The sequence below is a fragment of the Stegostoma tigrinum genome, unplaced genomic scaffold (genome assembly GCF_030684315.1).
Source record: "Stegostoma tigrinum isolate sSteTig4 unplaced genomic scaffold, sSteTig4.hap1 scaffold_280, whole genome shotgun sequence".
NCBI classification, from domain to species: domain Eukaryota; kingdom Metazoa; phylum Chordata; class Chondrichthyes; order Orectolobiformes; family Stegostomatidae; genus Stegostoma; species Stegostoma tigrinum.
In genome coordinates, this window is record NW_026728208.1 from 172696 (window position 1) to 244784 (window position 72089).

A 72089-nucleotide genomic window follows, 5' to 3' on the forward strand; every position below is an offset into this window, starting at 1 on the left:
CCGAGCATGTGCCTCTGTCTCAGTTCTGTCACGATTGCATTGAGACTTACCCTTCGTATTGGCCCTCTCATAATGCGGCACTTCCTCAAGACTGACCATACAGAATTGAGTCGCTGCCTCAGCATTGACCGCTTGACAACGAGCCACTGGTTCTGAATAGAGCTGCAATACCTCAGTCCTGACCCTCCATTCATGGGGCATGCCTTGAATTCTGACACCTGCATAATGAGGCACTGCCTCTGACAGCAATGCATTCCCTCAGTTCTGACCCACTCAGTACTGAAGATCTAACAGTGCTTCAAAAAAATCAGTGTTGATCCTATGAGAATGAGGCAGGCAGTCAGTGCTGAGTCTCTGATAGAGCTGCATAAAGCTCATTCCTGATGAGTTAAACATGTGCATACCCTCAATTCTGACACTGAGGCACTGCCTCAGAATGGACCATCTGACAATGATGCAATACCTCAGTTCTGACCCTCTGACAGTTCTGCAACACCTCAATCTGCACCCTTCAATCAGTAGGCACTCCCTCAATTATGAGCCCTTTGTGGGTTCGTTCTGTAGCAATACCTCATTGCTGCAGTGTCAGTGCTGAGAGCGGGCCTTTTCATTCACTCATCAGTACCTAAGGCACTGGCTAATTGTCAGCAGCTCAGTTCTGAGGCAACGTCTCTTTGACAGAGTGTCAGCACCAAGGCAGACCCTCACTGTAATGGTGTCAGAATTAAAAGATTGTCATTTAGAGGGTCGAAGAAGTGGTGTTTCAGATCAGTCAGAGGGTCTATACTGAGGCATTTCAGATCAGTCAGAGGGTGCCTCATTTTAATGCACTAAGACTTGACAGAATGCCTCATTGTCAGAGGGTCAGAACCAAGTCAGTGCCTCATTATCAGACACAGTCCAAAGAGAGGGCCTTGATGTCAGTAGATCTGTTATAAGGTGATACCTCATTGAAGGATCATTCTTGAGTGTGTGCCGCATTGTTCGTGGGTCAGTACGGAAGGAGTGCCTCAAAACTGAAGAGAGCCACGTAATTAGAGATTTGGTGCTGAGGTCAGTGCCTCATTGTTACACGGTTAGTTCTGAGGCAGGCTCACATTGCTAGAGGGTTAGTTCTGAGTGAGTATATTAGTTGCACACAGTAAATACTGAGTCAGTACCTCAATGCATTGGGTTCAGAGTTGATGGAGTACAACATGATCAGAAGTTCAGTCCTGAATGATTGCAGCTCTGTCAGAGGGTCAGAACTGAGGGGGCAGTGCTTTACTGTCAGTGGATCAGTTCTGACACAGTACCTCATTGCTGGAGGGTCAGATCTGAATGAGTACCACATTGTCAGAAGGCCAGTACTCAGTCAGTGCCTCAAACAGAGAGTACCCATGCCAATAAACAGTAAATTAAATCTTAAAACACAGAGGATCCTGCAAACAAACGCTAAAACAGAGAGCCTCCTGGAAATAAACTCAAAAACACAGAATGCTCTGCAAATCAACTCAAAAACGCAGATGGCACTGTAAATAAGACACAGAGCTCATTGTTTAAAAAAAAACCCTGAAACAAAGATCCAACTGAAACAAAACCATGAAATGAAGATCCTCCTGTAAATAAAGCTAAAGCCCAGAGCTCACTGGAAATAAATCCTAAACTACACTGCTCACTGTAAATAAACCCTAAAGCAGAGAGCCTTCTGTAAATAAACCTTAGAATACAGCCTTTCTATGTCAACCTTAAATCACAGAGCTCTTTGTAAATAACCCTAAAACACAGGCCTCAATGTAAATAAACTCTAAAACAGAGACACCCCCCCACCCCGCCAGTGTCGAAGCACTGCAACACAGAGCCCCCTGTAAATAAGCCATAAAGCACAGATCTACCCTGTAAATTAAGTCAAAAACATACAGGGCAGTGTAAAACACAGAGCCCCCTACAATTGTACACTCAAATACTCAGACCCCTTTAAAATGAACTCGAACACACATCCCCCAGGAAGTAGACAGGAAAAGACAGGGCTGAATAAAGCCGAAAACACAGCGCACCTCTTCATGCACCCGAATACTGAGCCGACCTGTAAACTATCTGTAAGGCAGGGCCCTTCACAAATAAACCCGAAAAGACAGAGCTCGCGATAAATAAAGAGCGCCCTGTAAATAAACTCTAAAACACTGAGTAAAAACCCAAAGAACTGCGGATGTTGCAAATCAGAAAACAAATACAAAGTTGCTGCAAAAGCTCAGCAGGTCTGGCAGCATTTGTCAGCGGAAAAACAGAGCTAACCGGTTCCGGTTCGGTGACCCTTCCACAGAACCTCCCTCAGTTCTGCTGGGCTTTTCCAGAAACTTTGTTTTTGTTCCTGATTTGCAGCATCCGTAGTTATTTCAGTTTTCAATTCACCAGGCAGTCAGTAACATCACATGGTTGTGTATCACATATTTACCAGTCAGACTCAAACACGCCAAACTCGTTCGCTCACGTGGTCTGAGAGAACAAGGCGTTGAGCCGGATGAACACAGCAGGCCAAGCAGCAGGAAGGCTGACGGTTCGGGCCGAGACCCTTCTTCAGAAAAGTGGTCACTTGTTAATCTTGTAATCTTTGCCCCTGAATATCCTGTGGTCTGCCCTGTTTACTCATATCGGTTAGCACTTAACAAGGCTTCCGGAGGCTGGCTGGTGTGTCTTTCGTGATACAGGGCCAATCGCCTTCAAATATCCTTTTGTGTGTTTTTTGTGTGACATTATATCATAAGCCTCTTTACTGTTGTACTAAAGGTCCTCTTTCCCGGAGGACCCACAGCGCTCCATGTGACCACTATCGCGCTCTCATTCATTCATAACTTTACTGACCACTCACTAGGGTCCTCTGTTTACTGTTAGCGCATTTCATTCATTCATTCATAAAATTGCGATCTTGCCATACTTTTCACTAATAAAGGGAGACTATAAATTAAAATGTTCCTTCCACGCATTCCTGCCTTTTCACAGTTTGAACTCGTGTTGCTGACAGTGTCCAAACCTGTGTCGACATCAGAGTCAATCCCTGACTATGTGTTAATTTTCTAATCTATTCAGAACAATATCTTCCCATCCATCGTGTCACCCGAAACTATGAATAATTATAATATTAATCAGCCCTCAACAAACGTCTCCCAGGACTTGAATAGCTGGCGGGACATCAAACAAGTTTCTGCTTTACCACGTCTCTGTTAGATACATATTGACTAGGGCCCGCGATCACTTTCAGAAAGTTCCTACTCTCTCTCAAAACAGCTCTTCCGTGAAATTGAATGAGAAGAATGAGAAGGTCGGCAATAGTGAAATCTCAAGTCCCGGCCGCGGTAATCAGGCCACTGACCTTTCTGCTGTCATCAACTGATTGTCAGCCCAATCAAATCACATCGGGTTGATAATCTTTCTGGTGTCGTCTAATTTTTAAAAAATAAAAAGGATCCACACCAGTCATTGCCCTATTTCAAATACCTCAGTCCTGTCCCTGTAAGAGCCCTCAATCCTGACCCGATTGGCCGTCAGACAACACTGCACGTCTACGGTACTGACCCTCTGACTATGAGGTACTCTCACAATGAGATGTTATTGTATAACATCCCATTGATTTCGATACTTCTACAAATTAAAGTCTTTTATCTGCCTACGCACAGGGATGCAGGCACTGCCCTGAAGCTTCCTGCCCAGCTAGGAATTCAGCGTAAAACTTTTGGAACTCTTTGTCTTCCCACACATCGGAATGCAGACACTGTCTTAAGCTTCCTGACTGAATACAATTAGAATTAAACTGTGCCAAATAGGGTTCGGTGGGGAACATTTGGAAAGGCGTGAAACTTCTAAAGCATGCAATTTCTGTCGCTGACAAAGGGGCCAGGGCACTGAATTTGTGATTTCAAGTTGCCAGTGTGTCTGGCTAGAACAATCTGTCCGGATAACAACTTGAAATCGCCTCATGCCATCAGCAGCCACTTCACGAGCAATCGATACTATATCCTGTGAAAATGGGAACTGCAGATGCTGGAGAATCCAAGATAATAAAATGCGAGGCTGGACGAACACAGCAAGTCCAGCAGCATCCTGAGATGTGCTGTGTTCATCCAGCCTCACATTTTATTATCTTCGGGACGAAATCCTGGTCTTTTATGTTCTTGATATAATAATTGTTCGGTATCCTGTCTTTGTCTGTTGGAGTGATTGTTTTATGTATCATGTCATTGTAAAATGTGTAATTATTTTATGTATCATGTATTTTGTAAAGTATGAAGAGCGGGGACTGTCCGCTGCTCGGGGAGAATTACCTGCGAGACTCTGCGCTCTGTGCCGGGTTAAGTACTGTGATTCTCCACAGCTTGTACTTGCTTGGTAATAAAAGGATTCGTGTTTTCCTAAACAGGTCAGTGTCTTGATATTGCAACAAATCCGTGAGGGTCTCCGAAAACGAACATGACAACAGTACTGATTCGCTGACAGTGAGGTTCTCCCTCAGTACTGACCCTCTGACAGTGAGGTTCTCCCTCAGTAGTGACCCTCTGACAGTGAGGTTCTCCCTCAGTAGTGACCCTCTGACAGTGAGGTACTGCCTCGGTACTGACCCTCTGACAGTGAGGTACTCCCTCAGTACTGATTGTCTGACAGTGAGGAACTCCCTCAATGCTGACCCTCTGACAGTGAGGTACTCCCACAGTACTGATTCTCTGACAGTGACGTACTCCCTCAGTAGTGACCCTCTGACAGTGAGGTACTCCCTCGGTACTGATTCTCTGACAGTGAGGTACTCCCTCAGTACTGACCGTTTGACAGTGACGAACTCCCTCAGTACTGATTCTCTGACAGTGAGGTACCCCCTCAGTACTGACCCTCTGACAGTGAGGTGCTCTCTCACTCCAGTACTCTCACAGTGCTGCAATAACCATCATCCAATGGTACTCCCTCAAATCTGACTCTTTGACAAAGAGGCCCTGCCTCAGAACTGACTTGCTGACTGAGGTACTAACTCAATCCGACTAATTCGCAGTGCTGCAGTGGGAGCTGTGTTTTTTCATGTTGATTTACAGTGGGCCTTCTGTTTTAGGCTTTATTAACTGGAGGTCCTGTGTTTTGGCGTTTGTTTGCAGTCGCCTCTGCGAGTGTATTTGCAGGAGGCTTAGTTTAAGGGAGGATTTGCAGGGGGCACTGTGTTTCAGGATTTATTTACTTGGAGCTCTATGTTTTACACTTTATTTACAGGGACTCTGGCTTTTATGGTTTCTTTTACATTTTATTTCCTGAATGACCCTTCTTAGGATTTATTTAAAGGGGTGTCTGTGCTTGAGAGCATATTTACAGGGTTAACAAGGTGGAGAGCTGGATAAACACAGCAGGCCAAGCAGCAGCAAAGGAGCAGGAAGGCTGGCGTTTTGGGCGAGACCCTTCTTCAGAAATGGTAGGGGGAGGGGGATCTGAAATAAATAGGGAGAGAGGGGGAGGCAGACAGAAAATGGATAGAGGAGAAGATCGGTGGAGAGGAGACAGACAAGCCAAAGAGGCAGGGATGGAGCCAGTAAAGGTGAATGTAGGTGGGAGTTAGGGAGGAGATAGGTCAGTCCAGGGAGGATGGACAGGCCAAGGGGGCAGGATGAGGTTAGTAGGTAGGAGATGGGGCTGGGTTTTGAGGTGGGAGGAATGACAGGTTAGGGACCCTGTACCCCAATGGTGTCAATGTGGACTTGACAAACTTCAAAATCTCCCCTCCCCTGACCGCATTCCAAAACCAGCCCAGCTAGTCCCTGCCTCCCTAACCTGTCCTTCCTCCCACCTATCCCGTCCTCCCACTTAATTTCTCCTCTATCCGTCTTCTATCGGCCTCTCCTCTCTCCCTATTTATTTCACAACCCCCTTCCCCTCCCCCATTTCTGAAGAAGGGTCTCGGCCCGAAACATCAGCTTTTCTGCTCCTCTGGTGCTGCTTTTCCTGCTGCGTTCATCCAGCTCTTCACCTTGTGACCACAGTCACAATGATCTTTAATTGTAAACTAATCTGTCATATTATTTGATCTGTTAAGGTTACAATGGTTCCCGTGCCTCCTATGGAATACACAGATGCTCTCCCTCAGCTCTGTCTCTGGGAATGCAAAGCTGCTTTCTTCCAAGCTACCCTCAGAGATAACACCAGCTTTAAACCTAAGCCTAGCCTCAGCCCTAATGTTCACACTTGCATAAACATGAAACCTAGCCTCAGCCCTAAATCTTATTTACTGGGGGCTGTGCGTTTATGGTTATGTACTTTATGTACTTGAGCTCTGTGCTTTAGGTTTTATCTAATGTGGGTTCTGTGTTTAATAAGAACCAAAAGAACTGTGGATGCTGTAATTCAGGAACAAAAACAAAGTTGCTGGAAAAGCTCAGCAGGTCTGGCAGCATCTGTAGAGGAGAAAAACGAGTCAACTTTTCAGGTCCAGCAACCCTTCCTCAGAATGGAAGGGTACCCAGGCTCGAAAAGTTAACTCATTTTTCTCCTCCACAGATGCTGCCAGACCTGCTGAGTTTTTCCAGCAACTTTGTTTCTGTGTTTAATAGTTTATTTACAGAAGGTTCTGTGTTCTAGGTTTTATTTACAGGAGGTTCTGTGTTTTCGGGCTTTTTACAAGGGACTCTGTGTTTTAGGAAAATTTACGAGCGGCTCTTTGTTCTGAGTTTCTTTTTTACAGTGATCTCCGTGTTTTAGGGAATATTTACGGTGAACTCTGATTTAGAGCTTGTTTACAGAGGGCACTGTGTTTTAGGGTTTATTTACAGCTAGCTTTGTGTTAGGGTTTATGTACAGGGAGCTCTCTGATTGAGGGTTTGTAGGTAGTGAGATCTGTGTTTCGGGTTTATTTACAGTGAGATCTGTGTTTTTAGAGATTATTCACAGGGCTTTCTGTATTTCATGGTTTATTTACAGGGTTTTCTGTGTCTTTGGGTTTGTTTACAGTGATCTGTGTTTTAGGGTTTATTTACAGTGAACTCAGCGTTACAGGGTTTATCTTCAGGGCCCTCTCTTTTTTGGGCTGATTAACACGGTACTCTGTGATTTAGGGCATAGTTACTGGAAACTCTTGTGTTTTAGGGTGTACATAGATATTAGAGGGTCAGTACGGAGGGAGTGCCAGGCATCAGCCCTCACCCTAACCTTAGCCCAAACCCTAACCTTCGCCATCGGCCTAACCCTAACCAGAACAGGAAAGAGCCTAAGGGGGCAAATTGTGGGTACGCACCCTTAAATGGAAGGAGAGGGGCACCTTCTTCCCCCTCTCCCCCAACCCGACCTATACCCCCACCCCCACACCCTATCCCATCCCCCATCCCAAAACCCTATTCACACTCCCCCTCTACTTTTTATTCTAAAGAGGAATCCAAAATTAGCGGTGTGCACCCATATTCCCTATTTCTGCGGGGGTGCGAGATAACCCCCAGATTAGGGTTGCGCCTCTGGCATAAATGCTCTGGCACCCTCTCGCCCTGCCCCCCCACCCCGCAACCTGACCTTTATGATAAGGGGATGGGTGCTTTCCGCCTTTAAAGGGTTGGTTTGTAGGGAGGGCGGGGATGGGGAACCGATGCTGCCTTTCGGGGACCGAGCCGGCAGATCGCAGCAAAGATGAGCACCACCACGGGCGGGCCGCCAGGGGGCTGCAGTCACAAGAAACATCGCATGGGCTGTGCCTGCCTTTTTGGAGGTTGCATGGAACAGTCCCTCTTCCGCAGTTACACTGGCCCGAAACCCACCTCTTCCTCCATCACATTAACGACTGTATCGGCGCCGCCTCGTGCTCCCACCAGGAGCTTGAACAGTTCATCCACTTCACCAACACCTTCCACTCCAACCAGAAGTTCACCTGGACTATTTCTAATACCTGTTCACCTGGACTATTTCTAATACCTGTTCACCTGGACTATTTCTAATACCTGTCTCACCTTCCTGGACCTCTCTGTTTCCATCTCCAGCAACCACCTAGAAACTGATATCTATTTCACCGACTCCCACAGCTACCTAGAATACATCTCCTCCCACCCACCTTCCTGCAAAAAAAATCCCCTGTTCTCAATTCCTTCACCTCCGCCACACCTGCTCCCAGGATGAGGGCATTCCACTCCAATATATCTCAGGTTTCCTAATATTTCAAGGACCGCAAATCCTCCCCCCGACCCCCACAGTGGTCGAGAACGCCCTTGACCGCGTCTCCCACATTTCCCGTAATTCATGCCCCCTCTCCGCAATAACAACCAAAACACAATCCCCCTCATCCTCACGGAGCACGCCACCAACCTCTGGATCTAACGTATCATCCTCCAACCATCATCTTCAATCCGACTCCACCAAAGACATTTCTCCCTCCCCACCCTTATCTGCTTTCTGGAGGGACCACTGTCTCTGTGACTGCCTTGTCTGCTCCGCACTCCCCTCCAGCCCCAATACACCTGGCACGTTTTTCCCTGCAACTGCAAGAAGTGCTACACCTGCCCCTACACCACTCCCCTCACTCCCCATCCCAGGCCCTAAGAACACTTTCCACCTCAAGCAGATGTTTACTTGCACATCTGCCAATGTGGTCTCCTGCATCCACTGCTCGCGTTGTGGCATCCTCTACATTGGGGAAACCAAGTGGAGGCTTGGGGACCGCTTTGCAGAACACCTACACTTAGTTCGCACTGAACAACTGCGCCTCCCAGTCGTGAACTGTTTCAACACCCCCTCCCATTCCTCAGACGACATGTCCATCTTGAGCCTCCTGCAGTGCCACAACGATGTCACCCGAAGGTTGCAGGAACAGCATCTCATATTCCGCTTGGGAACGCTGCGGCCCAATGGTGTCAATGTGGGCTTCATAAGCTTCAAAATCTCTCCTCCCCCACCGCATCCCAAAACCAGCCCAGCTCGCCCTTGCCTCCCTACCCTTGTCCTTCCTCCTACCTCAAGCCCCAACCTCCGTCCCCGACCGACTAACCTCATCCCGCTCCCTTGACCTGTCCATCCTCCCTGGACTGACCCAGCTCCTTCCTACATCCCCATCTACACTCACCTTTACTGGCTCCATCCCCACCTCTTTGACCTGTCTGTCTCCTCTCCAGCTACCTTCTCCTCTATGCATCTTCTATCCGTCTCCCCCTCTCTCCCTCGTTATCTCAGAACCTCCTTCCCCTTCCCAATTTCTGAAGAAGCATCTAGGCCTGAAACATCAATCTTCCTGCTCCTCTGATGCTTGACCTGCTGTGTTCATCCACCTCTACACTTTGTTATCTCAGATTCTCCAGCATCTGCTGTTCCTACTATCTCTGCGAATGCAGAAAACTTGTTTGATATCCTGCCAGCTATTCAAGCCCTGGGAGACTGTTGCTGAGGGCTGATTAATATTATGCTTCTTCAAACGATGACACGATGGTATTGTTCTGAATAGGTTAGAAAATTAACATGTACTCAGGGATAGACACTGATGTAGACACACATTTTGCAGCTGTCAGCAAAATAAAGCCGTGAGGATTAAAACTGTGAAAGGACTGTAAATGGGGTGGAAGGAGCATTTTAATTCAGTCTCCCTTTCATAGTGAAAGGTATGACAAGATGGCAATTTTATGAATGAAATGCGGTCATATTAAACAAGGTATGCCAGTCAGAGGTCAGTAAAGTTATGGATGAATGAGAGCGTGAGAGCGCTAATGTGTCGTGCTTGTGGGTACATTGGTAAAGAGGACCTTTAGTACAACAGTATAGTAAAGAGGCTTGCACCAGTAATTATTTACCAAAATTCACTGGAATTTGGGCTTGTTCCCGCAGATTGTAAACTTCCTTTTTAAACAGTGGTGTCACATTGGCTGTTTTCCAAAAAGCACATAACTATAGGCCAGTTAGCTTAATTTCGGTTGTTGGGAGAATGCGTGAATCCATCATTAAGGAAGATAATAGCAAGACAACTGGATATAAATTGTCTCATTGGGAACAGCCAGCATGGGTTCATGAAGGGGAGGTCATGTTTAATTAATTTGGTGGAATTCTTTGAGGACATACTTGCATGGTGGACAATGGGGAACCTGTGGATATCCTGGATCTGGATTTCAAGAAGGCATTTGACTAGATGCCAAGGCTGCAACATGAGATAAAGTTGCATGACATTACAGGTAATGTATTGGCATGGACAGAGGATTGATTGACTAGCAGAAAACAAAGAGTAGGGGTAAATGGGTGTTTATTTGGTTGGCGGTCAATAGCTAGTAGTGTGTCTCAGGGATCAGTGTTGGGACTGCAATTGTTTACAATTGATACAGATGATTTATAGTCGGGGATGAAGTGTGGTGTGTCAACATTTGCAGATGACACTAAGATGAGCGGTAGAGCAAAGTGTGCAGAAGAACTGAAGGCCTGCAGATGGTTATACAGTCTAAGTGAGTGGGCAATGGTCTGGCAGATGGAGTACAATGTCAATAAATGTGAGGTCATCCATTTTGATAGGAATAACAACAAAGTAAGCTATGGTTCAAGTGGTAAAAAAATTGCAGCATGTTACTGTGTAAAGTGACTTGGGTGTCGTTGTGCAGGAATCGCTAAAAGTAACATTGCAGCAGGTAATTATATAGGCAAATGGAATTTTGTCTGTCATTGCGAGAAGGATGGAGTTTAAAAACAGGGAGGCTATGCTGCAGCTGTTTAGGGTCCTGATGAAGCTTCACCTGGACTACTGTGTGCAGTTTTGGTCTCCTGACTTGAGAAGGGATATACTCTCACTGGAGGGGGCACAGAGGAGATTGACTTGGTTGATTCTAGACTTGAGAGGGTTGGAATATGAGGAGAGACTGAGTTGGTTGGGATGATACTCATTGGAATTCAGAAGAATGAGGGGAGAGTTTATAGAAACATACAAGATTATGAAGGGAATAGATAAGGTGGAGACAGGGAGGTTGTTTCCACTGGCAGGTGAAACGAGGACGAGGCGGGTATCGCTCAAAATAAAAGGAAGCAGATGTCAGACTGAGGACAGGAGGAACTTCTTCACCCAAAGGGTTGTCAATCTGTGGAATACCCTGCCCAGTGAAGCAGTTGAAACCACCTCGCTGAATGTGTTTAAGGCAAGACCAGATCATGTTATGAACATGAAAGGAATTTAAGTTTATGGTGAGCGAGTGGATGAGTGGAGCTGAGTCTCAAAAAGATCAGCCAGGATCTTATTGAACAGAGGGGCAGTCTCGAGGGGCCGGGTGGCCTACTCCTGCAAAGTTCTGATGTTTTTCTATTATAATGTTATAGAGCCTCACAGAAAAAGGATATTTTAAAGCAATTGACACTGCATTACTGAAGACGCGCCAGCCAGAGGTTCTGAGGAAGGATCACCTGACCCAAAACGTTAACTCTTTCCTTTCCCTCACAGATGCTGTCAGACTTGCTGACCTTTTCCAGCAACTTTGTATATTTTCCCTGATTTGAAGCATCCGCAGTTCTTCCGGTTTTTACTGTGTGTTTTTGGGATTTATTTACAAGGGGCTCTTTACTTACAGCCAGCTCTGTCTTTTAGGGTTTAGTTGTAAGGGGCCCTGTTTTACGGATAATATCCAGGTCGGCTCGATGTCGGGGTGGATTGACAGGTGCTCTGTGCCTTCGGCTTTGTTTAGAAGGAGCCCAGTATTTCACCTTTTCCTTCCTGGGAGATATGTGTTCGTGTTCGTTTAAAGGGGTCTCTGTATTTGAGCGTATAATTACAGGGGGTGAAGTTGATGTTGTAGAAGTTTGTTTCAACAGGACTCTGTGTTTTAGGGGTTATTTACAGTGAAGCCCGCTTTTTACGGATTATAGAAAGGTGTTTGAGGGCCTCTGTGCAGGCGGCTCCGTGTGTGAGGGCGAGGAGTGCGGCTGAAGCTTGGTTTAGTTTGGGCCTGAGGCTCTGGTGAGTGCCGGATTGGGCGAGCGTGAGGTCTGAGCTTTGCCAGCAATTTTGTTTTTGTTCCTGAATTTACTGTGTCCACAGTTCCTTTTAGTTTTTACTTTTTTTAAGTGTTTATCTACAGGGGGCTCTGAATGTCAGGGTTTATACACTGGGGTTCCTGTGTTTTAGGCTTTATTTCACGGGTGCTGTTTGTTTTAGGAGGCTCTCTTCTTTCGTGTTCATTTACAGGGCCATCTGTGTTTGGGGTTTATTCACTGTGAGCTTCGTGTTTTAGGGGTTATTTAGTGGGCTCTGTGTGTTCGGACTCAGATACGGGGGCTCTGTTTTCGGGTTTAGTTAAAGGGGCCTTTTTTTAAAGGAGTTATTGACAGGGCGCTCTGTGTTTTAGGGTTGGACATCAGCGACCATCTCACAATGATCACTCCCACAGATCTGACCCGCCGACAGTCCTGCAATCTGTTAGTCCTGAGCATCTAATCATGTAGCACTCCCATCAATTCTGACCCTCTGATAAATAGGCGCTTTCTCAGACCAACACAGTGACAATGCCACAATTCCTCACTACTGACAAAGTACTAACTTCTGACAGAGGTAATTCCTCAGTATTGAGCCTCCAATAGAAATGCAGTACTTCCGTACTGACCTTCTGAATGGGTTGCTCACCATTAATTCTGAACCCGTTCCAATGAAGCTCCTCCTCTGTGTTCAGTCTCTCATAATAATGCACTCTGGCTGTACTGATCCTCTGACAATGCTGCAATTATGTATGAATTATTATCTTGTATTATCAGTACAGGACTCCCTCAATGCTTCCTCCATTACACTGAGGTCTATCGTTTATATAGGCTCCAACAAACCTGCTCTTATTTAACGGGCCAGGCATTGCTTCACTTGTACAGATTTTGTCAAGTCCTGCTGAAGTTTCTGGGAGGACTTTTTCTGACACCTCAGAATTGACCCCTGACAATGTTGCACTCCCCCCTCACTAATGACCGCACCTGAGCTGCAATACCTCGGGGCAAACCTCCAAATTATGCAGCACCCATGAATTCTAAGCCCCTAAAATGAGATACTGCCTCGGTATTGACCCTCTGTTACTAATGCACCAAGTCAGAACAACCCTCCAGCAATGTGATGCACATCTGCCAATGTGGTATACTGCATCCACTGTACCCGGTGCGGCTTCCTCTACATTGGGGAAACCAAGCGGTGGCTTGGGGACCGCTTTGCAGAACACCTCCGCTCAGTTCGCAAAAAACAACTGCACCTCCCAGTCGCAAACCATTTCCACACCCCCTCCCATTCTCTAGATGACATGTCCATCATGGGCCTCCTGCACTGCCACAATGATGCCACCCGAAGGTTGCAGGAACAGCAACTCATATTCCGCCTGGGAACCCTGCAGCCATATGGTATCAATGTGGACTTCACCAGTTTCAAAATCTCCCCTTCCCCTACTGCATCCCTAAACCAGCCCAGTTCGTCCCCTCCCCCCACTGCACCACACAACCAGCCCAGCTCTTCCCCCCCGACCAACTGCATCCCAAAACCAGTCCAACCTGTCTCTGCCTCCCTAACCGGTTCTTCCTCTCACCCATCCCTTCCTCCCACCCCAAGCCGCACCCCCAGCTACCTATTAACCTCATCCCACCTCCTTGACCTGTCCGTCTTCCCTGGACTGACCTATCCCCTCCCTACCTCCTCACCTACACTCTCTCCACCTATCTTCTTTACTCTCCATCTTCGGTCCGCCTCCCCCTCTCTCCCTATTTATTCCAGTTCCCTCTCCCCATCCCCTTCTCTGATGAAGGGTCTAGGCCCGAAACGTCAGCTTTTGTGCTCCTGAGATGCTGCTTGGCCTGCTGTGTTCATCCAGCCTCACATTTTATTATCTTGGAATTCTCCAGCATCTGCAGTTCCCATTATCTCCAGCAATGTGACCCTGCCTCAGAACTGACACTGAGAATGAGGCACTCCTTCAGCACTGCATCTCTAATCATACATTACATTGAGACATTCCTTGTGTACTGACCCTTTGAACAATCAGGCATTCCCTCAGTACTGACAGTCTGACGATTGTGCACTCCCTCAGGACTGGACCTCTGATAATGAGGCACTCCCGTAGTACTGACCTCTCATAGACCTGTAACACCTCAGCCCTTATGCTCTGACAGTGTTTCAATACCTCAATGCTGATCCCCTGACAATGAGGAGCTCCATCAGATTTGACCACGTGACAGAACTGCAAGACCTCAGTATTGCCCCCGTAATCAAGTGGCACTCCCTCAATTCTGACCCGATCACAATGAGGCTCTGCCTCGGTACGGAGTGTCTGAAAATGATGAAATCGCTCAGCACAGACCCTGCGACAATGAGGCCCTCTCTCATTCTGACCATCTCACAATGCTGCAATACATCATTACTGATTGTGTAATGTGTGGGTCTCTCGCAATTCTAACCCATTTTTCATGAGGCACTGCGTCAGTTTTGACGCTGTGACAATAAAACAGTCCCACAGTTCTGATACGCTGACAGTGATTCAATACCTCAATACTGACCCTCTGACAATGAGTCAGTTCCTCAGAACTGCCCCCCTGACAATAAGGGAAACCGTCATACTGACCCACTGCTTCTGAGGCTCTCCCTCCACACTGACATCCCAGTGCAAAACTATTTCAGTACTGGCCCTTGAAATGTGAGCAACTTCCTTAATTCTGTCCCCCTTAAATGGAGCACTCCCTCAGCATTGACCCTTTGACAATAACGCACTCCCACATTTCTGACCCTGTGACAATGAGGCACTCCCTAACCCCTGATGCTCAGACAGCGCTTCAATACCTCCGTACTGATACTCTGGCAATGAGGCACTCTGTCAGGACTGACCCCAGGATAGAAGTGTAATATGTCACAACTGACCTGATAATTGTTGAGCAGCCTCTCAGTCTGACCCCACTACAATGAGGCACTGGATCAGTGTGGACCGCCTCTGACAAATGCGCTCCATCAGAACGAAACCTCTCACAAAGAGGGACTGCCTCAAGACAATGCTGTGATTGAATCAATCCCTTAGCCCTGAATCTCTGATCATGTGGCTCTGTCTCAGCTCTGTCACCATTACCTTGAGACTTACCCTCCGTAATGTTCCTCTGACAATGAGGCACTTCCTCAACACTGACCATCCAGCATGGAGTCACTGCCTCAGCACTGACCACTTGACAATGAGACACTGGTTAAGAACTGACCTGCTCACAGAGCTGCAATACCTCAGTACTGACCCTCTCATCAAGGGACACTATCTGAATTCTGACACCTGCATAATGAGGCACTGCCTCAGCGTTCACCCTCTGACAAACTCCTGACGACCCCCTGTCAAGACTGACAGTCTCCTTGGACGTCCTATAAATACTGACAGTCTCTCCTGGACTCACAATGAACACTGACACACTCCCCAGGGACTCTTTGTAAATACCCACACACACACACAGGGACACCCTGTAAATATTGACACACACACACACAACCTGTGACACCCTGTAAATAGAACATAGAACATAGAACAGTACAGCACAGAACAGGCCCTTCAGCCCACAATGTTGTGCCGACCATTGATCCTCATGGATGCACCCTCAAATTTCTGTGACCATATGCATGTCCAGCAGTCTCTTAAATGACCCCAATGACCTTGCTTCCACAACTGCTGCTGGCAACGCATTCCATGCTCTCACAACTCTCTGCGTAAAGAACCTGCCTCTGACACACAACCTGGTAATCCCCTGTCAATACCAACAGAGTCCCCGGGGACACACTGTAAATATTGACACATCTGTGTGACCCCCTGGAAATACTGACAAAGCCCCTGAAATCACCTGTAAAACTGACACACTCCGTGGGACCCCCTGTAAATATTGACACAGTCCCAGCAAATCCTGAAAATACTGACAGTCCCTGGGACCCTCTGCAAAGACTGACGCATTTCCCGGGGCCCCCTTTAAATATTGAAAAATTCCCGCGATCTACAGGGGTTCAGGGACTGTGTCAGTATTGACAGGGGCTCTTGGTGAGAGTGTCAGTATTTACAGGGTGTTGCGGGGAATTTGAAATTATTTACAGGTGCTCCCGGGAGTGTGTCAGTAGTTACAGGCGGTCCCATGGAGGGTCAGTATTTACAGGGCGTCTCAGGGATTGTGTCAGGATTGACAGGGAGACTTGGGGAGAGTGTCAGTAGTTACAGGGGGGCCCGTGGACTTTGTTTTTTCAGCGGGTGTTAGGGAGAGCTACAGTATTTCACGGTGGTCCCAGGGAGTGTGCCAGTGTTTACAGGGATTCCAGGGGAGTGTGTCAGTATGCACCGAGCCCCTATAAATTCTGACACGCTCCGCAGGACTCCCTGTAAATACTGACATAGTACCTGAGAATCCCTGAAAATGCCACCACACTCCCAGGGACCCTCTGTAAACGCTGACACATTTCCCAGGGTCCGCTTTATACACTGAAAAATTCCCTCGGCCTCCTCTGTATACTGACACACATCCCCGGACCCTTGTACGTATAGACACACACGACACAACTAACCACAAATACTGGGATATCCCGTAAATACCGACACACACCTCACGACACACTGTAACTACTGTCACATTCCCTGGAATCCGCTGTAAATACTGAGAAACTCCCTGGGGCTGCATGTAAATACGGACACATTTCCCAGGGACCCCTCTAAACACGAACACATTCCACGGAACCCCCGTAAACACTGATAAACTCCCAGGACCCCCTGGAAATAATTACACATTCCCCATTCCCCCTGTAAATACCGATACACAGCCCGGAACTCCCGTAAACACTGACACACTCCACCCCCGGATACCGATACTCTCCCTGGGACACCCTGCAGATACTGATGCAATCACCGGGACCGCTGTAAATTCTGTCACACTCCTCGGGAAGCCCTCTAAATGCTGACATATTCCCTAGACACCCTTTAAATACTGGCAAAGTCCCAGAGAACCCCTGAAAATACTGCCACACTCCCCAGGACCCTTTGTAAATACTGATATATCCCCCGGGACCAGCTGCAAATATTGACACATTCCCTGTCCCCGCTATAAGTACTGAGAAACTCCCTGGGACTCCCTGTATATAATGACACATTTCCCAGGGTCCCCTCGAAACACTGACACATTCCCCAGGAGCTCCTCCAAATACTGACACACAGCCCCAGACCCCTGTACAGACAAACTCCCTGCGACCCACTGTAAATCTTGACATACTCCCTGAGACCCCCTGGAAATACCGACACACCACCCGTCCCGGGACCGCCTGGAAATACCAAAACACTGTAGGGATTCTCTGATTCTATTCTATGATGCCCTTGTCCTGTGAATGAATAAATAAAGAAACCTGGTGAAGCCGCCAAACAGCATAGCCAGCAAGTGATAGACACAGCAAAGTGATCCCACCATCACTGGATCAAATCTGAGCTCTGCAGTCCTGCCACATCTCGTCATTTACTGTGGTGCACAATTAAACAACTGATTGGACGTGAAGACTCCACACATATCCCCATCCTCAATGATGGAAGAGCCCAGCACATCAGTGCAAAAGATAAGGCTGAAGTATTCATAGCAATCTTCAGCCAGAAGGACCAAGTGGATGATTCATCTCGGGCTCCGCCAGCATCACAGATACCGGTCTTCAGTAAATTCAATTCACCCCACGTGATGTCAGGAAACACTTGGAGACACTGGATACTGCAAAGGTCACAGGCCCTGACAATATTCTGGCAATAATACTGAAGACTTGTGCTCCAGAACGTGCCGCTCCCCGTGCCAAGCTGTTGCAGTGCAGTTTCAACACTGGTATCTACCCGACACAGTGGAAAATTGCCCACGTATGTGCTGGATTGCAAACATAGGACAAATCCAACCTGGCCATATACTGCCCCATCAGGCTGTACTCAATCATCAGGAAAGTGATAGAAGGTGTCAGTAACATTGTTATCAAGCAGCACCTGCTCAGCGACGGCCAGTTTGGGTTGTCAGGGCAGCTCAGCTCCTGACCTCATTACAGCCTTGGTTCAAACATGGACAACACAGCTGCATTCCAGAGGGGAAGTGAGAGCTCCAGCCCTTTACAACAAGGCTACATTTGACCAAGTGTGGCATCAAGAAGCCCGAGCAAAACTGGACTCAATGGGGAAAAGGGGACAAATTCTCCACTTGCTGGAGTCACACCTGGCACGCAGGAAAATGAATGATCTTATTGGAGGTCAGATATCTTAGCTCCAGGGGATCCCTGCAGGAGTTTCTCGGGGCAGTGTCCGAGATATAACCATCTTCAGCTGCTTCATCAATGAACTTGCATTCTTCATAAGGCCAGAAGTTGGGATGTTCCTGATGATTGCACAATGTTCAGCATCATTCATGATTCCTCAGATCCTAAAGCAGTCCTTGTCCAAATGCAACTAGATCTGGGCAATGCCCAGGCTTGGTCAGACAAGTGGAAGTTACATTCACACCACAGAAATACCAGGCAATGACCGTCACCAACAAGAGACAACCCCCCCCCCCCCGACAAACAATTTGTTACATTCACTGCATCCCACACTGTCACCGTCGTGGGGGTGAGCTTTGAACAAAAACTGAAACAGACTCACCACATAAACACAGTGACTACAAGAGCAGGTCAGAGGTGAGGAATGCTGCGGCGACTAACCCACCTCCTGATTCCCCAGAACGTGTCCACTGTCTACAAGGCATAAGTCAGGACTGTGATGGCATGCTCCCCATTTACCAGGATGGCCGCAGCTGTAACAACATGCAAGGAGCTTGACTCCATCCAGGACAAAGCAGCCCAGTTGACTGACACGATATCGACAATCATCCACTCCCTCCACCACCAATGATGAGCGGCCTCAGCAGCACTGTGTACGATCTAGAAGATGCATGGCAGAAATTCGCCAAAGCTCCTCATGCAGTACCTTCCAAACCCATGACAGCTTCCATCTCGAACGACAAGGGCATCAAGTACATGGGAACACCTTCAATCCCACTCCAAGCCACTCGTGATTCTGATTTAGAAATATATCCGGAATCCTTCACTGCGACTGTTCAAAAGATGGGAATTCCCTCCCTCATGGCACTGTGGGGGCAACCCACAGCAGGCGAACTGCAGCGGTTCGAGAAGGCAGCTCACCACCAACATCTCCAGGGCAATTAGGGATGGGCAATAAATGCTGGACCAGTCAGTGACACACACATCCAACAAATAATTGAAGAAACAAACTCTTATTAATTAGTGATTTTTCACAGTCTCACAGCCAGCCATGCCTCATATACACACATCTTAGTGACAATGTGGTGACCGTAACCAGACCCACAGTGAGCCTGGGCTCATCCACACTCCTCCCAGTCACATTTCTGATTTGAAAAATACACCTTTTTCACAAGAAATCTCTTTTGTATATGTACAATGTCACAACTGTAGTTGCGTTCTGTCCAGCTGCATATCAAATAAACAAATAAAGCATCGGACTTTGGCTCCACCCAATGAACCAAAGACCTCTCTTAGACATACAACAAAAATATTTACATACATGTGAGACACGGGGAGGGTCCGATAACTGAGTGGACCCTCATTTACCTTCAGCAGGAAAACCTCAGACAGTGGTCCTTCCCGACTGTGCCTCGGCAGCAGCAGCCCCATCGTCCCAGTTATGCCCCAAGCTTTTAGTGCATCCCAGTTATGCCTCGTGGACACACCACCTGGTTACTGACAGGGAGCCTGGCAGCATCGACACGCTTCCGCGTCATGATGCGGTGACTGTAAATGGTCTCACAGTGGCCCTGGCCTCATTCGCACAACTCACAGGAAGTCCGACTTGACTGTAAACGGTCTTACAATTGCCCTCACCTCATTGACACACCTCCAGTAATTATACAGGGACGCAAAACAGTCTCACACCGAGCATGGCCTTATTTACACTCCTCCCAGAAACTAAACAGTGATTGTAAACAGTATCACAGTGGGCCTGGCCTCATCTCCATGCTTCCGACTTACTATACGGTGACTGTGAACAGTCTCACAGCAAGTCTGTCCTCATCTGTGCACCTCCCAATAACTATAAGCTGAAGGTAAACATTGAGCCTGGCCTCATCCACACACTCCCTGTAACTATACGGTAACTGTAAAAGGTCGCACACTGAGTCGAGAGAGAGTAGGAACTGCTCATGCTGGAGTCTGCGATAACTAGGTGTGGGCTGGATGAACACAGCACGACAGGCAGCATCAGAGCAGCAGGAAAGCTGATGTTTCGGGTTTCACCCACAGCCACTTCCAGGGCAGTGTACTGTGGCACAGGCCAACAAGGTGCACATAAACAATCTGACAGGATTCTCACCACCCGCCAATCTATGTTTTGTTGTTTGTTGGAAAGTTCTGATGATGACACATTGTACCAAATGACTTTGTCAGTCTGCTCTGGGAACTACACGACAGGATCCAGCCTCTCCTTTTCCCACAGGGTCTCGAGCACGCTGCGTGCTGACCACGACCTGATGGACTGGCGGTCAGACGTTTGTTTCTTTGCAAATTTCACAACAAAGGACATATGTTATAGAACGGTCCAACTACTTGGAGCTTTCCGTGGCAGAGAGGCCAGTCCCTTCGTTCGCAACACTGGGATCAGGTCGTACCTCAGTACAAAGTGACACTTGGTCTTTGCGTACTGAGAATCTACACACAGCTTAATGCACAACAAGGTGGACATCAGGATGAGGGTGACATTGGGTACGTTCTTCCCCCACTTAGTCAGAGCTCAGTACATGGAGTTGTTGCAGACACGGTCTATCTTAGGCTTCCAGTAGGAATGGAAGATGGCTCGGATGAGGGAAACAGTGCAGTGTGGGTGATGGGCCAGAACTGTGCCATGCACAACGACAGAGAGAGTGCCTCACACCTGATGACCAGGATTTTACCCACAATGTGCACCTCCCAAGGCTTTCTGCACGCCCCAGGCTCTCTGAACTGTGTGCCCAGCACTTTTGGGTGATCTGCCCTGACGGTGAAGGGAATGAAGGATCATTCAGGCCAGATCCCAAAGAACATGGCCTCACTCTCGTCTCGATTTACCGTGGCTCCCGAGGCCAGTTTGAAAGGGTCACAGATGCTCATGAACCTGCGCACTGACACTGGGGCTGAGTAGAGATTGGTGACATCGTTATCGTACAGGGACGCTTTGACCTGCAATCCCGCTCTACCTGGAATAATCACACTTCTCAGGCTCACATCCTTACTGATGGACTCAGCAAAGGGCTCGATAGAGCACACAAAAAGGCACGAGAGAGTGGGCAGCCCTGCCAGACCCTGGATCTGATGGGTAAGCTCTGTGATTCCCAAACGCAGATTGAGACTGCGCTAATGGTGTCGGTGTAGATCTGTCGGGCCCAATTGCAGATTCTCTCCCCAAAGCCCATTTTATAAAGCACATCCCACATGTTGGTGTGCAATATCCTGCCAAAGGCCTTCTCTTGGTCCAGGCTGATGAGGCAGGTATCCACCCCTCTGTTCTGCCTGCCGGTGATCGTATCCCTACGAGCACGAGGCTCTCAGAAATCGTCCTGTCCGCTGCAGCACAGGTTTGGTCAGGGTCAGTCACCAATCGCAGAGCAGACCTGACCCAGTTACAAATGACTGAGACAGGATTTTGTGGGCTTCATTCCCCAATTATATTGGTCGCTGCTTTCTAACTTCCTCCCTCAATCCCTTCCACTTGCAGGTCAGGGTGATGATACCATTCCTCATGGATTCGCTCACAGTACCTGACAGAAGCATACTGTCGTACAGCTCCAGCAGGCCCTGGCCAATCAACTCCCAAAGAGCTGAATACAACTCGGCTGGAAAGGCATCACTTCCCAGAGTTTTATTCTTTTCTGAGGACTCGAAGGCCTTCTCCAGCTCATCCAGAGATAATGGTCGGTCCAGGCTCTCCTGCTTGGTGTTGTCGAAGACCCCCAGGATCGAGGACAGGAATGTCTGGGTGTCATTGCGCCGGCTGTGGTCAGAGTGTCATACGGACTGGCTTAAAAGGATTTGCTGAGCTTCAGGATGTCAGATTGAGACAAACTTATCGAGCTATGTTCATCCTTCAGGCTGCTGAGCACAGAGCTCTCCTTTAGCATCTTCAAGAAGGAATGTGAACACATCTCATTAGGTCACATGCAGCTTTAAAGGACACTGATTTGGCCTCCATTGGAATACTGTAACTAATTCCAGTCTCCCTGCTGTAGGAAGGATGTTGTGAAACCGGAAAGGGTTCAGAAAAGATTTACAAGGATGGTGACTGGGTTGGAGGGTTAAAGCTAAAGGACGAGGCTGAATAGACTGGGTCTATTTTCCCTGGAGCATCAAAGGCTGAGGGATGACCTGATAGAGATTAGTAACAGCATGAGAGGCATGGATAGGGTTTATAGACATTGTCTGTTCCCTGGGGTGGGAGAGTCCATAACTGGAGGGCAGAGGTTTAAAGTAACAGGGGAAAGATCTAAAAGGGATTTAAGGTACATTATTTTCATGCAGAGGGTGGTGTATGTATGAAATGAGCTGCTAGAGAGAGGACTGGAAGCTGGTACAATTTCAACATTTAAAAGCCATCTGAATGCGAAAATGAATAGGAAGAGTTCAGAGGGATATGGGCCAAATGCTGGCAAATGGGACTACATTTATTTAGGATATCGAGTCAGCATGAACAAGTTGGACCAAACGGTCTGTTTCAGTGCTGTCTGTCTCTGACTGTTATTCTCTCTTGCTCCACAGTGCAGACCCTGAACCGCCAGATTATCTTGGAGGCCTCCAAGGCAGAGAGTGGGGCTTGCTGCCTCGACACCTCCTGGGGCTCCTCGGCGACATTGACCCAATTGTCTGTAGTAAGAGGTGGTGCTGCACGGGTTTCTGGAGTTTGAACAGTTTTGCCCAACTCTCTCTCACCTTCTGAACACTTTTCAGGACAAAGAACTTCTTGGGGTTCCCTTTGACTGCCTCCCACCAAGTGCAAAAAGGGTCTTCATCGTTCTCCAACCTGTGTGCTCTCTTTTGAGCTTCTTCATGATTTTTCTGGGGTCAACAGTTTCACATTCAGCTTCCATGTTCCCTTGCCAGCCCGCTGGTCATCCTGTAGGTGACAGTCAGCCAGCAGGAGGCAGTGGTCAGAGAAGAACACCGGCTTGACTTCAATGGATCTGATCGAGGACGTGTGGGCGCAAACAGGAAATCTATCCAATGGGTGTATAGACCCGTCTGGCTATGACCAGGCGTTTCTCCTCTATGCTCAGTCTGCAGGGGTGCTGAAGATGTTATGCAGCTTGGCAAATTCAACCGTTTCCATCAGCAATCTGGACGTCGAGTCCAGTTCACTGTCATACCCTCCATATTGTTCATTCGTGCCGATGATGCAGCTGAAGTCTCTGGCCAGAGTGACTGGCCTGGACATGACCAGCAGCAGTGGAAGCAGGACGGCCAACCCCTCACTCTTTCCCAGTGGGGTCTCCATGTTAATTACTCCGGGAAGCGTTTCTCTATGAGCCTGGCCTGATCTACACATCTCCCACAAACTATATGGTAACTGTGAACAGTCTTAAAGTGAGCCCGATTGATTCACCCTCCTATCAGTAACTTGCCAATGATTACTGCCTGTTTCACAGTCAGTCTAGTCTGATCTTCTCTTCCTCTGAGTGAATCCTTTCTGTCCTCTTCCATTCAGCCCGTGCCTTTGAGACTACAGCCAGATTCCCCTTCAGGCTGCATTTCATTCTCCTCACTGTCTCAGTGCTGCCACATACAGAGGGAAATGGAGAGACAGGTGATGTAATAGTTCTTGTGAAACCCATCCCCCTCCCTGCCCCACCTTCCAGCTGCAATGTTGGAAGATCACCACATTGGGCATTGCCATTAGTGCTCCAGCTCATTCATATTTCTTCACAAAACAGAAACACAACTCATCAACAAGAGTAAGTGGCAGGCAAATGAGATACATCAGACATCTAAAAGCAGTTTGTTGTTCAAAAGTGGAACTAACTTTAATTTGTATGCGTACAATAGAATCAGGAAGAATAATACATATATAGCATGCAACTCATTTCACTGAACACATTTGTGCAAATAAATAATATCTCTGCAGTTCAACCAATTCCAACAGCATAACATTAGAGACAGAACATTTGGAAATGATACAGAAATTTCAGATACTAATGATTTAAAGAGGAGTACAGATTAAGATCGGGGAAACTGAACATGGTGTACACACTAAAATCCATTTCGCAATTGGAATGCCTCATTCAGGCAATTACATCTCTCTCCCTCAGTCTCAAATGGTCTTCTTCCCATTCAATTTTCTTCCACTCTCTGGGCCACCCCCAATAAGCAGTTCCCTTCCCTCCCCAGTTTAGCCTCATGCCTTCCTTTACACTGGTATGGAATGGTATCTTTCTAGTACGTTTGATTTTCGATGAACACACCGCACTGGTTTGTGACCAGGTCGGCCAGTTGAACCTCACAGAATATGAGTTGCCTGATTGTTCCATATTAACAGCCCAAATCAGGGAGCCCTGGCTGACAGATAAGAAGTGTGAGGGTCAGAGATGCTGACACCCTGGCAACTATCTCTGAATGAGGCAGTGCTAAAGTTGAAGACAGTTCATTTGTAAACAAAAGTTGAATTGGAGATCGACACTGGCCTCAGTGTATTTAAAATACATCTCCAGCACTGGGTTTGAATATTATTGTTATCCTTTTGTTATCAAACATCTCTGTGTGCAGTGATCAGCAGGGTACATGGAGATGTGGGAACAGGTTTGTTTAGATTCCCTCCAGTGTGGAAACAAGCCCTTTGGCCCAACAAGTGCACACCAAACCTTGGAGCATCCCACCCAGACCCACGCCCATGAACACGATGGGCAATTTAGCATGGCCAATCCACCTAGCGTGCACATCTTTGGACTGTGGGAGGAGACCGGAGCACCTGGAGGAAACCCACACAGACACAGGGACAAGGTGCAAATTCCACACAGACTGAGGTTGGAATTGAACCTGGGTCCCCAGTGCTGTGAGGCTGCAGTGCTAACCGCTGAGCCACCGTGCCGCCCCATATCGTGTTGCTTTTGCACAAACTTTGATGAAGAGGAAAATGCCACTGATAATGGGAACTGCAGATGCTGGAGAATCCAAGATAACCAAGTGTGGAGCTGGATGAACACAGCAGGCCAAGCAGCATCTCAGGAGCACAAAAGCTGACATTTTGGGCCTCGACCCTTCATCAGAGAGGGGGATGGGAGAGGGAACTGGAATAAATAGGGAGGCGGGGGATGCGGACCGAAGATGGAGAGAAAACAAGATAGGGAGAGAGGAGAGTACAGGTGAGGAGGTAGGGAGGGGATAGGTCAGTCCAGGGAAGACGGACAGGTCAAGGAGGCAGGATGAGGTGGTAGGTAGGAAATGGAGGTGTGGCTTGAGGTGGGAGGAAGGGATGGGTCAGAGGAACAACATGTTAGGGAGGCGGAGACAGGCTGGGCTGGTTTTGTGATGCAGTCGGGGGAGGGGAAGAACTGGGCTGGTTTTGGGATGCAGTTGGGGAAGGGGAGATTTTGAAGCTGGTGAAGTCCACATTGATACCATTGGGTTGCAGGGTTCCCAAGTGGATTATGAGTTGCTGTTCTTGCAACCTTCGGGTGGCATTATTGTGGCACTGCAGGAGGCCCATGATGGACATGTCGTCTAAGGAATGGGAGGGGGGTGTTAAAATGGTTCGCGACTGGGAAGTGCAGTTGTTTGTTGCGAACCGAGTGGAGGTGTTCTGCAAAGCGGTCCCCAAGCCTCTGCTTGGTTTCCTCAATGCAGAGCGGGTCAGGAGTGAGGGGGCAGGTCACTGTGAGGGGGTCAGGACTGCAGGGGCAAGTCACTGTGAGCGGGTAAGGACAGAGAGGGCAAGTCCTTGTGATTGGGACAGGACTGAAGGGGCGAGTCGCTGTGAGGGGGTCAGGACTGCAGGGGCAAGTCGCAACGTGCGGGTCAGGACTGCAGGGGTAATTCGCTGTGAGTGGGTCAGGTCTGCAGAGAGAAGTCGCTGTGAGCAGGTCAGGACTGCAGGGTCTAGTCACTGTGAGCGGGTCAGGAGTGAGGGGGCAAGTCGCTGTGAGCGGGTCAGGACTGCAGGGGCAAGTCGCTGTGAGCGGGTCAGGACTGCAGGGGCAAGTCGCTGTGAGCGGGTCAGGATGGAGGGGGCAATTCGCTGTGAGCATTTCCCTCAGTCACTGCATCCCATTTCCCTCAGTCACTGCATCCCAATTCCCTCAGTCACTGCATCCCATTTCCCTCAGTCACTGCATCCCATTTCCCTCAGTCACTGCATCCCATTTCCCTCAGTCACTGCATCCCATTTCACTCAGTCACTGCATCCCATTTCACTCAGTCACTGCATCCATGCTGCACGGTCCATGCTATGTATAAATGTGGCATAAAATCCTTACTTGTATGTTCATTTCCTCTTGTAATAACATGTGGCATCATTAGCATCCTTAATCACTTGCATTTAATCGGAAAGCCTGGTACAAACACCAGATAACATGACAGTCTGAACAGAACGCATTTTCCAATGCTTTAAACATATAGTCATGTGTCTCAGTGAATAAAAATGCTCCTCATTTTACCGCAATTAAATCTCATAATAAAGGGACTATGTCTGAAAGTCGTCTCATCCGAAGGAAAACAGACTTGCTCCAGGAAAGCTGCTAAAATATATCAAAAAAAATATATGAAATGATTCTGGAAATTTCTGCAACACAAAGATCAAAGGAAACAATAGTTTGATGAACACACTGTTAAGTGTTGCACTTACACATCACATTTTGGAAAACAAACCACACTGATTTTCTACTTTACATAAAAAAATTGTTCCAAGTCTTCATTATGCAGCAGAGAACTGAAAAGGTGTAGACTTTTAACCTGCATAGAAAGTATGTGCGGAAGTTAAAACAAACAAAAAAAAGCCAGAGATAATGGGAACTGCAGATGCTGGAGATTCCAAGATAATAAAATGTGAGGCTGGATGAACACAGCAGGCCAAGCAGCATCTCAGGAGCACAAAAGCTGACGTTTCGGGCCGAGACCCTTCATCAGAGAGCTTCTGTCCTAAAAAGACAATATTATATTACAAAAAGGCAGGGAAGTTGGAGAATGCAGCATCATGCTTCCTGCAGAGATCAAGTTTTGTCTGTGTCGTAAAAAACAAAAAAACTGTGGGCACTGTAAATCAGCAACAAAAGCAGAAGTTGCTGGAAAAGCTCAGCAGGTCTGGCAGCATCAGTGAAGAGTGGGATCTGAGGAAGGGTCACAGGCTGCGAAACATTAACTCTGACATTGTCTACGTCATAGTGAGTTATGTCTATTGCTTCAGCAAAATCCAACCAACTCTGAATGAAAATCAATGCTTAAGAAATATCCAAAACATCCGCTGTCCCCGTTGTGGCTTCCTCTGCATTGGGGAAACGATGCAGAGGCTTGGGGACCGCTTTTCAGAACACCTACGCTCAGTTTGCAATCAACAACTGCACCTCCCAGTCACGAACCATTTCAACTCCCCCTCCCATTCCCGAGAGGACATGTCCAACCTGGGCCTCCTGCAGTGCCATAATGACGCCACCCGAAGGTTGCAGGAACAGCAACTCATATTCTGCTTGGGAACCCTGCAGCCCAATGGTATCAATGTGGATTTCACAAGCTTCCAAATCTCCTGTCCTGCCACTGCATCCCAAAACCAGCCCAGCTCGTCCCCGCCTCCCTAACCTATTCTTCCTCTCAACCATCCCCCCTCCCACCTCATACCGCACCCCTGTTTCCCCTCATCCCGCTCCCTTGACCTGTCCGGCCTCCCCAGACTGACCTATCCCCTCCCTGCCTCCGTACCCATACTCTCCTCTCCACCTATCTTCTCCTCCATCCATCTTCCATCCGCCTCCCCCTCTCTCCCTATTTATTTCAGAACCCGCACCCCCTCCCCATTTTCTGAAGGTGGTTCTCGGCCCGAAACGTCAGCTGTTGTGCTCCTAAGATGCTGCTTGGCCTGCTGTCTTCATCCAGCTCCACACGTTGTTATCTCGCATTCTCCAGCATCTGCAGTTCCCATTGTCTCTCCAAAACAAAGGCTGCTGTCTTTCAAAACCCAATCTCAGATTTTGAAGCTAGTCCTTACCCTGAAAAAATACCAAATATGTATAAAGTGGAAAACTGGAGGTGAAACCATTCAAAAAATTTTCATTGGCACAACAAATGTTCCAACTGTAAAAGCAGGTTAAGCACCTGTATAGGAGGAAACTGTACTCAAACTTTCAACAGACACTTCCAGCCAACAAATGTGACAAATAGCCATTTCTTGCTGGATTACCAATTTTGCTGTTGGGAAAATAGGCCTAGGCTTCGCAATGTACATTCAAACAAGATAGCACCCTCTCAGAACTCAACACTCACAGTCGTCGAGTTCTGTTTTCACAGTTTGGAGTATAATAGCATCAAGCAAAATACACCAAATCTTCTTTGGTACCTTTTCCTTCCATAAAACTGCTTTTAGTAGATGTGCACAGAATTCATTTTATACACGTTGAACAGTTGCTAAGTTCAAGACGCCAGTTCCAGCACTTTGACTTGCATCTGCTTCATCATCAAAACAGAACAAAATAAAGACCCACTCCTTGTAAGTCACATTTTCCATTTTTAGTGACAAGGTGAAGTGCGAGAACTGCTCACTTGATGTTAAAATCTCTTAAGTGTGTACCTATATATTTCAATTCTGTGAAATATGTGGAATGAGTTCGAGAGAAGGATTAATTTTGTTGCGCTGGGAGAGAGCTGGGACAGTTAAAATAGGTTGAATGGCCTCCTCCCATGCTAAAAATGTCCATAACTGTTGGTGGCCCTGCTAAATTCAAGTGGCCATCCTTTCATTGTGACTGAGACGCAGCATGTTACGATAGATGGCATAATGAAGAAATCCTTTGTTATTAATGAACTTTTCAGCACTCGGCATTCTTCCGAAGTCAAATGTTCGATATGTACCTGTTGCACTCACTTGGTTCCAAACACTTATAATTTGGAGGTGCTGGTGTTGGAGTAGGACAGACAAAGTCAGAAGTCACATGACATCAGGTTATAATCTGACACGTTTATTTGAAATCACACAAGCTTTTGGAGTGCAGTCCCTTCATCAGGTGCGGTCAGGGAGGAAAACACACAGACACACAATTCATAAGCAGACAGATCAAAACATCATACAACTGGTGTGAGTGGAGTGTCAGATAATAAGTCTTCATGCAGGATGTTTGTTTGTTTGCAGATATTTTGTTGAAGAAGCACACAACTTGTAGTTACAGTCAGTGTGGTATCTTATAAATTCTTGCTTTTGAAATAAAGGTTAAAACTCTAAGACAGATTCTGAACACAAGCCTCTAAACTACAAGTCAGAGTCTGACCTGAGATGTCACCTTTTGTACATTCCTGTTGCGCTGCCTGATTATCATGACAACACAGCACTGACATTGACTTTATAAACGCTTTACTTGCCTCTAACACTCTTGGTCACCTGTATAGAGTTATTATCTGACACTCCACTCACGCCAATTCTATGATCTTTTGATCTCTCTGCTTATAAGCTGTGTCTCTCTGTGGTCACCTCACGAACTGCACCTGATGAAGGGGCTGCACTCCAAAAGCTTGTGTGATTTCAAATGAACCTGTTGGACGACAAGCTGGTGTCATGTGACTTCTGACTTCAAACACTTATAGAATGTGTTTTCAATCCTATCGTGACTTGACAATAAGTCAACTTCTTAAAATTTATAAAATGAGAATGTCAAGTGAACTATGTCTAACGTTGAGCGCTTAAAAAAGGAAATATTACAACCATAGTCTAGTCAGACAGTAAAGACAGAAGGAATGATTTCATCGACTGTGTCTGACACCACACAATTCATCCCCCTTATGGAAGAAAGGTTGGCTGCGTTCTCTTTCTTCAGGAACATCCAGCTAATACCACCTTACTACTGCTTGTTTTATTCATCTGGTGTTCCATCTAATTCCTTGCAGTCTTGGTCAAACCTTCATGTAATTTATTTAAATTTTCAATAAAATAAATTTAACTTTATATTCCACAATTTTAACATCTCCTTTTAAGGTTTGAACGGTTCACTTCGTACACTGCACATCTTGTGTCAATAATTGGAGAACATGGTGGAAAAATCAAGATATATTGACAAGTAAACAAATGGCTAACTTCTGTTTCCTTGTCAGTAATGCCTTTTGAACAGAACATAAAGTTGCGCAACTATGTGGAGATAACAATTTCAAACTGGGAAGACCACTTTGTGGTCCCCACACCAATCTCTATTCACGACCTGCTGATTGCATTACTCCGCCTTGGCAACAATGTAATATTACACTTGTCTCAGCACAACCTTGGCATCTTGTTTATCCCATGATGAACGTCCGACCACACGTTCATGCAATCCCTAAAGCTGTCTCTTTACATCTTTTCAATCCTGCCTACCTGTCTTTTGTCTTGGCTCATTAGCAGTGAAACCTTCACCTGGAACTACTTCACTTCTGGACCTGACAATTCCAATGCATTCCCTGATGGAGACCCACATTTGTCCATTGAACACTTGAGGTCGTCTAAAACTCCACTGCCTGAGTCTCAACTTGAACCAATTCCTATTCTCAAAAAAAAACCTGACTGATACTATTAACAGGAATTTTTTTAAATTCTCATTTTTGTTTACAAATCGTTACTTGGCTATGCCTATCGCTATTTTGGTAATCTCCACCAGTCCAACCATACTTCAGGACATCTGCACTCGTCTAATTATGTCCGCTTGCCCACTCTTGATTTTAAACAGCCCACGACTCGTTGCCAAACATTTAATTGTGTCGGCTTCAAACCCAAGAAGAGACTTCCTACACCGTCAGCGAGCAAACTCACATCCAGAACCTCAACCCAAGCAACAAATCTTCTCAAACCTCGCTAACTTCCTACACCTCTTAGCCTCTGTACATTTCCTCTTTTAAGGCACTTTTTCAAACAATCCTCTTTCATCAAGCTCTTGATCATCAGAACTAACAACTTAATAAGGCTCAGTTGTATTCTGGGATCGTTAATACTCCAATCAGATGCCTTCAAAGTCTCCCTCCATTAAAGAGATTTTATAAGTGGTTGAAGTCATTGCCAACCAGAGGGGGACGAATTGGGGAGTTATTTCAAAGAGCTACGATATGCCAAACGACCTCCTTCCACACTGGCCAACTCTGATTGTACAAAAACAAAAATGATTTTCAGACTTGGGAAGATCCCTCAAAAATGTCACAAGTAACCAGCTTTTGGGCAGAGTCGAGCTGCTGAGATGACAGACCAGGATTTAGGGGTACCAGGAGTGATAATATGCTGAACACAATCAAATTTTGAGGTTGTAGAATGATGTGGTCTTCGGCATTTTTGACACTTGGACCAGTTTCCTTCCTTTCCACAGAACAAGTCAAATAGCGGCAGCACAATGTTGCATGGCCGCTCAAGCTTGCTCCACCGTCGATGATGATTGTGGCTGGTCTTCCACATCAATTCAACTTTTGCTCATATCTCATCCTCTTTTCAAAACATCGATCTATTCACGTGTAGTATCCCTCTCGCTAATTCATTCCAATCAATGAACTCCTAACGCTGACCCACCCCAGGTCAAAAAATTCAGCTGAGATCAGGAACTGATCTCGCCTGTATGGCTGAGCTGGCTTTTAAAAAGTGTGCCTGTGAGAGAGTCCCAGTGAGAAACATTCATTGAAAAAAAATAATTGCATGGATGGCTCTCCAATCCTAAACTCTATTCAAATTCAGTTGGTTTGTGATGCAGACTGATGCCCTGCAGAGAGGGCTCAATTGCCACACCAGTGAGCTGACCACAAAGGGTCTTCGCCTCAACCCCTCTACTTCCCTGAGGCATGGTGATCTTCAGGTTAAATCATAACCAGTTGTCTCTCTCTAAGGAGTCGCCAAATGGCGTGCTAAGACTTGACCTTTAACCCTGATAACATGGCAACAAGTAGATAACTCAGCTGATGTCACTGACTAATAGAATCCTCAACTATACTAATATTAACCATGTGATATCATCAGAAGGCATGCTCAACTAAGTTTTAATTTGCAAATTAAGTTAACAACCATTCAATCAATATTACTGAAGTACTCATATTACTGATCGTCTCGATACAACATTGTGGTTACATCTGTTCATAAGTGAAGTGAAATGTAATTGCACTTACTGTGGTTTTATCAAAGTGATCCTGCAATGAGTCAAGAAGCAGGTCACTCACAGGTTGCCGATCAGTGTGGACCCCCTCAGCTGTTATCACATGAGCCTCAAGATCATCCAGAACTTTCTGCAGTTCTTGAAGTTTCTCCAACGCCTTTTCCACCTGTTTCTGCCAGTTGCTCGCACGGATTTTCAGTTGTTCCCAATTTTCCTTCACTTCTATTGACTGTTTGCGGACAGCTTTGGCAATTCTCTGGGCTCTCTCTTCCGGGGCAGGTTCTGGAAACATGGAATGCAAATAATTTATCAACTATTCATGATTTTGATCGATAGATTTTCTTTCTGATCCCCTTTCCTTTAAAAGGTCTCTATGGACTTTCTCCTGAAATTGGGATATATAGTATAAGACGAAAGATTTTGGTACAGGCACATCAATGATAAATTCTGTAATTAGCTGGCAGGTCGCGGAGCCATTAACAGAGAATCACAGAGAACCAATACAAAGCCAAATAAAATTCTGCAGATATTTGAAATTTGTCACCACCAAGGAAACTTTAAAGAAGGAAAAGGATTAGTGACTAAATGGGTACAATTCTCAACAAAAGATTTGAAAAATCCTTTCAGGATATCTTTCATAGCTATGAGACAAACATCCAACACAAACCAACTTTCATCTTTCAGGACTGGCAAGTGAGAATGATAAACCCAAAGTCTACCCTGCATAGTTCGCTCTAGAACTCACTTAATGAGGTTGTTAAGAGATGGAGAGATAACAAAGTGTGCAGCTGGATGAACACAGCAGGCCAAGCAGCATCTGAGGAGCACAAAAGCTGACAGGTTGGGCCGAGACCTTTCATCAGAAAAGGGGGAGGGGGAGAGAGTTCTGAAACAAATAGTGAGAGAGGGGGAGGCGGATCAAAGATGCAGAGAGGAGAAGATCGGTGGAGAGGAGACAGACAAGTCAAAGAGGTGGGGATGGAGCCAGCAGAGGTGAGTGTAGGTGGGGAGGTAGGGAGGAGATAGGCCAGTCCGGGGAGGACGAACAGGTCTCCGGGGCGGGAAGAGGTTAGGAGGTAGGAAATGGGGGTGGGGTTTGAGGTGGCAGGATGGGATCGGTGGGCTGGTTTTGGGATGCGGGAGGGGGAGGGGTGATTTTGAAGCTTGTCAAGTCCACATTGATACCATGGAGTGCAGGGTTCCCAAGCGCAATATGAGGTGCTGCTCCTGCAACCTTCAGGTGGCATCGTTGTGGCACTGCAGGAGGCCCAGGATGGACATGTTACCTGAGGATTGGTAGGGAGAGTCGAAACAGTTCGCGACTGGGAGGTGCAGTTCTTTCGTCCAAACTGAGCACAGGTGAAGCGGTCCCCAAACCTCTGTTTGGTTTCCCTGATGTAGAGGGGGCCACAATGGCAACAGTGGATACAGTCTACCACATGAGCAGATGTGCAGGTAAACATCTGTTTGATGAGGAAATTCTTCCTGGGGCCTGGGATGGGGGTGAGGTATCGGGACCAGTGAATTTTAAACGTTGTTATGGATATGCAGGGAAAAGTGCTGGGTGTAGGGAGTGCTAGAGGGGAGTGTGGAGCGGATAAGGGGGTCACCTAAGGGTGGTGGGAAAAATGTCTTTGGTGGTGGGGTCGGATTGCGGATGGCAGAAGGGTCGGAGGACGACGCATTGAATCCGGATGTTGGTGGGGTGGTACGTGAGGGCGACGAGGACACTGTTTTGGTAGTTATTATGGGGTGCGGGTGTGAGGGATGAGTTGTGGGAAACGCGGGTGACACGGTCGAAGGTGTTTTTGGCCACTGAGGAGGGGGAAGTTCCGGTCCTTGAACAACCCTCAACAGTTTCTCTTTCAATTCCTCCCACTTCCTACAGACAAAGAGGGTGGCCAGGGTAGCCAAATGGGCCCAAGCTATGCCTGCCTCTTTGTAGGTTACATGGAACGCTCCCTCTTCCGTACCTACACTGGCCCTCAACCCCACCTCTTCCTCCGTTACATTGATGACTGTATCGGCACCACCTCGTGTTCCCACAAGGGGCTCTAACAGTTCATCCGCTTCACCAACACCTTCCTCCCGAACTTGAAGTGAACCTGGACAATCTCTGATACCTCTCTCTCCTACCTGGACCACTCTATTTCCAACCACTGAGAAACAAATATCCATTTCAACTCCACCAATTCCCACAGCTACCAAGATTACACCTCCTCCCACCATATTCCTGCAACAATTCATCCCCTATTCCCCATTCCTTTGCCTCTGCATCTGCACTCCCAGGATGAGGTTTTCTATTCCTGTATATCTCAGATGTCCTCATTTTTCAAGGACCACAACTTGCCCCGCTCTGTGGTTGATAACGCCCTCGACCGTGTCTCCAGCATTTCCTGCAACAAATCCCCTCACCCCACCCCGCGACAACAACCAAAACAAAGTCTCCCTCGTCCTGACGTACCACCCCACGAACCTCCGGATACAACGCATCATCCTTCAAAACTTTCAGATTCTCTGGGAGGCTGCGGAGGTGGTGACGGAGCCTTTGGCCTTGATCTTTGAGTCCTCATTGTCTACAGGTTTAGTACCAGAAGGCTGGAGGGTTACAAATGTTGTGCCCTTGTTCAAAGAGGGCAGTAGAGATGACCCAGGTAATTATAAACCCAGTGAGCCTTCCGTCTGTTGCAGGAAAAGTTTTGGAAAGCATTTTAAGAGATAGGATTTATAATCATCGAGCAAGCACCAATTTGATGGGAGATAGTCAACATGTATTTGTCAAGGGCAGGTCGTGTCTCACAAGCCTCATTGAGTAATTTTGGAAGGTGACCAAGCACGTGGATGAGGGTCGGGCAGTTGACGTGGTGGACATGGACTTCAGTAAAGCCTTCGATAAGGTTCCACATGGTAGGCTATTGGAGAAAACATGGAGACATGGGATTGAGGGAGATTTAGCAGGTTGGATTAGAAACTGGCTTTGGCTAAGGAGGCAACCAGTGGTGGTTGATAGAAAATAATCAGCCTGGAGTCTGGTTACTACTGGTTTGTCTCAAGGATCTGTTTTGGGACCACTGCTGTTTGTCATTTTTATAAATGACTCGGACGGAGGCATTGGTAGATCGGTTAGTAAGTTTGCAGATGACACTCAAGTCGGTGGAGTGGTGGACAATGTGGAAGAGTGTTGCAGGTGACAGGTAGACTTGGATGAACTGCAGAATTGGGCGGAAAGGTGGCAGATGGAGTTCAATGCGGATAAATGTGAGGTGATTCACTTTGGGATGAATAATAGGAAGGCAGAATATTGGGTCAATGGAAAGATTCTTGGTAGTGTTGCTGTGCAGAGGGTGTCCATCTATGTCGATCCCTGAAAATTGCCATCCAGGTTGATAGGGCTGTGAACAAGGCTTACGGTGTTTTAGGTTTTATTGGCAGTGGGATTGAGATCCAGAGCAACTGTCCAAACAGCTGGTGCGGTCTCATTTGGAATACTGCATACAGTTCTGGTCGCCCCATTACAGGAAGGATGTGGAAGCATTGGAAAAGGTGCAGAGGAGATGTTGCCTGGTCCGGAGCGAAGGTCTTCTGAAGAAAGGCTGAGGGACTTGGGTCTGTACTCATTGGAGAGAAGGTGGTTCAGAGGGGATTTAATCGAGACATACAAGATGATCAGTGGATGAGACAGGGTGGACAGTGTGGGTCTTTTACCGAGGATGATGACGTCAGCTTGTATGAGGGGGCACAGCTAAACAGTGAGGGATAATAGATTTGAGATAGATATCAGAGGCAGGATCTTCACTCAGAGAGTGGTAAGGATGTGGAACCCCCTGCCTGCCAATGCAGTTAGCTCAGCCACATTAGGGGCATTTCAACAGTCCTTGGATAAGCATATGGATGATAATGGGATCGTGTAGGGGGATGGGCTTAGATTAGTTCACTGGTCCATCCACATCATCGCAATGAGCAAAAAAGCACACCGTCGTCTCTACTTCCCAGGAGGCTAAGGCAATTCCGTGTGCCCACAAGGGCAACTTTCATTGATGTACCACAGAAAGCATCCTATCTGGATGCATATCACAGCACGGTTCCTCCAGGAAAACAATCCCTCATTATTATGGCTCCTGCCTTTCTTCTTCCAGGCAGAATTGGTTCTGCTTTGTCATAACTAATTTGGGAGAAAATCCACGCTCAGTCTAAGTTAATTCTTCCAACAATTCAGATACCATGGAATACTGAGCAATGAGTTCGTGTGTGAGAAAAAGAGAGAGAGAGAGAGAGAGCGCGCGAGAGAGAGAGAGCGCGAGAGAGAGAGAGCGCGAGAGAGAGAGAGCGCGAGAGAGAGAGAGAGAGCGCGAGAGAGAGAGAGAGAGAGAGAGCGCGAGAGAGAGAGAGAGAGCGCGAGAGAGAGAGAGAGTGCGAGAGAGAGAGATGGGCGATGAGGGAGAGACAGACAGACAGAATAGGTGACAGAATGTGAGTGTGTGAGCGCCTGCATCAGACAGTGAGAGATGTTGCTGAGGTGGAGATAGTTGAGAGTGTCGATCACCAACAATCTCTCCTGGTCCACCCAGATCGTTGCAATGGGCAAAAAAGCACACCAAATGTCTCTATTTCCCCAGCAGGCTAAGGTAATTTGGAGTGTCCACAAGGTCAACTTTCATTTACGTACCAGAGAAAGCATCCTATCTGGATGCATGTCACAGCATGGTTTGGCAACAGCTCTTCCTAAGACCACAAGAAACTGCAGAGTCATGAACACAGCATAGTCCATCATGCAAACCAGCCTTCCATTCGTTGATTCCACCTACACTTCCCGCTGCCTCGGGAAAGAAACTGACATAATCAAAGGCCCTTCTCACCCCACAATTACACTCTCTTCTCCCTTTTTCTGAAGGGAAGATGTAAAAAAAGTTTGTATGCATGCGTGAAAAGATTCAAGAACAGCTTCTTCACCGCTGTTATTGGACATCTGAATAGGACACTGAAAAGCTTAAATCTAATTTTGATCTTGCTCTCTGTGCATCTTCTCTGTAGCTGTCACTATGTTCCGTTTCACTAATGCGCCTTGTTTGATATCACCTGTCTATACTGCATGCAGAAGAAAACTTTTCACTGTACCTGGGCACATGTGACAATGATGACTCAAATCAAGATAATAAAACGTGAGGCTGGATGAACACAGCAGGCCAAGCAGCATCTCAGGAGCACAAAAGCTGACGTTTCGGGCCAAGACCCTTCATCAGAGATGCTGCTTGGCCTGCTGTGTTCATCCAGCCTCACATTTTATTATCTTGGATTCTCCAGCATCTGCAACTCCCATTATCTCTGACTCAAATCAAATTGACTGTGTGCAAGAGAGAGGTGAGCATATGTTTGTGCTCAAGAGTGCAAAGACAGTGCATGAAAGTGTGTGTGTGCGCACGACAGAATGTGTGTGCCAGTGACTGTGCTTGAGAGTGTGTGAAAGGGAGTTAGCACAAGAAGGGAGTGTTACAGCATGCATGAGGGAGTGAGTGTCTCTGTAAGTGTGAGTGAGCTTGACAGCAAGTGAATTTGCAAACCTAAGTGTGTGAGGGAGAGATTTGTGGTAGTGTGTGTGTACTTGAGAGTAAGAGCATTGGCAAGTGATCCTGCGACAGTGCATGCAAGTGTGCCACAGAATGTGTGCAAGACCGTGTACGACTGTGAGACGGTATGGAGTATGAATGAGTGAGAATGTGACAGAGTGTGTTCGTGAGAGACTGTGTTCCTGACTTTTTTTTGTGTGTGTGTAGTGTGTTTGTGCATGAGGGACAGAATATGCATGTGCAACATAGTGTGACTGTGAACCTCTGTTGGTGCCTGTGAGTGAAGTGATGGGGGAGAACAGGGAGAGGAAAGATAAAGACTGAGAGACAGACAGAGACAGAGAGAGACAGACAGAGACAGAGAGAGACAGACAGAGAGAGAGAGACAGACAGAGAGAGAGAGACAGACAGAGAGAGAGAGACAGACAGAGAGAGAGAGACAGACAGAGAGAGAGAGACAGAGAGAGAGAGAGAGACAGAGAGAGAGAGACAGAGAGAGAGAGACAGAGAGAGAGAGAGCGCATGAGAGAGAGATGAGATGAGGAATTAGAAATGATGAGTGGTCAATACCTGGAGGAAAAAAAGTGTGTGAGTGTTAAGAGAAGCCGCTGGATGTCATAGAACATAGAACAGAACATAGAACAGTACAGCACAGAACAGGCCCTTCAGCCCACAATGTTGTGCCGACCATTGATCCTCATGTATGCACCCTCAAATTTCTGTGACCATATGCATGTCCAGCAGTCTCTTAAATGACCCCAATGACCTTGCTTCCACAACTGCTGCTGGCAACGCATTCCATGCTCTCACAACTCTCTGCGTAAAGAACCTGCCTCTGACATCCCCTCGATACTTTCCACCAACCAGCTTAAAACTATGACCCCTCGTGCTAGCCATTTCAGCCCTGGGAAAGAGTCTCTGGCTATCAACTCTATCCATGCCTCTCATTATCTTGTATACCTCAATTAGGTCCCCTCTCCTCCTCCTTTTCTCCAATGAAAAGAGACCGAGCTCAGTCAACCTCTCTTCATAAGATAAGCCCTCCAGTCCAGGCAGCATCCTGGTAAACCTCCTCTGAACCCTCTCCAAAGCATCCACATCTTTCCTATAATAGGGCGCCCAGAACTGGACGCAGTATTCCAAGTGCGGTCTAACCAAAGTTTTATAGAGCTGCAACAAGATCTCACGACTCTTAAACTCAATCCCCCTGTTAATGAAAGCCAAAACACCGTATGCTTTCTTAACAACCCTGTCCACTTGGGTGGCCATTTTAAGGGATCTATGTATCTGCACACCAAGCTCCCTCTGTTCCTCCACGCTGCCAAGAATCCTATCCTTAATCCTGTACTCAGCTTTCAAATTCGACCTTCCAAAATGCATCACCTCGCATTTATCCAGGTTGAACTCCATCTGCCACCTCTCAGCCCATCTCTGCATCCTGTCAATGTCCCGCTGCAGCCTACAACAGCCCTCTACACTGTCAACGACACCTCCGACCTTTGTGTCGTCTGCAAACTTGCTGACCCATCCTTCAATTCCCTCGTCCAAGTCATTAATAAAAATTACAAACAGTAGAGGCCCAAGGACAGAGCCCTGTGGAACTCCACTCACCACTGACTTCCAGGCAGAATATTTTCCTTCTACTACCACTCGCTGTCTTCTGTTGGCCAGCCAATTCTGTATCCAAGCAGCTAAGTTCCCCTGTATCCCATTCCTCCTGACCTTCTGTATGAGCCTACCATGGGGAACCTTATCAACTGCCTTACTGAAGTCCAGAAACACCACATCCACAGCTCGACCCTCATCAACTTTTCTAGTCACATCCTCAAAAAACTCGATAAGGTTTGTAAGGCATGACCTACCCCTCACAAAGCCGTGTTGACTGTATTTGATCAAGCCATGCTCTTCCAGATGGTCATAAATCTTATCCCTCAGAATCCTTTCTAACACCTTGCAGACGACAGACGTGAGACTTACCGGTCTATAATTGCCGGGGATTTCCCTATTTCCTTTCTTGAAGAGAGGAATTACATTTGCCTCTCTCCAGTCCTCAGGTACGACTCCAGTGGAGAGCGAGGATGCAAAGATCTTCGCAAGTGGCGAAGCAATTGCATTTCTCGCTTCCCAAAGCAGCCGAGGACAAATCTGATCCGGGCCTGGCGACTTGTCAATCTTAATGTTTGACAAAATTTTCAGCACATCAGCTTCGTCTATCTCTATCCATTCCAGCATGCACACCTGCTCTTCAAAGGTTTCATTCACTACAAAGTTGGTTTCTTTCGTAAAGACAGAAGCAAAAAACTCATTTAGGGCTTCCCCTACCTCCTCAGGCTCCACACACAAGTTCCCTACGCTCTCCCTGATCGGCCCTACTCTTTCTTTGACCATTTTCTTATTCCTCACCTAAGTGTAAAATGCCTTCGTGTTTTCCCGGATTCCTTCTGCCAAGCCTTTCTCGTGCCCCCTCCTGGCTCTCCTCAGACCATTTTTGAGCTCCTTCCTTGCCTGCATGTAATCCTCTCTAGCTGAACTTGACCCTAGCTTCCTCCACCTTGTGTAAGCTACCTTCTTCCTTTTCACTAGAAGCTCCACCGCTCTCGTCATCCAAGGTTCCCTAATCTTACCCCTTCTTGCCTGTCTCAGAGGGACATATTTACTCATCACTCCCAACAACTGTTCCTTAAACCGTCTCCACATGTCTATAGTTCCCTTACCATGGAACAACTGCTCCCAGTCCATGCTTCCTAACTCATGTCTAATCGCATCATAGTTTCCTCTTCCCCAATTAAATATCCTCCCATTCTGCCTAATCCTCTCCTTCTCCATAGCTATGTAGAATGTGAGGCAGTTATGGTCACTATCACCAAAATGCTCTCCCACCACAAGATCTGATACCTGCCCCGGCTCGTTTCCGAGCACCAAGTCTAGAATGGCCTCTCCCCTCGTCGGCCTGTCAACGTACTGCGTTAGGAAACCCTCCTGAACACACCTTACAAAAACAGCTCCATTCAAATCTTCTGCTCGAAGGAGGTTCCAATCAATATTAGGAAAGTTAAAGTCACCCATTACAACAACCCTACTGCGTCCACACTTTTCCAAAATCTGTCGACCTATGCTTTCTTCAATCTCCCTGCTGCTACTGGGGGGCCTGTAGTAAGCCCCTAACGAGGTGACTACTCCCTTGCTGTTCCCAATTTCCACCCACACTGACTCGGTAGGCAGATCTTCCTCGACAAAGGAAGCTTCTGTAGCTGTGATACCCTCTCTGATTAGTAGTGCTACACCCCCTCCTCTTTTTCCCCCCCCTCCCTACTCATCATCCCTATAACATGGAGTTAATATTGTCCCTTTGCGCTCAGTAAAATCATGGAATCATGAATCAGAGAACCCTTACAGTGTGGAAACAGGTCAGTCAGTCCATCATGTCCACACTGCCCCTCACAGCATTCCACCCAGACCCATCCACCTCTAACTCACCTAACCTACACATCACTGAACACCTTGGGAAATTTAGCATGGCCAATCCACCGACCTTGCACATCTTTTGACTGTGGGAGCAAACTCGAGCATCCAGAGAAAACCCATGCAGGCACATGGAGAATGTGCAAACTCCACACAGAAAGTCACCAAAGGGTGGAATTGAGACAGCGGTGTTAACCAGAGCCACTGTGCTCTATATTATGCGAATTCAGCTGCAAGCATTTTTTTTTTAAAGAAGGGAAACTTACGATCGTCACAGGATTAGAGTGGTTTCAATCTTCTGTCAGCTTTGAGAACCTTATCCATATCTGCCTTCACAAGGGCAAGGTGTTGGTAATGGTGTGAGACCGGATAGTATGCAGCAGCTCGCCATGCAAAAAATTAACGGCACTTTCATTGCTTTTTTCCTAGGGGCATAACAGAAAGACAAGAACATAAAAAAATCCTGAAATCTTTCTCCAATTTCAATCTCAAAGGGACCATCCGTTCCTCAAAAGTCATAACCAAACTGAACATGGGCCTCCTGCAGTGCAACAAGTGATGCCACCCCAAAGTTGCAGGAACAGCAACTCATATTCCGCTTGGGAACCCTGCAGCACAATGGACATGGCTGACAGCTCTGTCAACCACGAATGCAAGGAATGCTCAGTTGAGGAAGAATGCAGATATTTCGGAATCCCTCCAGCAGAAGATATCATTAGAACAAATGGATCTGTCTGGACAGTCCTGTTTGTAGATTTTGGGAAGTAAGACTCCATTGTTTGTCATCAAGGATATGGTTGAGTGATCATATTCAGACTGAAGAGACCAAGAACGTGAGGCTGGAGAATGGGTGCAGAACTATGCCTCTCGGAATTCCTGTGCGTGTCTATGCTTGGCTTGGGCTACTACGGTTACCTTGTCGCAGTGTCCTCTGAGAGGCGTGATTCTCCACCCATAATGCAACCAACAAACAGATACAATTGGACCCCCACACACAAACCCATACAGATCAAAACCGGAAATGACAGTACTCATGGTAACAGACTGGACAGTGTCAATTCCAGACAGAGTAGAATAACATCGTTTCATTGGAGGCTGTACCGATGATGTCACCGATCATGGTGACGAAACGTCTGAATGATAAGAAGCCAGCTCGGCGAGCAAGTCCACAACCTCAATCAGAGAACTGGCTGTTTTGAACTACCTTTTTCAAGAGTTTCAGTTTTGATTTTGAATGTTAAATCTCGCTCCCACATAGGGATGGGGGATTACTGTTAACAGCTGCATTCTAACTAATTCATATCGAATCATTATTGTTTTGACCAGTCTTCGGGTCAGGCTCCCTCGGTGACTGAGCCTCCCAAATTGTTAAGTTCCCTCGTGAAAGACTCCCCTTCTTTACACACCCAACTAGATCCACCTCAGTTGGTACGAATTAAGCTGATTAAAAAGGATCTTTGTCTTGTGGATACCTTCCTATGTTTCAGAAGGAGTCAAGATAGCTCAGGGTGACACGGTGACTCAGTAGTTAGTAATGCTACCTCACAGCACCAGGGACCCGAGTTCCATTCCAGCCTCGGATGACTGTCTGTGTGGAGTTTGCACATTCTCCCCTTGTCTGTGTGGGTTTCTGCTGGGTGCTCTGGTTTCCTCCCACAGTCCAGAGATGTGCAGGTTAGGTGGATTGGCAATGCTGAATTCCCCACAGTGCCCACGGATGTGTAGGTTAGGTACATTACCCATGGGAAATGGAGGCTAACAGGGATAGAGTAGGGGAATGGGGATGGGTCTAGGTGGGATGCTCTTTGGAGGGTTGCTGTGGGCTTTTTGAACTGATTGGCCTGTTTCCACACTGGGGATTCGATAAAACTAGCTTCTCCTGAACTCGTGAGAGAGTGAGTTTATCAATTGCTAAATGCAACAAGTCATAAGGCACCACAAATATGCACAAGTCAGAAACAAGAAATTAGCTCAAAAACCATAAAAGTTAAGAGGGATACGGATACTTCAGCCTTTGGATTGTTTGTGAAGAATAGAAAGTGGGATGTTGTTGCCACTAAGTTGGGCGATCCCCGTAATGTTGATATGAATTCAGCAGTTAATTTTGAGATTCTTGTTGAAATTCTTTTGACCTTGTTTCCCTTTTGACATTGCCCAGGTTTGCAGAGCTCAGAGCAAGAGATTTTCTTTTCTTCTTACCTGCAGCATAGGGCGATGAAACAGCTGTCCCAGAGCCGTGACCTCCGCAACTCCTGAGACCACACGAGCACATTCGCCCAGGAATACACACGGACTGATACGAAAGAACTATCGGGATAACAATACTCAGCATGGTACTGGAAAAGACAGCATGTACAAACAGAAAACAGCTGTAAATAGTGTCAAGAGGTGAAATCAAGTGATAAAGCTAAATTCATGGCTCTTTGCTTGCGTGCTCATTGTATTCAGAACAAAATCAACAAATTAATAGCACATTTCTAGGTTGACGGGCATGATTTTATAGCTATTACAAAGACATGGTTACAAGGAGATCAACACTGGAGCTAAGTGCGCAGGGCTATACGACATTCCAAAAAGACAGGCAGGAGGGAAAGTGACTGTCAGCAAAGAAATTAGTATGAGAGGAAGAAACGATCTTGGATCGGAAGATGTAGAATCCAATTTTATTTATTTGTTAATGGGAGGAGGACATCCCTAGCTACGCAGTCTTTATTGTCCATCCCTAATTGCCCAGGGGACAGTTCAAAGTCAATCATATTGCTGTGGGTCTGCAGTCACATGTAGGCCAGATCATGTAAGGCTGGCAGTTTCCTTCCCGAAAGCACATCAGTGAACCAGGTGAGTTTTTCTGACATTTGGCAATGAATTCATGGTCATCATTATATTCTTAATTCATGATTTTCTTTTATATTGAATTCAAATTCCACCATCTGCTGTGCTGCAATTTGAACGCAGGTCCCCAGAATGTTATCTCAGTCTCTGAATTAACAGTCCAGCAATAATACCACTAGGCCATTTCCTCCCCCATCGTGGAACAAGAAAGCCTGTAGCTGACTCCCACTTGGGAAAAACAGTGAACCAGGAGCTTCTTAAATGGGCGATCGCATCTCCTTACATTTTAAGACAGCCATGGATAATCAGGACCTTGTGGGAAGGGACGAAATTGGGGGAGGGAAAATTACATCAGTGTTAGGTCGGAGCTGAGCAGTATTAATTGGGAGGAGCTTTTATTGAACAAGCCAACATTTGATACGTGGGAGTTATTGAAAGACCTACTCTTCAGTTCAGAACTGGCCTATTCCAGGGAAGTAGGAATGACAAGGATGGCAATCTAAGGACGTACGGACATTAGAAATAAAACAGGAGTAGGCCATCTGTCTCTTCCAGCTCGTTCCGCTGATCTTTTTTGCGGACTCAGCTCCACTTACCCTCCCATTCACCATAACCCTCAATTCCTTTCCTGTTCAAAGATCTATCTGTTTTGGCTTTCAAAACATTCAACAAGGGAACCTCAACTGTTTCAGTGGGCAGAGAATTCCACAGATTCACAACCCTTTGGATGAAGAAGCTCATCCTCAACTCAGTTTTAAATCTGTTCACACTTATTTTGAGGCTGTGCTCCCGAGTTGGAATTTCGCCCATCAGTGGAAACAATTTCCGATCCATTTGTTTCATAATTTTAAAAGTTTCTGTTAGATCACCCCTCATTCTTCTAAATTCCAGTGACTGCAATCCTAGTCTACTCAATCTCTCCCCATACAGCAACATTTTTAATTCTGGAATCAACCTCGTGAACCTCCTTTGCACCCCCTCCAGTGCCAGTACATCCTTTCTCAAGTGAGGAGACGAAAACTGTACAAACTACTCCACACCAAGCCTCACCAGCACCCAAAACAACTGTAGCATACCCTCCCGATTTTTAAACTGCATCACTCTCGCAATGAAGGACACTATTCCATTTGCTGTCTCAATGACCAGCCGCATCTGCAAACTACCTGATTCAGACACAAGGCTGCCCAGCTCCCTCTAGGAGCAGCATGCTACAATTTTTCACCATTTCAGCAAGACTCCATTTTTCCATAATTGCTACCAAAATGGATACCCTCACATCTACCATCATTGGACTCCATCTGCTAGGCCCTTGTCCATTCACTTAAACTTTCTGCATCCTTCCGCAGATTTTCATCGTCCTCTTCAGACTTTACTCTCTCACTCATTTTAGTGTCATCTGCGAACATAGAAAAATACAGTGCAGAACAGGTCCTTGGGCCCTCGATGTTGCGCCAACCTGTGAACTAATCTAAGCCCATTCCCTCACACTATCCCATCATCATCTATATGCTTATCCAAGGACTGTTCAAATGCCCTGAATGTGGCTGAGTTAACTGCACTGGCAGGCAGGGCATTCCACGCCCTTACCACTCTCTGGGTAAAGAGCCTGCCTCTGACATCTGTCTTCAATCCATCACCCCTCAATTTGTAGCTGAGCCCCCTCGTACAAGCCAACATGATCATCCTTGGAATAAGACTCTCACCGTCCACCCTGACTCATCTTTCTCTGATCGTCTTGTATGTTTCTATTCAAGGCCCTCTTAGCCTTCTTCTCCCCAATGAGGACAGACTCGAGTCGCTCAGCCTTCTCTCATAAGACCTTCACTCCAGACCAGGCAACATCCTGGTAAATCTCCTCTGCTCCTTGTCCAATGCTTCCGAATTCGTCCCGCAATGGACCGACCAGAACAGGTCGCACGAGCGTTTTGTGCAGTTGCAGCATGACATCACGGCTCTGGAACTCTACCAATCAAGTCTAACACACCCTTTGCCTTCTTCACAGCACTATCAACATGGGTGGCAACTTTCAGATATCTGTGTACATGGACGCCAAGGTCCCTCTGCACATCCGCACTACCAAGAATCTTTCCATTGGCCCAGTATTGTACCTTCCTATTATTCCTCCCAAAGCGAATCACCTCGCATTGAACTCCATTTGCCACCTTTCCGCCCAATTTTGCACTTTATCCAAGTCTCCCTGCAACATGCAACATTCTTCCACATTGTCCACCACTCCACCGACTTTAGTGTCATTTGCAAACTTACTAACCCATCCACCTATGCCTGCATCCAAGTCATTTATAAAAATGACAAACAGCAGTGGGCCAAAAACAGATCCTTGAGGCACACCACTAGTAACCGGACTCCAGGCTGAATATTTTCCATCAAACACCACTGGTTGCCTTTTTACCCAAAGCCAGTTTCTAATCCAAACTGCTAAATCTCCCTCAATCACATGGCTCCGTATTTTCTCCAATAGCCTACCGTGTGCAACCTTATCAAAGGCTTTACTCAAGTCCATGTGCACTACGTCACTTCTGGCCTTCTCTCATCCACATGCTTGGTCACCTCCTCAAAATCTCCATGAGGTTTGTGAGACACGACCTGCCCTTGACAAATCCATGTTGACTATCTCCAATCAAATTGTTGCTTCCGAGATGATAATAAACCCGATCTCTTATAACCCTTTCCAAAACTTTTCCTGCAACAGACCTAAGGCTCACTGGCTGTAATTGCGTGGCTCATCTCTACTGCCCTTCTTGAACAAGGGCACAACATTTGCAATCCTCCAGTCCTCTGGTGTTAAACCTGCAGACAATGAGGACTCAAAGATCAAAGCCAAGGGCTCCGCCACCTCCTCCCGAGCTTTCCAGAGAATTCTCGGAAAAATCCTCTCAGGCCCAGGGGATTTATCTAGCTTCACATCTTCTAGAATTGATAACATCTCCTCCTTACTAACCTGAATCCTTTCAAGTCTAATAGCACGTATCTCAGTCGTCTCCTCGACGATATTCTCCTCTTCCTCAGTGAAAACAGATGAGAAATATTCATTTAGCACCTCTCCGATCTCTACCCGGTCCACACACAACTTCCCACTTCTGTCTTTGATTGGCCCTATTCCTACCCCAGTCATCCTTATATTCCTCACATACCTTGAGAAAACTTTACGGATCTCCTTTATTCTACCTGCGAATGACTGCTCAGGACCCCTCCTTGCTCTTCTTAACTCTCTCTTTAAATCCTTCCTGGCTCATCTGTAACTCTCCATCACATCAACTGATCCATCTCATCTCAACATCACATAAGCCTCGCTCTTCTGCTTAACGCGAGATACAATTTCTTTAGTAAACCACGGCTTCCCTACCTTATCACTGACCCCTGCCTGACAGGGACGGACCTATCAAGGACACGCAATATCTGTTACTTAAACCAGCTCCCCATTTCGATTGTCCCCATCCCCTGCATTTTGCTACCCCATTCTTTGCCTCCTAAGTCTTGCCCAATTATAATTGCCTTCCCCCATCTGTAAGTCTTGCCCTGTGGCATGTTCCTCTCCCACTCCATCGCTAAACTAAACGTAACCGAATTATGGTCACTCTCTCCAAAGTGCTCATCGACCACTAAATCAAACACCTGGCCTGGTTCACTGTCAAGTACCAGATCCAGCGTGGCCTCCCCTCTTGTCGGCCCTTCGACGTACCGTGTCGGGAAACGCTCCTGCGTGCATTGGACGAAAACTCATCCAGCCGACGTACGAGACTTAGAGCATTTCCAGTCAATGTTTAGGAAGTTAAAGTCTCCCATAATGACGACCCTGTTCCTTTCACTCCTGCCCAGAATCGTTTTGCCAATCCTCTCCTTCAGATCCCTGGAACTTTGCAGAGGCCTATTAAAAAACTCCCAGCAGCGTGGCCTCTCCTCTCCTGTTTCTGACATCAGCCCATCCCACCTCAGGAGACCAGTCCTCCTCAAAAGTTTTTCCAGCCTCCGTTATACTGTCCTCGACAAACAAAGCCACACCTCCCCCTTTTTTCCCACCTTACCTGATCTTACTCAAAGATCTGAACCCTGGAACCTGCAACATCCATTCCTGACCCTGCTCTATCCATGTCTCCGTAATGGCCACAACATCGAAGCCCCAGGTACCTATCCATGCTGCAAGCTCACCTCGCTTATTCCGGATACTCCTGGCAGTGAAGTAGGCACACTTCAATTCAGCTTGCTGTTTGCCAGCACACTCCTGTGACACTGAGGTCCTGTCCATGTCCTCTCTATTCTCTTTCTCCTGTGTACTGAAACTACACCACAGTTTCCCATCCCCTTGCTAAGCTAGTTTAAACCCACCCGAACAGCACTAGCAAATTTCCCGCCCAGGATATTAGTGCCCCTCTGGTTCAAGTGGAGACCGTCCTGTTTGTACAGGTCCCACCTTCCCCAGAATGAGCCCCAATTGTCCATGTATCTGAAGCCCTCCCACCTGCAGCATCCCTGCAGCCACGTGTTCAGCTGAAATCTCTGCCTGTTCTTTGCCTCGCTATCACTTGGCACGGGTAACAAACCAGAGATAACCACTCCGTTTGTTTGAGCTCTCAACTTCCAGCGGAGCTCCCTGAAATCTTGCCTGACGTCCCTATCCCTCTTTCTACCTATGTCGTTGGTACCTATGTGGACCATGGCTTGGGGCTGGTCACCCTCTCCCTTCAGGACCCCAAACACACTATCCGAGACAACACGGACCCTAGCACCTGGAGGCAACGCAACAATCGTGAGTCTCTTCGGTTCCAAACAAGCCTTCTATCTGTCCCTCTAACTATTCAGTCCCCAATGACTAACACTCTCCTCCTACACCCCCTTCCCTTTGTTGCAAGAGCGACAGACTCTGTGCCAGAGACCTGCACCCCAGTCAGGATTGAGGTAATGCCTCAGCGTAAGGAGGTCAGAATTGACGGAGTGGCAGATATTTAGAGGGTCAGTACTGAGGCAGTGCACAACCGTCAGAGGGTCAGTGCTGAAGGAGAACCCCATTATCAGAAGGTCAACACGAATGGAGAGTCACATCGTCAATGGTTCAGTCCTGAGGAACACTTCATTATCATAGGGTCAGTCCTGAGGCAGTGCTTCATTGTCAGAGGGTCAGTATTAAGGTTTAGAATTGAGGGAGTGCTATCTGATTATGTCACTCTGACAATGAGGCACTGCCTCAGGAATGAGCCTCTGACAATGAGGCACTTTCTCACTTCTGAATCTCTGACAAGGAAGCATTCCCTCAGTGCAAACCCTCTGTATGGACCCGATGTCAATGAGGCACTCGCTGAGTACTGACCCTCTGACAAAGTTCCAATAGCTTACTACTGACCTTCTAATCATGTGCCCCCTACCCCATTTCTAAATCTGTTACATTGAGGGCACTGCTTCAGAACTGACACGCTGGCTATAAGGCAGTCCGTAAAGACTGACCCGCTGATCATGAGGCTGTCCCTCAGTTAATGACCCTCTAAATATGAGGCACTCCCGTAATTCTGACCGTCAGGAGCTACCTCAATGTTGACTCACTGATATAGAGGAACTGCCTCAGAATTGACATGCTGACGATGGGGCACTTGCTCAGGACAGACCCTCTGATAGAGCTGCAGGTTTGATATTAGAGCAGTGATGCACCGCGAGCAGGTCAGTATTAAGGGAGTGCCACACAGTCAGTGGACCAATATTACGGGAGTGCCACACTGTCAGAGGATCACTCTGAATGGAGTGCTGCACTTGTGGTGAGTGAGTACTGAGGCAGTGCAGCACTGCAAAGGGTCAGTAATGAGACAAAGCTCCATTTTCAGAGGGTTAGCACAGAGGAAGTGCTTAATCAGAGAGTTATTTCAGAGAGAGTGCTGTATTGTCAGAGTTTCGCACTGAGGGAGTATCACACAATCAGAGGTCCAATATTAAGGAAACACTGCACTGTTGGAGGGTTGATATAAAGGGAGGGCTGCACTGTCAGAGGGTGAATGATGTGGGAGTGCTGAAATATCACAGAATCAGTCCTGAGAAGTGCTGCACATTCAGAGAGTCAGTGCTGAGGGAGTGGTCTAATGTGAAAAGATTGATATCAAGGGGCACTGCCGAAGGATCAGTCGTGCAATACTGTCAGAAAAACAATATTGAGGGAGTTCTGCTGTGTCAGTGGGTCAATATTACAGGATTGCCACACGATCCACGTATCAATGTCAGACGGTCAGTCCTGAGGGAGTGCTGCACTGTTGGAGGGCCAATATTGAGTGTGTGCGACACTCAAGAGGATCATTTTGTTGGACTTGTGCACTGTCAGAAGTTCAATTGTGAGCAAGTGCCACACTGGTAGCAGGTTAATATTACGGGAGTGCTGCACTGTCAGACGGTTAAAGATGAGGGAAAGCTCATCATCTGACAGGGCATCACTCCCTTCAGACGAACCCTCAGGCGGTGCAGCACTCCAACAAGTTAGTTTCAGAGGCATGTTGTCCCATCAAATTGACCCACTGAGACAGGAGCATGCACTCAATATCGACCCTCACACAATGCTGCACTGCCTTAATATAGGCCCTCTGGCAGGGCGGCTCCCTTTCAGGACACACCTTCCAACAGCACAGCACTCTCCCATCATTGACCCTCTGACAGTGCAGTACTCTCTTAATACTGAATGTGTCACACTGCACAACTCCATTAAAATTGACCCAAGCAACCCATGAATATTTGCCCACTGACAGTGCAACTCTTCCTCAGTTCTGACTCTCTGACAATGCAGCACTCCCCGAAATACTGTCAGAGGGTCAATACTGAGAGAATGCTGCACTGTCAGAGTCAGCTCCCTGCAGTCCTATCAGATGTTCAGTATTAAAAGTATGCCGCATTGGGAGTGCGTGAGCGTCAGCGAATTCTGCACTGCAAGAGGGTCAACAATGAGGAAGAACTGCAATGTCAATGTAACAGGGTCAGAACCGAGTGCCTCACACTCAGAGGGTCAGGATTGAGGTCAGAATTGAGACAGTTATGCAGGACTAGAGTGTCAGTGCTGTGGTCGAGTAGCACTCAGAGGGTCAGTACCGAGGGAAAGCTTCATTGTCAATGGATCACTTCTGAGGCTGTGCTACTTCGTCAGAGGGCCATACGAATGCAGTGCCTCATTGTAATGGGATACGAATTGAGGGAATCGCACAATCGGAGGATCAGTACTGAGGTCCTGCAGCACTATCAGCAGAGGGTCACTACTGATGGAGTGCCTTATTGTTAGAGGGTCAGTGCTGAGGGAGTGCATCGTTGTCAAAGGATCAAATTGAGATGATGCCTCATTTTAATATGGTCAGTTTGAGGTAGTGCAACACTGTCAGGGGGCCAGGAGTACTGAGGAAGTGCTGAAAATCCCCATGATTAAGGGAAGACCCTCATGTTTAAAATGTCAAAACAGAGAGAGGGCATAATGGCCAGAGGGTCAGTTCTGAGTTTGTACCTTGTTGCCAGGCGGCTAGTTATGAGGGAGTACCGAATCTCTGGGAGTGACTAATCTGTCAGAGAGTCAGGACTTGAGGGACTGCTGACCGTCTCTCAGTGCTATAATTCCCCAGCACTGAACCGCTGGCACACTCTTACTGTTGACCCTCTGAGAGGGCAGTTTCCCTTCGTACTGACTCCCCTCAGTGTAGCACTCCCTCATTGCTAACCCAACTCTGTGTAGCATACCATTAATATTGACCCTCTGACAGTGCAGTGCTCTGTGATGACTCACTGTTCTGACAGTGCAGTTCTCCCTCAGTAGTGACACTCTGACAGTGCAGCACTTGCTAAAAATTGGCCTTCCGACAGTGTGGAGCTCACTCATTGATGACACTGACAATGCAGCACTCCCTCAGTACTTACTCTGCAACACTTCAGCACGTGCTCATCATTGACCCTCTGACAGTATTGCAGTCACTTAATATTGAGTCTCAGTCCAGGAGCACTGTCTGAAGATTGACCTCCTGACAGTGAAGCTCTCCCTTAATATTGACCCTCTGAGAGGGTGACTTGCTCTCAGTGCTGACCCTTCAGTGGTGTCGCATGACTTACCACTTGCCCATCACCACCTTATGCTCCCGCTCCCCCCCACCACCGCATCAACATCATCTTTCTGAAATTGTTGCATTCCCTGAATTTTAACACTCTGATAATGCAGAATTCCTTCAATATTGACCCAATGAGAACATAGCAGACCCTTCTTCTTGACGCTCTGACAGTGCAGTGCTCCCTGAAAACTGGCCCTCCCTCAGTGCAGCACTCCCGTAGTAAAGAGCTGCCCCCCGGCCCGGCCCCTATTCAGTGCTGAGCTGCACTCAGTGCTGAACCCCCCCACCCCGAGTGCTGACCTCCCGTAAGCTGAACCACTAGAGTGCTGCACTCCCTCATTGTTGACCGGCCACTGAGTGCACATCCCCGCTTAGTGCAGCTCTCCCACTGTGCTGGCTCCCCCTCAGTGCTAACAACCCACAGTGCAGTACCCCCTCAGTGCTGACCACTTGCAATTCTGACACCGCACTCCTTGTCAAGGAGACAGAATCAAGGCAGTGCGACAGGATTAGAGTGTCAGTGCTGTGGTACAGTAGTACTCTGAGGGTCAGTACACAGGGAAAGATTCATTGTCAATGGGTCAGTTCTGAGGCTGTGCTACTTTGTCAGAGGGCCATACTAATGCGGTGCCTCATTGTGGGGTTGACACTGAGGGCGGTGTGGGTGAAAAGAATGAGAGAGTGCTGCACTGAGCAGGGTCAACACTGAGGGAGTGCTGCACTGAGGTCGGGTTAGCATTGAGAGGTGGTCAGCACTGAGGCAGTGATGGGGTGTTAGCACCAAGGGAGTGCTGCACTGAGGGGTACTCAGCACTGGGATGGTGTCAGCACTGGGGAAGTGCTCCATGAAGGGGGTTTCAGCCATGAGGGGCGAGTTTGCACCGAGGGGGATCCAATATGAAGGAAGTACTGCACTATCTGACCATCAATAATAAGGGTGTGCTCCACTCTCGGAGGGTCATTCTTGAGGAAGCACCGCGTTGTTGGAGAGTCAGTACTGAGGGAGTGTTGTATGGTCAGTGTCATCACTGCGGGAGCTCTACACTGTTGGAAGGTCAATACTAAGAGTGTGCTGCACTGTTAGACAGTCAATGATGAGCTAGTGATGCATGTGCGACATTCCCTCAACTCTTATCCCATTACAATGAGGCACGGCATTAGTATGGCCCTCTGACAAAGTAGCACAGCTTCAGAACTGACCCACTGATCATGAAGCTTTCCCTCAGTACTGGACCTCAGAGTGCTCCTCAGCCACAACACTGACTCTCTAATCCTGCAGTCCTGTCTCAATTCTGACCTCAGTCCCGACCCTGTTACATTGACATTGCAGTTCTTCCTTACCATGGACACTCTGGCCATGGGACAACACTGTTGGCCCTGTTGCAGTGCAGAATTCACTGACACTCACCCTCTCCCATACCTTCAATACTGAATGTCTGATCGGACTGCGGGCAGCTGACTCTGACAGTGCAGCATTCTCTCAGTATCGACCCTCTGACAGTAATTAGGGGAGTGCTGCATTGTCAGAGAGTCAGGACTGAGGAAGGGCTGCACTATCAGAGGGCAAATATTAATGGAGTTGTGCACTGTCACAAATTCAATATTAACAGAGGGCTGCACTGTCAGAGGATCAATGATGACGGGGCAGTGCGTTGTGAAAAGACCTGTAATAAAAGGCATGCAGCCTGTCAGAGGGACCAAACGGAGTGCTTCACTGTGAGAGGGCCAACATTAGTAAATGCTCCAGTCTCAGAGGGTCAATGTGATGGGAGAACATCCCTCTGACATTATCTTGTTGGCGGGTCAGCGCTGACGTAGTGCTGCACCGTCCGAGGGGTCGGAGCAAGGGAGTGATGCACGACCAGGTGATCAGGGAGTGCTGAAGTGAGGGAGTCGTCAGCGATAAGTGGGTGAGCTCTGAGGGAGTGCAGCACAGTGTGGGGTCAGCACTGCGGGAGTGCTGTTCTGAGGGGTAACAGGACTGAAGGGGGTCAGCACTGAAGCAGGTCAGCGTTGAGGGAGAGCTGCACTGAGGGGTTCAGAATAAAGGGTATGCTACAGTGAATGGGTCAGAAATGAGAGGGGGGTCAGCACTGAGGGAGAGCGGCACTTGAAGATGTTCAATATTACTGTGTCCTGCACTGTGAAAGGGTCAGTATTTAGGCAGCACTGCAATATCAGACAGGCAATGATGAGTGTGTGCTGCACTGCTGAAGGGTTAAATTTGAAGTGGTGTCCCACGGCCAGAGTGTCAATGGTAAGGGAGCATGGCATTCTCACAGTGTTATTGCTGAGAGAACACCAGTATGACGGAGGGTTAATACTGTGGCAGAGATGCACCGTCAGAGAATCAGTCATCAGAGAGTACGCAGTGTTGGAGGGTCAGTACTGAGGGAGTGTTTCACAATCAGAGCGTCAGTTGTCTGGCAGTGCTGGAAAAGCTCAGCAGGTCTGGCAGCATCTGTGGAGGCAAAAACAGAGCTAACATTTCGGGTCCAGTGACCCTTCCTCAGAACTGTTCTGAGGAAGGTCCCCAGTTCTGAGGAAGGGTCAATGGACTCGAAACGTTGAATCTGTTTTCTCCTGCACAGATGCTGCCAGGCCTGCTGAGATTTTCCGGCAACTTTCTTTTTGTTCCCGACTTACAGCATCCGCAGTTCTTTTGTTTTTTATGTCTGGCAGTGCTTGTTTGCTTGTGACCTTCTGAAAGCACAGCACACCCATAATCTTGGCCCTGTGACAGGCCAGCACTCCCTCAGTACTGATCCTCCAACAATGGAGCATTCCTTCAATACTGACCACCAGCGCAGCACTTTATTTCCGAGAGTAGTCTGAAAGAAACTACCTTTGCTTACCGAGAGACACAGGGAGAGCAAGTGCGTATTCTGTAGATGACTCAGGATGTATTGTAACCTTAACAAGTCAAACAGTATTTCAGATTAGTTTATAATTAAAGATTATTCTAACTGTCTTCCTGGAAAAGTACAGTCCCTACAACATGGGGCTGATACTAATACACTCACTCAGAAGTGACCCTCCAGCAAAGCAGCCCTGCCTCAGAACTGACCCTGTGACAACGAGCTACTCCATCAGCAGTGAATCTGTAATCACGTGGCACTCCCTCAATTCTGAAAACATTACACTGAGGCACTCCTACAAAGGCCTCTGCGTTTTAGGGGTTATTTACAGTCATCCCTGTGTTTTACAGGTTATTGAAAGGGGTCACTGTTTTCAGGTTTATTTTCACCCTCCAATCTTGCAGCACTCCCTCAATTCAGGCGTGTAGCAGTAATGTCTCCAGACTGAATCTCGAAAAGTGTTGCAAACCCTCAATTCTGATCTGCTCAAAATGAGCCACTGACTGAGTATTGGCCTTCTGACAAAAAGTCACTTATTCAGAACTGGCCTTCTGACAATGTGACACTCGTCCACATCTGACCCTCCAGCAATGAGGTACTGCCGCAGAACTGATCCGCTGACAGTAAAGCACTGCCCCGTCAGTTCTGACCCTCTGACAGAGCTGCAATACTTCAGGACTGAACTTCTAATCATTTTGTACTCCATCAACTCTGAATCCAATGCACTGAGGTACTGACTCAGTATTTACAGTCTGCTCCTAATACACCCTCAGAATTGACCCTAAGGCAATGTGACCCTGCCTCAGAACTAACTCTGTGACAATGAGGCACTTACTCAGCGCTGAATCTCTAATTGTGTAGCACTCCCTCAGTTTTTAGGCACTCCTTCCAGACTGGCACACTCTCAAGGCTGATCCTGCAGCGATGAGGAATTGCCTTATAACACAGCTACGAACAACAAGGCCCTCTTTAGGACAGTGTCTGATAACGAGGCACTCACTTGGTTCTGAGCCTCTGACAATGAAGCACTTGCTCAAGTCTGACCACATTAAAATGAGGCACCCTCAAACTGATCTGACCTCAGTTTCGACCTTCTGATGGCTCTGAAATGCCTCAGTTTATATCCTCTGACCGGTCTTTTAATTCTGACCCAATTACAGTGAAGGTCAGCCTCCGTGCTGACACTCAGAATACATCACTCCCTCTGACAGTGTTGCACACCCTGAGCATCACTGACAGTTTCAGCGTTCCCTTAATATGGACCAACTCACAATGCAGCACTCCCCTAACATTATTATTTATATTGACGATCTGACAGAACAGCCCACCTCAGTGCTGACCCTCCGGCAGCGCAGCATTCCCTCATTACTCACCCTTTGATACTGTCGCCCACCTTTGGTAATGACACTCTCACAGTGTCACACTCCTTTACTATCGGCCCTTCAACAGTGCAGCACTCCCTCAACGATGACACCGTAACGATGCAGGATTCCCTCAGTGCTGGCTCTGCAACAGTCAAGCATTCAATCAACACTGACCCTCTGTTAGTGCAGCACACCCCTAATATTGATCCTGTGACAGTGCAGCACTCCCTTAATATTGGCCTTCCGACAGAGTGGCACTTTCTTGACGAAGACACTCTGACAATACAGTTTTCCCTCATTGCTGATCCTCTGGCAGTGCAGCATTCTGTCATCATTGGCACCTTGCCAGTGGAGCTGCATGCTTCTTATTGACCCTCCAGAGTGCAGCAATGCCTCTCTACTGACTCTACAACATTAATATTGATCCCCGAACGGGAGGTTCTCTTTCATACCCACCCCAACAAAGAGAAGCCCTCCCTCATCTTTAACCCTCTGACAGTGCAGCACTCCCTTAATATTAACCCGCTGCCAGTGTGGCACTCTGTTACAGTGCAGAACTCAAACAAAGTGATCATCTGAGTGTCGCGCACACACTCAATATTGACCCTCCAACAGCGTAGCCCTCCCTCAGAACTGACCGTCTGACATTGATACACTGATAGTGTCGCAATTCTGTCATCTCGACCCCCACTGACGCAGCAGAACTCTCTCAATATTGGCCTTCGGACAGTACTGCGCGACTGATCCTTCGGCGGTGCCCCTTGATATATTATACATTATAGCACTCCCTCAGTACTAACTCTCTGAACATGCAGCACTCTCTCAGGTCTGATTCTGCGCTATTTCAGCACTCCCACGTCATTAACCCTCTGACAGTGCAGCACTCCCTTTATATTATATTATATTTATCAACCCTCCAACAGTGCACTATTTCCTTAATATTGGGCCTCTGATTGGACAAGCTGACAGCATCTCATGTTCTTTATCGACAGAGTCAGTTCTGTGGTAGTACCTCATTGTAATGGGTCAGAGTGGGTCTAATCAGTCCAACCCCAAACCTAACCGCGGCTTCAGGCCTAAGCCTAGCCTCAGGCCTAATACTCACCCTCAACCTGAGCAGAAGCCTCAGCCCCAAACCTAAATGTGGTCTGAGCTCTAACCCTAACCATAGACTCAGCCCTAAGCCTAACCTCAGCCTTAACCCAAAACCTCTCCCGAGCCCTACCCCGAACTCCAAACTTAACCTCATTAGTAACCCTAACACAAGTCTCATCCCTCACCCTAACTCTACCCTCATCCAAAACCTTGTCCAATCCTCACACCTAACCCCTAGCCTCGGTCCTAACCCAAACCCTCACCCTTGCCACCCTCTCACGCTAACCCTCATTGTTAATTAGTGAGTACTGAGGTATAGCAGCACTGTCAGAGCATCAGAATAGTGGGAGTGAACTATTGTCAGACTGTCGATACTGAGGCAGTCCCTCATGATAGAAGGGTCAGAATTGAAGCAGTGCCACACTAACAGAGACTCAGTACTGAGGTACTGCAACAGCGTCATAGAATCTGAACTGTGGGCGTGCATTATTGTCAGAGGGTCATGATCTGAGGCAGTGTCTCCTTGTGAGAGGGTCAGTACTGACAGAGAGCCTTCCTTGCCTGACGGTCAGTACTGAGGCACTGCTTCTTTGTCAGGGGGTCTGGAGGGATAGTGTCTCATTGTTGGTCAGTCCAGTGTGAGGCAGTAGCTCATTGGTGGAGGGTCAGTCCTCAGGGTGGGCGGATGATGTGGAGGTGCTGGTGTTGGACTTGGGCGGACAAGGCTGAGTATTGACACTCTGCTACAAATGCACTCTCTCGTTCTGACCCTCTGATAAAGGCAAACTCCCTAATTGCTGACACTCTGCCAAGGAGGCACTGGCTCAAACAGACCCTCTGACAATAGGCCACTGACCCTCTGATAGAGCTGCAGTACCTCAGTGAGGCAGTGGCACTCCTTGAATTCTGATCCCATTACAATCAGGCACTGCGTCAGTACTGACGCTCTGCCAAAGAGGTACTGCCTGAAAACTGATCCAATGACAATGAGGCACTCCATCAGGACTTACCTCTGACAGTGCTAGATTACCTCTGTACGGACCTTCTAAAATGGGTGGCACTCCTTCAATTCTGACCCCCTTCCAACATAGCCCTGCTTCAGTGCCGACCCTCTGACAACAATGCATTCTCTGAAGCCTGATCCCCTCAAGATGAGGTCATACTTCAGTATTAACACTGACAAAGAGTCACTTCCTCTATATTGACCCTCTCATCGTGCGGCACACCCTCAGTTCTGATCTTACGACAATGGGGCACTTTTGACCAGCTGACAATGGTGCTCTCCCTCAGTTCTGACACCTCCACAGTTCTGCACTACCTCTGTACTGACTCTCAGTACTGACCCTATTCTGATCCATTACAATGAGGCGCTGCCTCACTTGTGGTTGTATAACAATGGTGCACTCCATCGATTCTGCGCCGCACACAGTGCTGTAATACTTCCGGACTGCCCTGTAATTGTGTGGCACTCCCTTAATTTTGACCCCCTTACACTGAGGCTGTGCCTCAGTATTCACCTCTGAAAATAATGCACTCCTACACATCTGGCCCTCTGATGCTCCTGCAATAACTTAGTTTTTATCGGCTCGTCACGTGGTTAGCTTCAATGCTGATGCCATTACACGGTGGTAGTTTCTCAGAACTGACCTTCTAACAATGGCACTCCCTTTGGACTGTCAGATACAGCCACACTACCTCCGTTTTGACCCTCTCATCACATGGCAGTCCCTCAATTCTGAACTCCTCACAATGAGTCGCTAACTCAGTATTGACCCTCTGACAAAGAGGCACTCCCTTAGGGCTGACCTTGCACCAATCAGATACTGCCTCACACCAAACCCTCTCGAATAATGAGGCACCGCTTCAGTACAGACCCTCTGACAAAGACGTACTGCCTCAGAACTGACTCTCCAGCTATGGCGACCGGCCACAAAACGGACCTGCTGACAATGAGGCACTTCCTACCATCTCGAATCATGTGGCATATCTCTAATCCTGTGGCCCTCTTTCAGTTCTGTCGCCATTGCATTGAGGCATTCCCTCTTCGTTGATCCTCTGAACTCCCTCCAGACTGACCATCCACCGTTGATGCACTACCTCAGATCTGATCCACTGACAGTCCTACAATCTGTCACCATTCCATGTAGCATTCCAGCAATTCTGACCCCATTTCAATGAGACGCTGTTTCAGATGGTCACTCTGAAAACGAAGCGCATTCTCAGGACTAAATCTCTGAAACTAAAGCACTTCCTCAGTACTAACTCTCTGGCAGGCAAGTATTGGAGGTTAGGTTAGGGCTGAGGTTAGACTTAGAGCTTAGGCGAGGGTTGGGGTTGAGGCTAAGCGTTAATTGGGGCTGTGTGTTACGGTTCATTTTAGGGCGGAAGCCATAGCTAGTGGTAGGGCTGAGGCTCACTTTAGGGCTCAGACTAGATGTTCGGTCTGAGGATCAGCATTAGGGCTGAGGGAAGGGAGGGTTTACGCTGAGGATAGGGTGAGGGTTAAAGTTAATGCTGAGGTGAGGGCTAGCCTGAGGCGAGCGTTTGTATGGGTTTAGGGCTGAGGCTGGGTTTAGAGTCAGGGTTCGGGCAAAGAAACGCTGCCTCAGAACTGACCTGCTGACAATTAGCCAGTACCTTTGGTACTGATGAGCTAATAAAAAGGCCTGCTCTCAGCACTGACACTGCAGCAATGAAGTCTTGCCTCACAACTAATTCACAAAGGGGTCATAATTGAGGAAGTGCCGAATGATGAAAGGGTGCGGACTGAGGTGTTACACAACTGTCAGAGGGTCAGAACTAAGGTATTGCGTCATTATCAGATGGTCAATACTGCAGCAGTGGCCCACTGTAATTGGGTCAGAAAGGTCATACTGAGGTCTTGCAAGATAGGGTCAGAACTGTTGGTGTGATTCATTATCAGAGGGTAGGCACTGAGGCATTGAATCATCGACACAGGATCAACACACTGTCTGTATTGAATATGTGGCAATAATGTTCTGACTCCATAACATCAAGGCACTGCCTCAAAACTGACCCTTAATACTGACCCTCGCACAGTGCTGCATTGCCACAGTCGTGATGCTGCATTCGTGTGGTACTAGCAGTTCCAACCCCATGAATAGGATGGGCTGAAGGGTAACATTTCTTGATATTTGAGAAATGGTTGACTTTGAATGAGTCCTGTCAGCATTCCTGTTTTACAGTTAGTTTTATTTCTGCAACTGGTTTTTTGCTTTGCCAAGTCGTTTGTTACACCGGAGCAGAGGGAGCATTTTGTTCCTCGGCACTGGACGTCATCTCGGAATGAGACCGCGAACGGTGCCAGGAGCAACCTCAGCCTCCAGGCCAGCCGTTGATCGAGGGGTCCCTCACGGCCACAAGAACATGAGGCTTATTCTTTTTTACTTTCTACTTGTTATTCTTTTTAATTACTCTTTCTCCATCTTTTATTTCCTCAATAAATGTTCATCTTTCAGAAAATTGGCAAGCATTCCTTTAACTGCACTTGATAGAATCACAAAAGAACCACTTTGATGCACGCTGTCATCAAAAACACACCATTATTATGAGCCACTGCCTCAGCATTGATCCTCTGACAATATCGCACTCCCACAGATTTGACCCTTTGACAACGAAGCAAGGCCTCAGTATTGAAGCTCTGACAATGCTTCAATCCCTCAGTTCTGACCATCTGACAAGGAGGCACCTTTATTTCTGACCCTCTCACAGTAGCAATATCTCAGGACTGACCTTCTATTTGTATGGCATTGCCTCACCTGAGAATGAGGTGCTGCCTCAGTCTTCACCTTCTGACAATAACGCACTCCCACAGTTCAGACCCTCTCATATTGCTGCATTTCCTCAATACTGACACTAAAAATGTGTGGCAGATCTTTAGTGCTGATCCTTTTACAAGGAAGCATTGTCTCAGTATTGACCATCAGACAATGATGAACTCTCACAGGGGTCAGGACTGAACCCCTGTCAATGAGGCACTTCTTCAGTGCCCGCACTTATTATTCGCCTTCTGACAAAGCTTCAATACCTCAGTACTGACCCTCTCACAGGGCCGATCTTCTGTCAAATCTAGAGAATTAATACAGAGGAGGTGTCTCTTATCAGAGGGTCTGCCTGAACTCTTGGTTGAAGTGTTCAATAAATTGCTACAACCTGAAAGAAGTAATTCTTCCCTGAATTAATGGGCAACCAATTTGAAAATGTGGCCTCTGGTCATAAAATCTTTCACAAATGGGAGTAATCTCTACGGATATACACTATCAAGCCTCTTAAGAATCTTAAACGTCGAAAAAATAAGTTTTTTTCAATCTTATAAACTCCAATGAATGTAGCCCAACTTTCCTAAGCATAGCAATCCCCTCCGCCATTTCCGAAATCAACCCAGTCAACATGAGGTGTTCGGCCTCCGCAGGACTCGCTCTGTGGCTGTACATGACTTGTAAGTTACCATCCGGCTGCTACGACTCTACTTCTATTTCCGATGCAGTCCTCCGTCCATCCGAACATACTACCCTTGAACACACGGGCTCTTTTCTTTTGAGACACCTTATGAGCTGTACCTTATCAAATGCTTTGTTGAAATCTCAATGTACTACATCAACTGGTGGTCCTTCATCAGTAATGTTTGTTTCCTTCTCAAAGCACTGTAGCAAGTTTGTCAAGTATTATTTCCCCTTTATGAAAGGATGTTAACTCTGTAGGATGTTATAGCACACTCAGTGCCCTGTTATTTCATCTTTCATTGCCGGCATGAACATCTACCCAGGTTGACCTACATTGGCAATACTTGCTTACTATTTTGTCAAAGTATCTTTGTAATAATGGTGTTATGTTCACAATCTTTCAATCCTCTGAGAATTTTCCACAATCTAAGGATTCTTAGAAGATTATCATCAGTGCCTCCATTGTATCTGTAGCTGCGTTGTTCAACATGAGAGGATACAACTCATCACACCCCTTGGATATTTTCTCTACTGATTGGAGTTATGTTTGGAATTCTGTGCAGTGACATTCACTTTTAACAGTTTGCGAAATACTACCAGGAACAGAAATTGTCATCCAGCTGCAACTAAACGAAAGCTTTCAGCACAGAAGGAAGTCTTTCAATTCATTATGAACCTATTAACTCCTGAAAAGGGCAATACGATTTGCCTCAGTCCATAAATGTTCTTTCTCCAACATCCTGAGATGCATTATCTGTATTTCTTCAAATTTACCACAGATTCTGTTTCAATCATCCTTTCAGCAATACGCATGACAACAATTCGGCATTCTTAGTCCCCCTGTAGCCTCCATTGCACACGTGCATTCGTAGATGATTATTTCTTTGTGTGCCTGCTTTTTTGCTCGAATGGATAAAGGTAAATTTCTGTTCTTTTGTCATCAGAACTATTGCCTCCTCACTCTCATCTTCCTTGTTTTATCCTGTGCTGGAATATTTAATTTGTTGACATATCTGAAATATGTGGTTGAATGGATTGGGTTTTGTAACATGGCATTCCCCATAGACCATCTACCGATGCTGTTGCTTGTTCTAACAGTTATTATCTCGCAGAGTGGAAAATGCAGTTTGAAAGCAATGGAACGTTATCGATGAAGAAGTTGATGCATAAATTGCTGCGATCTTCCAAACTACAAACTCACCTTCAATTCTTTCTCGGTCAGAGCATTATGCCGGCGCAAATGAATCGTGTTCTCAAAGGGACTTGCAAAACCATGGAATTCAATTTGCATATTGATTTCTTCTTCCCTCTTCAGAAATGCAAAGTAGTATCGTGATGAAGCTTCCAAGGCGATGATTGTGTCCTTCAATGAACGGAAAAGTGACTTTTAGATTCATGGAAATATTTCACTACTTCTATAGACATGAAATGCAAACATTCTCCCTGCATATGACCCAGTCTCATTTTATCGTATCTTTCTGATTTTACACGCCACGGGACAATCATTGCAGTCTAAGAGAAATGTTGATCATGGAAATTTATCACTGTTTTCATAAATAATGGCAAATTTTCAACATCTTGCAATTGTATGAAGGCTCAGTTTCATCACACCTCGCCTGCTGCACAAAGACATTCTTACACTGCTTTGAATGTTCGGGCTCAAACAAAACACAATCATGACACAAATGCATCAACACACTACTTTCAATAGGATCTGATATCCTTGCCAGGCACTGGAGGGGTTGCGGAGACTGGTGAGTGGATAAAGTCGTTCCTCTGTTCAAGCAGGAAAACAGGGACTTTCCAGGAAACTACAGACTGGTGAGTGTCTCATGTCTCAAAAGTATGGGCTAATAAGGGACAGCCAGCATGGCATTATGCGGGGCAGGTTATGTCTTACCAAGTCAGTTGAAGTTTTCACGGAGGTGACAAGGGTGATCAATTCGGGTAGAACAATTGATAACATATACATGGATTTTACGAACGTTTTCAACAAGGTTCCTCATGGTATGCTCATCCAGAAGATTAGGATCCATGAGATCCATGGTGACTTGGCCTGCCCATATAAGGCAGACGGTAGCGGTGGAAGGCTAACAAAGATAACACAGTGTAGGGCTGGAGGAACACAGCAGACCAGGCAGCATCAACAATGTCAGCTTTCCTGTTCCTCTGATGCTGCCTGACCTGCTGCGTTCCTCCAGCTCCACACTTGGTTAACTCTGATTCCAGCATCTACAGTTCTTGCCGTCTCAGTGGTGGAAAGCTGTTTTTCTGGCTGCAGCTCAGTGACGAGTGGTGTTCCGCATCGATGTGACTTCTGCTGTTTGTGATATATGTAAATGACTTGGTGGCAAATGTAGACGGGGGATTATTAAGTTTGCAGATGATATAAGGACCAATGGACTTGTGGACAGCATGGAAGGTTGTCAAAGGACACAGCAAGATACAGACCAATCGCAAACTCGAGCGGAGAAATGGCCGATGGAATTTAATCTGGGCAGGCATGAGGTGTTGCATTTTAGGAGAACAAGTGTTAAGGAAAGGGATACACAGTTAATGGCAGGACCCCAAACAGCAGTGAAGTCCAGAGGGATCTTGGGGTCCTAGACCATAACTCCCTGACAGTAGCCACACAAGTAGATAGGGTGGTCAAGAAGGCATATCGCATGCTTGCCTTTATTCATAGGGGAACTCAGTGCAAGAGTCAGGATGTCACATTGCAGCTTTACAAGGCTTTGTTGAGACCACACAGAGTATTGCATTCAATTCTGGCCGCCACATTACACTAAGGATGTGCAGGCTTTGGACAGGGTGCAGAAGAGATTTACCAGCATGCTGACTGGAATAGAGGGTATGAACGAGGAGGAGGAGCTGGAAAAACTCTTCGTTTTCTCTGGGGCAGTAGAAGCCGAGGGCAGGCTTGATAGAAGTCTATAAAATTAGGAGATACATAAATACAGCTAACGGTCAGAAAATTTCTCCCCCGGAGTTGAAGTGTCCACTATTAGGGGGCATGCATTTAAGCTGGGGGCGGGGGGGGGGGAGAGAGAGTTCAAAAGAGATGTGAGGGGCAAATATTTCACACTGAGCATGTTAAAAGTGTGGAATACATTGCCCGGGGTGGTAGTGGATGCAGATACGATGAAAGCATTTAAAAGGGTCTTTTAGTTAAGTGCACGAATATGCAAGGAATGGAGGACTATGGATCAAGGACAGGCAGAAGGGATTATTTCATTTGTCATCATGTTTGGCCCAACACGGTGGGCGAAAGGGCACATTCCTGTTGCTGTTGTGTTCCAAGTTTTATGCTCACTTGTATCATGATTACAAAAAGTAGGATTGGGAAGAATTTTTGAGAAGCGTTTGAGAACATTATTTCATGTAAGGACAAACGGGACAAGGATTAGGTGACACAGCACAAACAGATTTTGGAGCCCATGATGAATCATAGGGACCTCACAAGCACCAATGATCAGAGGGATCTCAGGATCTTGATGTGTATGCCTGTTGATCCCCCAATGTAATGGACGAGGTCGTTGAAGTGATTTGGAAGGCACATTGGATACTTGTCTTTATTAGACTTAATATTAAGTGACAGAGTTTCAGAATAGGCAGGGTATGTACAAAATGTTGGTTAGACCCAACAGTGAAGTCAACGATGAGAAAATACAGTGAGACTTGGACAACGATCAGGCTTGGCCTGATAAAGGATAAGTTACATTTGCACCATACAAGTGCGAAGCAGCAATTAGCTCCAACAAGAGAGAATATGACCATGTCAAAAAAATTCCATGTCCTTACACTCATCCTTACATTTATTTTTTTTTTTAAATGTGCAAGTGCTATGCAAGCCATGCAAGGCTACGGGCCAGGTGTTGGAAATCAGGTTAGAACAATTTCGTGCTTGTCCTTGACTGTCACAGAATCCGTGAGCTTAAGAATGTATTTCTCCTGTATTGTAGACTACTGAGGTGCTTGGCTATCCACTACACCATGGTTAACACTGATCTAAAACTAAACTGGGTCACTGATATAACCAGCAGTAGCCAGGTCCATGGTACAAACCACCCTGCTGTGGGACAGGGTCAGGCAAATCCAAGTGAGCGAGCGTGGTTGGAGACTCATTCATTGGGGGCATAGATTCTGTCGCCACATTTGAGACACCAGGGCTGTGTGTTGCTTCCCTGGTGCCAAGGTCAAGGACATGTCTGAGTGGTTGCAACAAATTCTTAAGGTGGAGGGTGAGCAGCCAAAGGCCACCGTGCACGTTGGTACCAATGACATAGGCAGAAAGAGGGAAGACATCCTGCGGACTATGGACAAGGAGTTCGCAAAGAGGCTGAAAGGCAGGACCGAGAGGGTAATAATTTGTGGGTTGCCACGAGTGCCACATGTTAGAGAGTTGTCATAGAAAGATAGGTGAGATGAATGCATGGTTAAGGAGCTGAAACAGGGGGCAGGGTTTCCGGCTCATGGGGAATTGGGACCGTTTCTGAGCAAGGGGTGACCTGTGCAAGAGGGATGGGAGGCAAGACGCTGTGAGCGGGACAGGACAGAGGGAACAAGTCGTTGTGAGCGGGTTACGACGGAGGGGACAAGTGCCTGTGAGGAGGTCAGGAAGGAGGGGCAAGTCGCTGTCAGCGGGACTGGGCTGCGGGGGGCCAGCCGCAGTGAGCGCGACAGGACTGCAGGGGGCAAATCGCTGTGAGCAGGACAGGGCTGTGGGGGGCAAATCGCTGTGAGCGGGACAGGGCTGTGGGGGCCAGTCCCCGTGAGCCGGTCAGGACTGAGGGGGCAAATCGCTGACAGCGGGACAGGGCTGCGGGGGCCAGTATCTGTGAGCCGGTCAGGACTGAGGGGGCAAATCGATGTCAGCGGGACAGGGCTGCGGGGGCCGGTACCTGTGAGCCGGTCAGGACTGAGGGGGCAAATCGCTGTCAGCGGGACAGGGCGGCAGGGGCAAATCGCTGTCAGCAGGAGACGGCTGCGGGGGCAAGTTGCTGTCAGCGGGACAGGGCTGCGGGGGCAAATCGCTGTCAGCGCGAGAGGGCTGCGGGGCCCAGTCCCTCTGAGTGGGACAGGACTGAAAGGGCAAGTCGCAGTCAGCGGGACAGGGCTGCGGGGGCAAGTCGCTGTCAGCAGGACAGGGCGGCAGGGGCCAGTCGCTGAGAGCGGATCAGGACTGAGGGGGCAAATCGCTGTGAGCGGGACATGGCTGCAGGGGCCAGTCCCTGGGAGCGTGACAGGACTGCAGGGGGCAAATCGCTGTGAGCGGGACATGGCTGCAGGGGCCAGGCCCTGTGAGCGCGACAGCACTGCAGGGGGAAAATCGCTGTGAGCGGGTCAGGGCTGCGGGGCCAGTCCCTCTGAGCGGGTCAGGGCTGCAGGGGCAAATCGCTGTGAGCAGGACAGGGCTGCAGGGGGCCAGTCCCTGTGAGCGGGTCAGGGCTGCAGGGGCAAATCGCTGTGAGCAGGACAGGGCTGCAGGGGGCCAGTCCCTGTGAGCGGGTCAGGACTGCAGGGGGCCAGTCCGTGTGAGTGGGTCAGGGATGCGGGGGGGAGTCACTGTTAGCGGGTCTGGACTGCAGGGGGCCACTCCCTGTGAGCGGGTCAGGGCTGCGGGGGCCAGTCCCTGTCAGCGGGACAAGACTGCAGGGGGCAAATCGCTGTGAGCGGGTCAGGGCTGCGGGGGCCGGTACCTGTGAGCCGGTCAGGACTGAGGTGGCAAATCGCTGTCAGCGGGACAGGGCTGCGGGGCCGGTACCTGTGAGCTGGTCAGGACTAAGGGGGCACATGGCTGTCAGCGGGACAGGGCTGCAGGGGCAAATCGCTGTCAGCGGGAGAGGGCTGCAGGGGCAAATCGCTGTCACCGGGAGAGGGCTGCAGGGGCAAGTCGCTGTCAGCGGGTCAGGGCTGTGAGGGCAAGTCCCTGTCAGCGGGTCAGGGGGTCAGGGTGCGGGGGCAAGACCCTGTGAGCGGTTCAGGGCTGCGGTGGCAAATAGCTGTCAGCGGGTCAGGGCTGCGGTGGCAAATAGCTGTCAGCGGGTCAGGGCTGCGGTGGCAAATAGCTGTCAGCGGGTCAGGGCTGCGGGGGACAGTCCCTGTGAGCGGGTCAGGGGTGCGGGGGAGCCAGTCCCTGTGAGCGGGACAGGGCTGGGGGGCCAGTCCCTGTGAGCGGGTCAAGGCTGGGGTGGGCCAGTCCCTGTGAGCGAGTCAGGGCTGGGGGGGCCAGTCCCTGTGAGCGGGTCAGGGCTGCAGAGGCAACTGGCTCTGAGTGCGTCAGGAGAGAGGGCGCAAGTCGCCGTGAGCGAGTCAGAACGGAAAGGGCAAGTGGCTGTGTGCGGGTGAGGACGGAGGGGGCAAGTGGCTGTGAGGAGGGGGGGGTGGCAGAGGGTGGGGGGAATAGGAGGTGGAGCAGGAGGGTGGGGGAAACGAGGAGTAGGAGGAAGGGTATGGTCAAAGGAGGGGGGGTTGGGGGGGGAGAAGGGCGGGAAGAAGGAGCAAGAGGGTGGGGCAGGAAGGAGGAGGAAGAGGGTGGGGGGGGGAAGGAGGGGGTGGAAGAGGGTGGGGGTGAGAGGGGAGGAGGGTGGGGGGAGGAGAGGAGGGTGAGGGGAGTGGAGAAGGAGGAGAAGAAGGGTGGGGGGAGTGGAGGAGGAGGATGTGGGGAGTGGAGGAGGAGGAGGAGGAGGAGGAGGAGGAGGAGGATGGGGGAGTGGAGGAGGAGGAGGAGGAGGAGCAGGAGGGTGGGGGGAGTGGAGGAGTCGAGGAGGAGGAGGAGCAGGAGGGTAGGGGGAGTGGAGGAGTCGAGGAGGAGGAGGAGCAGGAGGGTGGGGGGAGTGGAGGAGTCGAGGAGAAGGAGGAGCAGGAGGGTGGGGGGAGTGGAGGAGTCGAGGAGGAGGAGGAGGAGGAGGAGTCGAGGAGGAGGAGGAGGAGGAGGGAGAGGGTAAGGAGGAGGAGGAGGAGGGAGAGGGTAAGGATGAGGATGAGGAGGAGGGTGGTCGGGGGGAGGAGAGGGGGGGGAGAGAGATAATGGGAAATGCAGATGCTGGAGAACCCAGTTTAACAAAGTGTGGAGCTGGATGAACACAACAGGCCAAGCAGCATCTCAGGAGCACAAAAGCTGATGTTTCGGGCCCAGACCCTCGATCACAGACGGGGATGGGGTGGGGGAACTGGAATAAATAGCGAGAGAGGGGGAGGCGGACCGAAGATGGAGAGAAAACAAGCTTCAAAATCTCCCCTTCCCCCACTGCATCCTAAAACCAGCTCAGCTCGTCCCCTCCCCTCACTGCATCCCAAAACCAGCTCAGCTCGTCCCCTCCCCCCACTGCATCCCAAACCTGTTCTTCCTCTCACCCATCCCTCTGTCCCACCTCAAGCCACACCTCCATTTCCTCCCTCTACCTCATCCTGCCTCCTTGACCTATCCATCTTCCCTGGACTGACCTATCCTCACCCGACCTCACCTCGACTCTCCTCAATACCTATCTTGTTTTCTCTCCTTCTTCGGTCCGCCTCTCCCTCTCTCCCTATTTATTCCAGTTCCCTCTCCCCATCCCCGTCTCTGAAGAAGGGTCTAGGCCCGAAACGTCAGTTTTTTGCTCCTGAGATGCTGCTTGGCCTGCTGTGTTCATCCAGCTCCACACTTGCTTCACGTGGATTCTCCAGCATCTGCAGTTCCCCAGATCTCTCCTCCTCCTCAACTCCTCCATTGCCCCCCAGCACACTCCTCCTCCTTCCACCCCACCCTCCTCCTGCTCCGTGATAACAAAGAAGGAGCAAGAGGAGGGTTGGGTGGGGAAGGAGGAGGGTGGGGGGGGAATGAGGAGGATGGTAGGGGGTGGAAGGACGAGGGTGGGAGGGGGGAAGGAGGGGGAGGGGTGTTGGGGCAATGAGGAGGGTAGGGGGTGGAAGGAGGAGGAGGGTAGGGGGTGTAAGGAGGAGGAGGATGGGGGTGGAAGGAGGAGGGGAGTAGGGGGTGGAAGGAGGAGGGGGGGGTCAGGGAAAGGAGGGTTGGGGGGGAAAGCAGGAGAGTTGGGGGGAGAAAGGAGGGGGGTTGGTGGGGAAAGGAAGAGGAGGGTGGGGGGAAAGGAAGAGGACGGTGGGGGGAAAGGAGGAGGAGGGTGGGGGAAAGGAGGAGAAGGGTGGGGGAAAGGAGGAGAAGGGTGGGGGAAAGGAGGAGAAGGGTGGGGGAAAGGAGGAGAAGGGTGGGGGAAAGGAGGAGAAGGGTGGGGGGTGGAAGGAGGAGGAGGGTAGGGGCTGGAAGGAGGAGGGAGGGAGGGGGTGGAAGGAGGAGGAGGATAGGGGTGGAAGGAGGAGGGGAGTAGGGGGTGGAAGGAGGAGGAGGGTGGGGGGAGGAACAGGAGAGGAGTCGGGGGTGAAAGGTGGAGGGTGGGGGCAAAGGAGGTTGTGGAGGAGGGTGGTGGGGAAAGGAACAGAGGTTGGGGGGTGGAAGGAGGAGGAGGGTGGGGGGGGAAGGAGGAGGAGGATAGGGGGTGGAAGGAGGAAGAGGGTGGGGGGGGTGGAAGGAGGTGGTGGGCGGGTGGGGTGGAAGGAGGAGGAGGGTGCGGGGGTGGAAGGAGGAGGGTGTTGGCGGGGGGAAGGATGAGGAGTGTTGGGGGGGGCGGATGCAGGAAGAGGGTCGGGGGGGAGAAGGAGGAGGGTGGGTGGGGAAGAGGAGGAGGGTGGGGTGTTTGAGAGTGGGTCAGGACTGCAGGGGCCAGTCGCTGTGAGCGGGTCGAGACAGCAGGGGGCAAGTCCCTGTGAGCAGGACAGGGCTGCGGGGGACAGTCCCAGTGAGCGGGACAGGGCTGCGGGGGACAGTCCCTGTGAGCGGGTCTGGGCTGCGGGGGACAGTCCCTGTGAGCGGGTCAGGGCTGCGGGGGACAGTCCCTGTGAGCGGGTCTGGGCTGCGGGGGACAGTCCCTGTGAGCGGGTCTGGGCTGCGGGGGACAGTCCCTGTGAGCGGGTCAGGGCTGCGGGGGCCAGTCACTGTGAGCGGGCCAGGGCTGCGGGGGACAGTCCCTGTGAGCGGGTCAGGGCTGCGGGGGACAGTCCCTGTGAGCGGGTCAGGGCCGAGGTGGCAATTGGGTGTCAGCGGGTCAGGGGTGCGGGGGCAAATAGCTGTCAGCGAACAGGGCTGCGGGGGACAGTCCCTGTGAGCGGGTGAGGGCTGCGGAGGCCAATCCCTGTGAGCGGGTGACGGCTGCGGAGGCAAATAGCTGTCAGCGGGTCAGGTGGGGGGTGGCAATTAGCTGTCAGGGGGTCAGGGCTGCGGGGGCCAGTCCCTGTGAGCGGGACAGGGCTGCGGGGGCAAATCGCTGTCAGCGGGTCGGGGGTCAGGGTGCGGGGGCAAGACCCTGTGAACGGTTCAGGGCTGCGGTGGCAAATAGCTGTGAGCGGGTCAGGGCTGCGGGGGACAGTCCCTGAGAGCGGGTCAGGGCTGCGGGGGAGAGTCCCTGTGAGCGGGTCAGGGCTGCGGGGGAGAGTCCCTGTGAGCGGGTCAGGGCTGCGGGGGAAGAGTCCCTGTGAGCGGGTCAGGGCTGCGGGGGAAGAGTCCCTGTGAGCGGGTCAGGGCTGCGGGGGAAGAGTCCCTGTGAGCGGGTCAGGGCTGCGGGGGAAGAGTCCCTGTGAGCGGGTCAGGGCTGCGGGGGAAGAGTCCCTGTGAGCGGGTCAGGGCTGCGGGGGAAGAGTCCCTGTGAGCGGGTCAGGGCTGCGGGGGAAGAGTCCCTGTGAGCGGGTCAGGGCTGCGGGGGAAGAGTCCCTGTGAGCGGGTCAGGGCTGCGGGGGAGAGTCCCTGTGAGCGGGTCAGGGCTGCGGGGGAAGAGTCCCTGTGAGCGGGTCAGGGCTGCGGGGGAGAGTCCCTGTGAGCGGGTCAGGGCTGCGGGGGAGAGTCCCTGTGAGCGGGTCAGGGCTGCGGGGGAGAGTCCCTGTGAGCGGGACAGGGCTGCGGGGGAGAGTCCCTGTGAGCGGGACAGGGCTGCGGGGGAGAGTCCCTGTGAGCGGGTCAGGGCTGCGGGGGAGAGTCCCTGTCAGCGCGTCAGGGCTGCGGGGGAGAGTCCCTGTGAGCGGGTCAGGGCTGCGGGGGAGAGTCCCTGTGAGCGGGTCAGGGCTGCGGGGGAGAGTCCCTGTGAGCGGGTCAGGGCTGCGGGGGAGAGTCCCTGTG

At 48.6% G+C, this 72089-nt stretch overlaps 1 protein-coding gene across 1 annotated transcript; it reads right to left on the reverse strand.

Annotated features, from left to right (window-relative positions):
- Positions 1-24975: 24975 nt before the first annotated feature.
- On the reverse strand, positions 24976-56472 carry LOC132208079 (utrophin-like). Its single transcript, XM_059643818.1, has 4 exons — positions 56376-56472; positions 43446-43582; positions 32234-32502; positions 24976-26667 (listed from the first exon to the last, which is right to left on the reverse strand). The coding sequence occupies exons 2-4, from the start codon at positions 43576-43578 to the stop codon at positions 26599-26601; spliced, it is 471 nt and encodes a 156-aa protein (XP_059499801.1). The 5' UTR covers positions 43579-43582; positions 56376-56472; the 3' UTR covers positions 24976-26598.
- Positions 56473-72089: the final 15617 nt, after the last annotated feature.

Excerpts from the sequence above, each read along its gene's own strand:
- LOC132208079 (XM_059643818.1), bottom strand. The coding sequence starts at position 43,578 with ATGCTGAGTATTGTTATCCCGATAGTTCTTTCGTATCAGTCCGTGTGT. Across the intron at positions 32,503-43,445 it reads TTCATCGCCCTATGCTGCAG|AACCTGCCCCGGAAGAGAGA; the intron begins GTAAGAAGAAAA and ends CCATGTTTCCAG. Across the intron at positions 26,668-32,233 it reads ATCACTTTGATAAAACCACA|CAGCTTTCCTGGAGCAAGTC; the intron begins GTAAGTGCAATT and ends GATATATTTTAG.